The sequence below is a fragment of the Anas acuta genome, chromosome 2 (assembly GCF_963932015.1).
Source record: "Anas acuta chromosome 2, bAnaAcu1.1, whole genome shotgun sequence".
NCBI classification, from domain to species: Eukaryota; Metazoa; Chordata; class Aves; order Anseriformes; family Anatidae; genus Anas; species Anas acuta.
In genome coordinates, this window is record NC_088980.1 from 110,377,902 (window position 1) to 110,449,990 (window position 72,089).

At 36.9% G+C, this 72,089-nt stretch overlaps 1 protein-coding gene across 1 annotated transcript; it reads left to right on the forward strand.

The window, feature by feature from the left end:
• The first annotated feature begins 9,789 nt into the window (after positions 1–9,789).
• On the forward strand, positions 9,790–47,149 carry ALKAL1 (ALK and LTK ligand 1). Its single transcript, XM_068672958.1, has 6 exons — positions 9,790–10,199; positions 10,937–11,241; positions 37,810–37,863; positions 41,151–41,231; positions 43,487–43,563; positions 45,912–47,149. Exons 2-5 carry the CDS (start codon positions 10,947–10,949, stop codon positions 43,549–43,551), a joined length of 495 nt encoding a protein of 164 aa, XP_068529059.1. The 5' UTR covers positions 9,790–10,199; positions 10,937–10,946; the 3' UTR covers positions 43,552–43,563; positions 45,912–47,149.
• The last annotated feature ends 24,940 nt before the right edge of the window (positions 47,150–72,089 follow it).

Sequence of the window (72,089 nt, forward strand, 5' to 3'; positions counted from 1 at the left end):
ATTGAGCTAGGGATTAAAGTAGCTGCAAAGTACATTTTAGATAGGTAGCTGCTTAGGACAACTGAGTGGGAGTGCTTCAACTATGTTACTGGAGTCATTTGTCAAAGACTTCTGTATTCTTTCTTTTCCAGCATTGTCTGCAGTATTTATGCTTCTGCCATACAGAGCTGACACTGCGTCACACAGAACAAAAAGGGGGCTATGGGTTGTAGATTTTTTAAATCTGAATTACTCTCCAAATATTTAGTGGGCCTTACACCCAAATAAGTTAAACCTTCTCAAATCAGATTTAGTAAAGGTCCATATGTTGCAGGCAAGCAGTGTGAGAGGTTATCCTTACTCTTAGTCTTCCTCCTCAAACAGCTAAGGGTCTTCGTCTGGGCCAAGATCTGCTTATCTCAGATCCGCTATCTTTAGTAACAGATTTTTCACAGCATTTTATAGACCCTCTACAGCATCATGCCTGGCAGATGAAATATTTTTTATATTCTTTTATTGAGGAGAGAAGGGAAGAGGAGGCTTAGGAAACATAGCCTTTGTCTAGCTTTTCTTGGTGCTGCCTAGCAGGTGAGATTCACAGCTGCTGCGGAAGGCTTGTGCAGTTTGCTCAGCAACATGTTCAAATTCCTGCAATGATAATGAAAAGGGAATTGTGGAGGAAGGAAAACAGGAGATGAGGCAGGAGAGATGGAGCAGTAATGAATGCAGTTCTGGGTCCACTTCCTGCTGAGTCAATTCTCTCTTTGCCTCCTCAGATGGAAGTCAGAAGAGCAGGGTATCCCTTGTAAAGGTTTTTAGTTCCTTTCAGCATCTTTACTTGGATAAGAAATTTGAAAAGCAAAGCAAAAGCAAGAACAGCCAAGATTGCTATATCTGGTGTAAAAGAGTAATCTTATGCAGATGGCCAGTGGACTCAAACGCTGCTGGGATAGCTGTGAACACTGTAAGTCAGCATTGCTTGTGGAGGACACAGTTTGATGTCAGCTCCTTAGTGACATCTCCACACTACCTGCTTCTCCACATCTACAAGACAAGCTATGTGGTATATAGTAGGGTGCATGGGGACACAAGCCATTGGGACGTAACTTTAGCTTGAATCAGTATCCTGACCCTATTCAGCAAGCAAATACCTGAACTCTTTTGCCAGCGTAACAGAGGTGGCAGCTTAGGGGAAGATATTTGGTGGCCAGAGGCATGAAGAGTATGGTGTTGATCTTTTTGGCAGCAATGCCAAATTATGTTGGTTTAAATTGTACATGAAGCTGCAGACAAACAATGTAATTGGGTGAAAATTCATTGCCCCAGGAAAAAAAGCCAAAGAAAGATTTTAACAAAGTATAATTAATGCTCATTTTACTTTTCTGTTATGAAAAGCAGAGTAATGTTAAAAGGCAAAACTGAGCAAGTGGACTTTGTATGCTGCCTGTTCTATCCTTCTGTTCAGGCACAAAACTGCCATGGCCATTTTGGTATAAAGCCTCTCCAAATAGGCTCTCTGTGGCATTTATCAGCCAAAAAGCAGTCATCAAACAAAACCAATAAACACCTGTTCACCAGTGTCCCCTTTGGAAAGGGCAAGCCCCCCCTTCTCTGTGCCTTTGATTCGTCATCTGGGAATCAGATCCGCTGGCTGCTTGCCAGCACCAGCATTTTGCTGTCTGTCAGAGCAGACAGCAAAGGTCAGCCACTTCCCTGGGTCTGGAAGGGGCTGTGTGCTGCAGACAAGGCTGCTTCCAAGCAGTGAGCTAAGCAAGCACCTTTAGGTCTGTCTTTACAGCCTCTAATGCAGCCTCATGGTGTGCCTCATGTTAATCCTGCCACTGGCTGGCAGTGGCTGATATATATATATATGTATATATATTTTTGTTATTATTTTTGTAATGTATTATTTATTTATTTATTTATTTATTTATTTATTTATTTATTATTTTTCTGTACCAGCAGAGTTCCGTTTTCATTACAGGATCCCCAGTTTTAACAGAGGGATGATGCTGATGTAAAATGGGTTACATGATCTGAAGAGCTTCTTCAGTGGTGCCCAAAAATGGATGCAGTGGAAGTTATGAGATAGGCATCAGTTAACACCCATAGAGTCCTACTGCAAGGATTATTGGTAAAAGACGTAATAATTCAGAATCAGGAACGTACAACTTCAGCACAATTTCCAGTTTTAACGTTGGTTTCAAATGAACTGAAAATAAATCTCCAACAGCAATACATCATGTAATTAACACAGCTTGATTTTCTGCCAGTAAATCCTTATTCCTTAAAAATGTCCAAGTTAATTTGAAAAAAAAAAAAAAAAACAAAAAAAAAAAACAAAGCACAGAGAATAAAAGAAAAATAAACACACTACCAACAATAAAACAAATTAACAAGATTAAAACATAAAAATTGTAAAAAACTATTACTTAACTTGTTTATTAAATTGTCATAATTTGGATACCAAGACATTAATGTTTAGCAGAAATTTTGTGTGTGTTTAGTATGGTTTCTTCCTTTCCTAGATAACAAAAAAACTTGAATGTGTCTTTCTGTTTGTTAAAGACACAAAGGATGTCTAAAAAACTGCATGACTGATATGTTTGATATTTCAGCTGTAGTGTCATATGCCATTTTAAATGAAAAGTAAAAAGAACAATGTGGGGGAAGGATGGCAGAAAAGAAGAAGGCAGAGCCAACCAATGTATACCAAAGAGAAACTGAGGCAGCTGAAGTAAAATTAATATTTTAAATTTAGGACTACCATGGCAGAGAGAGAAGAAAAAGAGGACAGTCAGAGGTATGACTTCAAAGACTTATGAATATCTACTTCTTTTTTGTGCTACAATATTGGAGCTGGGTTCCTCAAAAAATTAATCTTGCAACACAAGAGAAGGAAAAGCAAAGTGAAATACATTTTGCATAGTGTGTAATTTACTTGTGATTTACTTGTGAAATTCAGGCCTCAGTTAACAAACTGTGATTCACCTAGAACTATTATCTGTTAGAATCTGTTAGAAATAACCAGTAGATTTATCCAAGGGAATTTGAAAGTCACAGGATCGCTGCTCACCTATTCCATTTCAGATGCTTTAACCTTATTTTTTCTAGTCACCTGATGAAAGTAGGGACCATTCCTAAATATCCCTTAGATGCCTTGTTTGCCTCAGGAAAGGGAGAGGAGGAAGAGATTTACTTTTTTTTTTTTTTTTTTTTCCTTTTTCCCTTTTCCCTTCCTTTAAGTCACCAGAGACTTTCACAGCTGGAGACAGGATGTCAAAAAGATCAATTAGTAAGTCATTACATTCTCAGCTGCTCAGCTAGTGTATCATAATCACAGGCTCAGATATAAATCAGTCACCAGGTCTGGAGTCATCATGATTTTTTTTCTCCAAGCCAGGTAGGCAGAAGCATTCTGATATTCATAAGCAAGTAGATGACCTGGTTCCTTGGGTCAGTTTATTAAAAAAAAATTTCTGCTCTAGGACCTTAAGGCATTGCCTTATTCTTGATTTTTTTCCCCTTGATTTTCCTTCAGACACTATAACATGTCTTTTGGTCTCTTACAGGCATTTGAAGCTTGTTTTAGTCTATTTTTAAAACTGTTTCATCCCAAGTGTGTAGGGGTATGGGGAATGCATGTTTTATACTCTGTTTGAAGTAAGTGTCTATTGCATTCTTGATGGTAATTCTAGGTTTTACAGACTGAATGACCATCATGGTCTTTTCCAAATTCATGTTCCTAAATTAAAGAGTTCTCTAATATCTTTTGTTTTGTTTTCCAAGTAGATACTTATAGGCTAAGCTTAAGGTTTCCTCTGATAATCTTTTAACGTTTTTTTTTTTTTTTTTTTTTTTTTTTCCCAACTTAAAAGCATGTTCCTGATTTGTCTCCAGATTTCATCATTCTTCCCAAGATGTGAATTCTTGACTGAAGTACAAGACTTCAGTAGCAGTTTCACCAGGGAGAAATCACTTCAGCCGAGATTCCTCTTTCTGGATATAAGCAGAACTGCTTTGGTCAATTACAACTTTTATTTGAGAACTGTTTTTTTGCAGGTTGGAGTCCACACTCAGCTTCACTGTCTGCATCACAACTAATGGTGCTTTTCTTGTTCCAGTACCCAAATTGGCCTGCGCTAGCAATGGTGACCAGTTTCCCTTGTTATCTGCCACTCTACAAATTGATTCCTGCTGAAAATCTCTTCTTGAATCAACAATGAGGTAACCTCATTTAGTTGAATAGCATGCACCTCATTTGTTTTTTTTCTCCTCTCTGAAGTATCATAACCAACATTGTGTGACAGGTCCAGCAACTTTGCACCACATATGCAGGGAGTTCCGAGTCCTGCACACCATCTCTGCACATGTATGGGTGTGCACGGGCTGTGCCACATCCTGCTCAATTTAGGGCTTTTGTTAAGAAACTTTTGAGGCTTGCTTCTGCTGTCATCTGATTAGGGTGATTCCACTATTTTTGCCTCTTTCAGTGTTATAAATGCTGGCCCGCTGGGGAATCAGATGAGGAATCGGACATCATCCACAAGGGGCCACCGTGGAAGTCTATCCTTAATGTAATATATCATCAGGAAATGTCTTTGCTGTAGGGAATGACACCTCATGTCTCAACTTCTGCTCTGTGTGGAGGTCGCATGAACTTAACTTTCAGGGTGGTCCATACAGATCATTTTTTCAAAAACTTTTCAAGCCTCCCTGTTCACCACTGTGGATTGCTGGCAGGACATTCCTATCAAAATGTTCTTTTCTTTTAAAGATGATTACCTCAGCAGAGAGGTGCAGTGAGCTCTAGACTCATGCCACTCTGATGCAGCACACCTGTACTGACTCATCTCACCATCTGTGGTGAAGGCTGCCATTGCATCTTTGCATCCCCAAATCCCTAGGTTCAGGTTCCCCTGATTGAAGGCTGTCATTGAGAGAGGAAATCTGATATTTTTCTTCTATATCAGACACTCCAGGACTTGAATGTAACATCTTGTGCTTGATATTGCCCTAGCTGCTAAACTCTGAAAACACGGTTTCGTTTTTGCTTTGTTGAAAGGAAATAGATCTGTTTGGTAAGATGATGGTCCTCATATTGGTCAGACAGAGCTCTTCTAGGAAGCCATGTCACATGCAAAGTTATTTTGGTGCTGTCAGCAAGTTCCTGTCTGCTGTCATGGATGGCACATGATGAAGGTGTCTTCAGTGTCAGGCAAGAAATTTATTCTTGACTCACTGCATCTGTGGATTAATTCTAACAGCTATAAGGACAGGTGTAAAAAGCTGTCATGTTCTTAGAAATGGGATTTTATCTTGGTACACCCAACACAGCTGAGAATCCAGGACTGGGCTCAAAAGAGAGGGACTCCAACCAGTGGGAATATTTGGTACCTATTTTTGATTTCGAGATGGGGTGCCATAAGAGCAGGTGCCTGCCACAGGACTCTTGTGGGGACTACTGTTTCCTTCTTAATTCTGGCCAAATCAGAAGCTGACAATAAACAAAACAGCTATTGGACATTTTCTAAGATAAACTGTCAGTCTTCAGAATCACAGTAATGAAAATAATTGCTTTCAAATTATACATAATTTCAATGATGTATAAAAGACTGCAAGCAGTTCAAAAGGTTCCTTTGCCTGGACTGTGTATTGCTTGTCTACTGAGAATGGAGCTCAAGGGCCAACTCTGAGGTCCTGAAAAATCTGTCAGGGTTTTAAAGTCTTCCCACTTTTCTTTGGAAGGTTTGCAGAAGATCTTTTCTGAACAGTTTTAAAGGCAAGAAATGCTCTTTTTCTTTTTTTTTTTTTTTTTTTCTCTTAACTTCCCAATACCAATTGTCCTGTGGAAGAAAAAATTAGAAGTAGATTTTTTGTGAAATAACATCTAAACAATACTTTTGCATACTTTCTCCTGCAGGCCATGTTCTACTGAACAGTCCCAGCTGCAGGCAGCTAATCAGATGGGGCACAATCAAAACCTTCACTACTGAAACTCTTTCTCCCTACTCCCTTCTTTGCTTTCTGTTGAACAATTTGCAGGTTTTAGTTTTAAGAAGCTGTTTCATGTTTCCAGCTGAGCCTTCCAGAGTACAGGGGAGCCAAAGGTCCTCCAGAAATGACTCTATATGTCTTAGTTGCCTGGACAAAACTCCTCCAAAACCCAGATAGGGATGACCTCAGCACAGAATTTCTTAAAGGAAAAGTCGGTAAAGATCATTTTAACACTTTAGTCAAAAATAGTTACATATGTTTATATATAAAACTAATCTCCTATATTTCAAGTGGAAAGACTGATGTTGATTTGTGGAATACATTTTTAAAGCTCTAGTTTAATTTCCACTACAAGAAAGCTGACATGCTAACTAAAACTCAGTAAGAATATACCACAGTTCTCTATTTCTATAATATTTTTTGCATGAATTTAAGAGATTAAGTTTCCAGTTATCATATATATGTGTGCCATATATATGATAACTGGATATGATATGGCAAAGTTATGCAAGCAATCATCTGATCAAGTCCTCTACACAAAGAGTATTTTTATATCAGCTTCAATAGGCACATATATTTGGCTGTTTAAATACTCTGATTTTAAGAAAATTGTGTGATCTAAAACCAAGCCTGAATCCTCTGTTACTTATCAGAAATTACAGCAGGCATCTATAAATTAGTGCCTTGGCTAATACATTCATATTTTTGTGGTCATATTTCACTTTCTCATCTCTCCTCTAGTAACAACTATGCTTTAAATCCCAGCTCAACAAAGTCAACAGGAAAATTCCCATAGACTTCAACAGAACCAGGATTTCTCTCTGTTTTTCATTGTGCTTTAGCTGAGTGGCCACAGAAATCTTTGGCTGACAGATTTATTTAGAACCAGTGAGACACCTAAATTTTAAATCTTTGTTTTAGCTTGTCTTTTATTTGAGCGTGTGCTTTGGGAATACATTTAGATAATGTTTATATTTCACTATAAATCCTGAGATTAAAAAAAATAACTACTAAACCAACATTTACCAATTGTTCATTTAATGGATTTGGGCTGAAGTATTGAGCTTGATGGGAAAAAATAAAGGTTAGTTTCTTACTGAGCCCTGTTGACATAGGTATAGTTGGTTCTGCCTTGGGCAATGGAAAGCACTAGATCATCTCTCCAAGTTCCTGTCAGCCCTGTGATTCTTTGATTTAACTAGTTTGCTTTTAACTTCAATCAGCGATAGACTTGTGGCTAAGACACATCAGAAAATGAAAAGAACATGCCACAGGAAATAAATGTGATTCACTTGTTTAAATCCACTGGCTAAAAGAAGCAAATAACAGGACTTATATTGGGTTTACTACGAATATGTTTTCAGTTCCTAAGCAAGACATTGAATGCAGTTTTAAGATGCTCTCTTTGATGTAAACCTCATGCTGAGGGTTTTTTCCTCCATGTAATGAGGAGAAGGCATGGTAGGGCTATGAACAAAAAGGGGCCAATGTGACTGTGACCTGAGAATGGGTTTTCAACCTGCCAGAATTGCCTGGGATTAGTAAAGCAGTCATCTTCCTTTAGTTGCTTTCTGGCTGACATTCCTTCAAATACTCTCTGAAGAATTCAAATATTGAGACAATTTTAAAAAGGCTTTTCACAACAGTAGGAAACAAATATGCTGTTGTTTTTAATAAGTCTTTAAGGCTCTTTAAACAATAAAATAATCTGAAAAAGCTACTTAAAGCTTGCGATTTAGATGTGCTGTGGCTCTAATTGGATCAAGCTTTAAAGTGAAAAGAACCAACTCCCACATCAGTGAATGGGAATCATTGCAGCAACTTTAGGGCCTGACAGATCTGCCTCTCAGACTACTCTGCAGGGACAGCTACTCTCTTGTTTTATTTGACCTCTTGTTTATTCCTTTTGAAAACACACAAAGGATAACGTTTAAAAACAAAATTAAATACTAGTAATAAAGGAAGTGCCCACCCTGTCAATTTGTTTTAATTTAAAACATTAGTTAAAAAACAGCTTATTGTCCTCTAGATGTCAATACAAGGAAAGAAAGATAGCTTTTCCAAAAGATCCCTCCTTTAGAAAGCAAGGGACAGTGGAGAAAAAGGAGAAAGCTAAAGCTGGGTGGCTCACCGTAGTAATAGGCCTAGCTATGTTCTGGTATAGAGTTTTAAAATCCTTTTTTAAAAACAAACAAAAAACATCCTTACACTAACAGGATTGATTCTTAGAAACACATGGAATGTAGGTGACATATTTGACAGTGTTTGCTCAGGAACTCACAAACTTTCCCAAATGAGCAGCTCCGGGATGTTGTCCATCATGATTGCATAGCCAGCTATGGCAGCTTGGAGATCTTTTGTGGGCATGGGGAAGAGGTGTTATTTGCTTGCATTTTGCAATATTGTTTTTAGTTCCTGTGAGTATTCTGCTACCTGCCTTGAAAAGATACCCAATAAAGACTTGGTTTTTTTTTTTTCTTAAGTGATAAAAAAAAATAAAAATATCTTAATAGTGCCATGTGGACTTCCATGGGTCCTGTTTCCAGTGCTAAGACCTAATCTATGACCAGTTATGAAGGAGCTTTGACTTGGGCAAAGGAGCCCAAGTCAAGGTAATGCTTTGATCATTTCTACAGGACAATTCAGTCCCATTCTGGCGTGGCAATATACATCTCTGAGAACAAAATAAAACAAACAAGTGAAGAGAAGGTTTGGGATTTGTTTTGGAGTTGTTAAATAAGCACACTTCTTCATTTCTCAGCTTGTAACAGCTCTCCTTTTTTCTCTTCACTTGACCCGTCACCTTGACCAGAAAAAACTCCTTATATGCCCCCAATAAAGAGAGAAGCAATAAATCATGACAGATTGCCACTTCCCTTCTGTTACCCTGGGAATCCACAGGTTAGACCGATTTGCCTAGTGCAATGCACCGACCTCTTAAAAAACAATAATAAAAAAAATGGTATAACCCTCTGTAACCCTTCAATAGTTTAATGTGGTTTGATCCCCAATCTCTGCGGTATTTTGCCGCTGAAAGGTGAGTGAAGATGGCACAAGAATAGGAGGAGGTGGGTGAGAAGCTGGCTTCCCAACAGCAGTGCAGATGTAGCCCCTGCGAGATGCAGCCCTGTGTGTGCTCTGCCTGAGATAACCAGAGAAGCGCAGGAAGGACCTTTTGGGACTTTTGGGAAAGAGACAAAGTTTGTAGAGAAATATCATCTGCCAGACAAATGTAAACAGTTCAAATTTGTTCCAAATCTAAAATCTCCCTTTTCATGTATTCAAGGATATTTCAAATGTTTTTGATTTTCTCCCACTCTTATTAATTAAATATCTCAGGGTACTTTCTGAAGAAGGGTTACACTTGAAAATTCTGTCATAATGTGAAATATTGTCTGGTATGATTTTAAAATGCATATTGCTTTCCAATCTACTCCCAGACCACCTGTACGCAGTGCTCTCTGAAAGCAGAGATCTCCTTCAATTATATGCTCACTTTTTTTAAGGCTCTAGGATCCAAGTTGTTTTATCCTGTGAGATTCATCAGGTCAGTGTCTTCTTTTGCTATCTTTTCATTAAGTCTAGTTGTCAAAAAGTAAGAAAAAATAATGGGAGAGAAACAGACTTTCACAAGGTGTCTCTTACAAATTCACCCACCAAAGAGAGTCTACCACTTCCCTCACCGTCCAAACAGAAACAAATCTGTACACGCTCATGGCTTCTTTGTTCAGTAAGAGGGGGGAAAAAAATAGTTCTCCTGCTGTATTCCTAAGGGAATCCCCCTAAGTTAAAGCACATTTTAATCTTTTGAGCCGGCAGCTTTATTAGTAAGCGTTTCCCGGTCTTCGGGGAAATCTAATTTCTCAAATAGATCAGAGCCTCTTCAAACGCAGCTTTCAGTTGCCATCCACCGGGGGACAAACGGGGAGGAGGAAGTTTGTCAGAAAAGACCTTCTCTGAGCCCAAGAGTGATTACCAGAGGTGTCTCCATCGACTGCCACCCACCTAAAGTCGATAGTACTCGAATGAGTACGCCGGTGCGGACTATATAAGAGAAGCGCATGGCCCTGGAGGGCGCATCCCCCCTCCCCGGGCTCAGCACCGACCGCCCCGCTCCGCGCCCGGCGGAGCCTCGGCGGGGACACGGGCTCTCGGGCAACGGCAGAGGACGTCTGGCCCCGGCCCGCGGCCACTCGCCGGGGTTTGCCCGTGCTTGAAGGAAGGTAAGCTGCCGCCTCTTCGGAGGGGGCGTCCCGGCCCTTCTGGAGCCGGGGGTCCCCGCGCCCCTGCCCCTCGAGCGCCGGCTCTTCGCGCGGCTCTGCCGGGCTGCGGACGGACGGACGGACGGATGGATGGACGGACAGAGGGCCCCGGGCCGTCGGGGAGAGCCGTCTTCCCAGCGGCTCCGATTAACTCTTTCGCCCAAAGGGGATTTGCGAGCGAGGCCAAGTATAAAGCAGCTCGCGGAGAACCGAATTCTCCTGCCTCCCCCTTAATCCTAACCGTGGGCTATAATTAGGCTAGCTTACTTAGGGGCATTACGGAGCCTCAGCCTCTTGCAACTGGGTTTGCCCTTTACGCCCTGCTTCGCGGCGGTTTCCGATGCGACTCGCCACAAACTCAGCTCCGTGCGGCTGTCCTTCCGTCCGTTCCCTCCCGGGAGCCGCCGTGCGGAGCCGGGCCGGGCAAATCCATCTCAAAGCCCCGCAGCGCGCTCCGTGCGGGGGGGCTAATGCCCTTCCCCTAATCCTCCTCCATCACCGGGGAGCCGGCGGAGCGCGGCGGGGGCTGCCCGCGGGCTGCCGGGGCCGGCCCTGGGGGTCCCGTCGGGGCCCCGCATCCCGCCGCCATCCCGCGGGGCAGGCGTGCGGGAATCTGGGCGGCCGCGGCATGGGGGGCGGGCGGGGGGGCTGCGGGCCGGGCTCGGAGCTGACCGCCTTCGCTCTCTGCCTCCTCCCAGCGCCGCAGAGATGCGAGGGGCGAAGAAACGCCAGGCGCTGCCCGCCATCGTGCTCCTACTGCTGGCCTCGGCCCCGCCGCCGCCGGGCGCCGAGGGCAGGGACGTGCCCGCCGCCGGAGCCGAGCGGGGGGCGCTCCTCGACCTGCTCCTGCAAGCCCTGGGCGACGACGGCCGCCCGCTGCCCCCCCGGCCCCCACGGCGGGACCGGGTCATCTCCCGGCGGTACAGTGGCGGCGCCCCGCCGCCCGACCCCCGACCCATCACCGCCGCCGCCGCCGCCCCCCGGCAGCCCCCTGCGGTACGAGGTAAGGAAGAGTCGCCGCGTTGCCAGCCCCGGCCCCCGAGGAGGTTTCTGCCTTTGGTGGGGTCGAGCACTGCAGAGGGCTGCCCGGCTCCGCGCCCGCGGGGGGAGCCCCTGTGCCACAAGGGAGGTTGAGGCTGGGGGTCCCGAGGGAGGAGAGGGTCGCTCGGGCTTCCCCGCCTTCAGCTGGGAGCCAGTTGCAGCCAGAGCTGACCTCCAGCCTCCTCTGAGCGTGGCTCCGCGGCAGCCCCGTTCCAGATTTAGCACCGCTGCTCTGATGCGAACAAAGGGGAAAAATGACTGATCGGGGAGGCAGATGTCCCGACGTACTCCTGTAAACTTCCTCTTCAACTCGACCGGTTCATCGCGTGATGCCGTTTGCTAGGCTCGCTTGGATGGGCGCGTAGGATGAGGTGTGTGCTGGGCACGGGGCTTGCTGCACCTTCCCGGAGGATGCTCCTGCAAAGCCGGGAGCCGTCCCTGCCACCGGCCCCGGACAGGTCTGGTCGTGACAAGTGGGGATGGTTCAGATCCAAGCACAGCTACGTGGTGGTGGGCACAGACTGCTTGGCCAGGAGGCCTGGCAGCAGGTCATTTCTGCCACGACTAGTTTTCATGCAAAGCCATCCAAAACATTTCCTGCTAGACTGGCACTGCCTGAGGGATTCGCGGGTGTTAGGGTGGTGCAGCTCAGCAAGAGGGAGATTAAACAATGACTTTCTCTTGGGCTGTAGCCCACTGACTTTTTTTATTTTTTTTTAACTTGGTGCCTGCCAGAGATCAGAGATCCTAGTGGAGAGAAACCAAGAGGAGGGAAACAAGGAAAGTTTGGTTTCTTAGGGATTTGCCTCTCTGGAGGGTGTCCCTGTTTATGATAGCTAGTAATAGGTGAAGTTGAGATGCAGGCACCCAGAAGTCACGCTGGTAGGTTGCTCATCTCTCATCAGTGCTTTATTTTGAAGAAAATTAAACATCTAATTTCAGAAAGTCTTGAAATGGTGGGGTGACATGTTCAGAAGTTAGTAGGTGAGTAACTGAGTGGCACAGACACTTGCACACTGTAATCATTGTACAGTCTGAGGAAACTGGACCAAAAAAAGAAAAAGAGACAAAGTAATTAAAAAATAATTAATTTCTGGCCTTAGAAGCTTCTGCTGAGTGTGATCTACCCCGAGTTATTGGTTGTTCTGCGGAAAGGGGTAGTAGTGTTCCTGTGAACTTCTAGATTTTCTTGCCTTTTCAGAACAGGTGGTTACAGGCAAACCAACCCAAACCAGATTGCCACGGAGTTGTATCCTTAGTGAAAAAGGTGCTGCTGGTTTTCAGTGTGGCTGGCCATGGGTGATTGCTTACTTTTGCTTAATTCTTTATATTCTGTGGGCAAACCCTCAATGTACACTTTTCAATGAAAAAAAAAATCCAAATGGCCTTTTCAAGGCAGAATAAAAAATGCCTTATACGGGTCTTCTTTGCAAGAGAACGAAAGAAAGAAAAGTACAAACTTGAGAGCAATTATTGCTAGTATAATGTGGCTTAGAGAAAAAAGCCTGTTGTGGACAACAGTCATCTCTCTTTTGAGATGTTTATTCCTAATTTAGTAGTTACATCAAGCTCCCAAATATTTATGCAGTTTTGAAGATGCATTTTCTTGATCAGTATTATATGTAATAAGGCTTTATTTTCTGTTAAACTTTAGTTTTAATAAATATATTGTACACTACAGAGGTGAAATTTCTGAATGTCCTTAAAGGGAGGATTTCTCCAGTTGTCATTGGCACAGGTGCAGTGTCCTGTGGGCAGCCACAAAGTTAGTTTTCTCCAGCCCAGACAGGGCAGATCTACAGCTTAAAAATAGTCAAGTTTTGATATTAATTCCTTTTTTTTTTTTAATAAAAAACAGTAAGGATACAAACTAGTATCTGTTGTGATGATATATGTTTGTTTGGGGGCCAGAAAACTGTTAGGCTTTATATGCAAGTCATCAACCCTTTTCTTATAACTCCTGTCACCGGCACATTAACAGCAGCTTTGTACTCCAGCTGGTAGTACCCGAGCATCACCTGAAAAGAACAGCTAATCTTCCCGTCAGTCAGGAAACGTGTTGCATTCAGCTACATACTGAGTCAAGCATTTAGAATCAGTTATATATTTGGATTGGCTGCTCTTATTGCAGAAAATCAAACCCAAGTGTCTGACTTAGAAGAGAATTGCTTCTTTTGCTTAATTGCTTCTTGCATTTGAAACGCAAAGCATCCAGAGCAGTACCTTATATAGAAGAAAGAATCCAAGGAAACCCCATTTTTGTGCATTTTCCTTTTTTCTTTTTTTTATTTTCCAAGGAAAAAAAACAACCAACCAAACAACAACTCCTTAGTATCAATGAGCTGAATAGCAGGAGGATTGAAATACACTTTCCCTCCTGGTCTCTGAGAACTGGTTCCAGCTTTAATCTTTCAGCAGGATGAGCTAATTCAGGTCACAGCCCTGCATCTCCCCACATGTTTTGTATTTGTTTTGGGGCTTAGTTAAATTTTTGCATAGTGAGGAGAGCTAGCCTGGTGTGCCAGCAGGTGAATTCTAGGAGGCAAGTGGCTGGAGCACAGGATGAGGGATGAGGAGTTGAGAGGGGATGGGTCTTCATCCTTACCCCTGTGGGGAATGTACTCCTCAGGCCATAATGGAAAGTCAAAGCATCATTGTGTGTACTAAATGAGGCACTGCTCATTTGTAGATACAGAAAAGAGAGTGTAAGACAAAACTGGTTGGTCTGTGATGCCCAGTCTGAAAGTGGCTTGCAGCCAATTCACGGACAGGCCCTGGTGTTGAGCTGTGTCAGCGAAATACCTGAGGTGTGGGAGACAGAGGGATTTGGCCAACCTCTTTTCAGTGGTTTGCGGGGACAGGACAAGGGGCAATGGCCACAAGATAGAGCACAGGAAGTTCCGCACCAACATGCGAAAGAACATCATGGTGAGGGTGACAGAGCACTGGAACAGGCTGCCCAGGGAGGTTGTGGAGTCTCCTTCTCTGGAGATATTCAAGGCCTGTCTGGACGCCTACCTGGGCAGCCTGCTCTAGGGAACCTGCTTTGGCAGGGGGGGTTGGACCTGATGATCTTTCGAGGTCCCTTCCAACTCTTTCAATTCTGTGATTCTGTGAAATAACAGCTGTGCTGTACGTCTTCTGGGTTCATTGGGAGACAATGGTACATGACCACGTGGGCAGCCACTGAAATGGGATGGACACTCAGACCTGCACTGGGCTGTTGTGCTCCTTCCTGGAAATGACTCTTTAGGTCTTTTTCCCCTTAGGTGTCAGGGATATAACCTGTGTTGTGTATTTCTCACCCAGATGAAGAGTTGTATCATGTGTCTTACAGGATTAAGAAAGGCACCCACATCTGCTGTAAAGACACTCATTTGCCCATCACTTCAGCTGACTTTACTTCTCTCTTTTATCCACGCATGTTCAAAAGCCTTCTCAGACAGATCTGTCCATTATTTATTTATTTATTTATTTTTCTTGGTGACTTGATTGGTGAGTGTGAGCACTTACTCTGAAGATTATATTCAGAAGAAATTTATATTCCAACTGATCAAAAAGCAGTCTTCATCTTCTGCTAGAATTTCTAGTAGAATGTCACTGAAAATACAATTTTTTTCTTTGACTTATTATATCTAGTGGTATTAAATTTTCTGTCACAATATACTTTGCCTAATTTCTATGAAATCTGTGTTTAAGTTTTATTATTATTATTATTATTTTTAATTAAGTGCCTCGTGAAGTTTTCAAGTGTAGTTATGAAAGCTCCTCACGGGCAGTCTTTTTCATAACTCTCCCACAGTTTCTGATGTGTAACCATGGTTGTCTTTTCATGAAGAACCCAAATATGTATTTTCACAAAGACAGGATTCAACATCAGGTTATTTTTGAATATCACGTTGGGGGAACTAGAATAGTTCGTCATTCTCCTGAGATTTTCTTTGTTACCTTTATCCAAACACTTTCCACAGGACCAAAATAGCTTCCATGCACTTAGATTGAAAGAAGTCTTGTGAAATAAAAAAGTTTGCATTAACTGTTCTTTCCATGCATATTCCCCAAGACAGTGGAGAAATGAGCTATCTAAGCTTACAAGTAGGGGGGCTGAAATTTGTCTTTGTACTGGGAGACCAGCAAGACATTTTAAAACATTTTGATAAGTTATATTTCAAGCACGATGGAATGAAGATAAATATTGCTCTCGATTTACCAGTGTGTTCAAATTAGCCTCCTGAGCATACCTACTTCAGATTTAGAATAACATATCAGAGAAGAGAATTTGGCCCCCAAACTATTTAAAGTCTAAGGTTAAACTTAGGAGTTCAGTTTTATGCCAAATATCTTACACATCAGCAGAAAAAACTATACACTGTCCCATGACATGGTGCTAATTTAAGTGTTATTCAAAATGAGTTAGATTTGAAAGATAAGTTTGGGTTTATTTTATTTTACTGTTGAATCAAAACCATGCAACTGTACATAAGGCATAAGAAAACTTTTGTTCTTTTTACTCACTTAAACAAAAATCTTGTGAAAGTCCAGTGATAGTTCCAGCTGGAAATCCCTAATTCTGCAAGATCCGCTGTGCCTAATACTAAAGTACTTCAGTGAATGTAATTACAGGTCTGGAATAAAAAAGAATACCACTAAGGAATGTAAACCTCGTCCCAAGAAAATTGAAATGTATGGTACAGTGTAATACAGAATTCTTTGCAATATCTATGTCTTGTCTAACTATTTCATATTAGATTTTTTGAAGTATCAATATACTTTATCAATATGTTGGTAGGAATTTCTGGACATTTAGAAGGGATAAAGAAAATGAGAGTTAATAAAAATGCCATCCTCTAAAATCATGTTTACCAAAACAGACATTACCTCAGAAATTAGCAGAATACTAGGTGAAATTTTATTAAAAGATTAATAATTACATTAAAAATCAAAATATTTTTTGCTTGCTTATAGAAATTATTCCTGATTCTACATTTGAAGTTTCAAATTATTTTCACTGTGAAGTTGGTGGGTAGGTTTAATATAATCAATATTCCAAATGCTTATGGTGCTCACTTTTCTTTATTTTTATTGGGATAGGCATGATAGGTGTGTAAATTATAACTCTGCATATATAAAATACAGTACTTAGGAGAAAAGTTGTTCTCATAGAATTAACAAGCTGAATGAATCACTGGATCCATCATCTTCCTCTCAGAACACCTGTATATACCCACTAACTTGGGCATTGAAAGTGGTGTAGATGCCATAATACAATATGTTGCCCAGGCTAATTGTTACTGAGACAAGGTCAGAGGGGATGTATCTCTTCACAACATGATGCAGAAATTGTAACGGTCCCAATAAGTTCAGTGGAAATAACCACCATCTCAGTTGCTACCAAGATTAGGTGTCAATCCTACTCAAAAGAATGCAAGTAGGCAGGGTAGATTTTTGTTACATAGTATTTTATTTGGATGAGAATTACTGTTCATTAATTACATTGATAGTATTTTTATCTCAAAGTCATACTCAAATTTTCTATGATAAATTCTACTAGCAAGTTGATATTGTCCACTTTTTGACTCATTACTTACTGTTTTGTGTAATCAATGTACAGTTCCACACCCCCAAGTTACAATTTTGATAAGCGCATATTTGTAATATATGACCTTCCCAGCATTTTTGCTATTTTTAATGGAATGATCATTGACTTTACTGACTTTCATTCAGGTTAGCTGTTACTTATCACCATCGTTTCCTTCCAGTAAGTATTACATTTGTATTAGTTCTCCAGTCTTTAAGATGTCAGTGATTTTGGTGCATCTAGTTTGCATGCCAGCTTTCTTAGTTTCTTGTTTAAATTAAGCACCAAATGCTGCAGACCACCTATATATGCTTATATGCATATATACTTATATATGCAGACCACCTGCAGACCACCTCAACCTTCAGTTCCATTTAAAAGCTGGTATCCATCTTGTCCACCTCCTTCATGGATATGACAACTTTATAACCTGTAACTCTCCTGCTGCATTTCTTGCCTCAAATACTTAAGTTGTTAGGTGTATTGTACAACATGACTTCTAATAGTGATTCTGTGTGTTTGGCAAACATGATTACCAGGCAATAGAACTAGGCTGCTGAACAGAAGATATCTGAAATCTAGGATAAGCATCCAGCATCTTCTTTATCATGGTGGAGAGTTTTGAGCCCATGAATGAATTCTGATAGCTAATGAGTAAACAAGAACAAAACTACTTATTGTCAATTTGTAATTGCTATGTACACTGGGATTTAAAATACAATGAAGGCCATCAGAATAGTCCTTCAAATGAAGTGATTCTACTGGCTTTCCAAGGGGCTCTGCTCTTACTTCCATTATGCACAGTGCAAACCAAGGCTGCTCTATACCTTCAGAATCTATGTGACATTGCATGCTGCTCTGTCACCTGAAGGATGAAACCTTGTGGAACTGCAGTACACTGGGCAGAAAGTATTTCAGATGATAGTATTTCAGATAATAGTACACTAATGAGGGGCAAAATATGATTGCATATGGAAAAACTCTTTTTGTTCATCTGCCATTGGTAAAAACAACAATAACAAAAAACAACAACAACAACAAAAAACAGTGACTTCTTTATTCAATATGGAGACATTTTCTGGTTTCCATTTTAGTCCATTTTAGTATTAAAAAAATCCATTTTGTATTTAGCATGACAATATACACAATTAATAATATGTACCGTTCTAGCCCCAGAAAAATGAATATCAGAATTCTTACTGAATTATGCCAGGTTTATACCTGAAGTACACCAGGACTCCTCCAATATGCAGCAAAGTGAACAACAAATAAAACAGAGATTTCACTTCAAAGTAGATCCAAGTGCATAACTGTCTGCAATCCAGGAACTATGGCATGCATTTTGAATTAGTCTAGCTTGGCACTGTGCCTGTGAGCAAACTGAAGAGTTGAGATATTTCTTTTTTTTCCTTCGTTTTTCTTTTTCTTTTTTTTTTTCTTTCTTTCTTGTAGACATGAAGTTCTGATTATCATAAAATAAAATAAAATAACATCAGGTTTCAGTGTTTTCTAGTTTGTTATTTCAGGTGTTAATCTGATAGGGAAAGAGTGGTAGTATGGAAATGTAAGGCTTTGTAGGATATTTATTGTTTAGCAAATAAGTATGGGCCTTGAAAATGCACTGCTTCATGTCTAGAGATTATTTTAAGCTTTTAAAATATATATGTATACGTGGAGAAAGATTTAAGAAGATGAGCAGTGTAAATATACATATGTCCAATGTATAGGCACACACCCTCACATATACACTTTCTGTGTAGGACACTAACCATTGGAAGGCTGCAGAAAGAAAAGGGAGGCTGATTTGATTTCCACTGCATAGTGCCACTGCCAGCCTTGGGATCATGAAGTCATTAATTGCTCTTTCCAAGTGGCCAGAAAGTAGGTTTTGGGGAAAGTAGGAATATCCTTATATTAATTGTGCTACACCTGTTTTCTCAAGAATCAAATATTTCAGTGGTATATTATGCATAAATACGCAGTTACATAGAACAAGGTTTATTTTATTTTATTTTTAAATCAGAAAAAGAAACATATTCTCTGGGGCAGTTGTTTTTTTATTGTTGGAACTTCAGCAGCTGCATACACTCTGTTCCATGAGATCACAAGTGAAACTTAACTCTAGTGGGGAAAATATGTCAAAAATGAAATTTGAAAATGATAAGAAGAAGATATATAATGGAAAACATTTTGCTTGAAAGAGTCTTTCTTCTGCTAGCATCAATTCATGGTGAGGCATTTCTATTCAATTTAAGGATGAATACTTCATTTTGTTACTTGTGACTTAGAGGTTACTACTTCAGTGGAAGACCTACAGGCTATTGTCATTTGTGTTTTGGGCATTATTAAATGTCGGTCAAATGGAAAACATTTGCTCCAGTGAGAGAATTGATTGAATATTGATGATATACTGAGGGTGCAATTTTTTATCTGTAGGGTATAAACAGAATTTAACACATGAAGGATCTAAGCATTTCATTGGTTAGTGGCCATGTTTATATTATTCTATGTTTTATTATGTTTACTGAGCAAAAAATTATTGATGTGCCACTAATGTTTTTGCAGAAATGGTGCCTAAAAATGTGTTTGTTTAACACCAGTGGAACAAAGAATATCTAAATATTTATTTATTTATATTTAAGTCTATTAGGTCTTTGTCAATTGAAATAAGTTGGTTAGATTACATTTTAGTATGTTCTCTTACTATAGGTATCTTTGGGTTGAAAATAAACATTTAGTTTTGCATCATTAAAACAATTATTGTAATGTTCCTTGCAGATCTTATGCAACTTTAAGAGGAATATGGCACAAATTTAATCAAGACTTTGTTTAAATTATGTTCCCTTTTTGGCTTGAATCTGCAATATAAAGGAAAGAAATAAAAGCAAAACCCCGCTAGAAAACATTAAACTCTTTTTTCCTTAACCCTTACTGTTTATGATGTTAAACTATATGTGTTTCAGTAGAAGAAACATTTGAAATGAAGTGTTAGGAAATGTATCCTTATCAGTATATAGGACAGTACCGGATATATGCCCTAGATTAATAAAACTCTTGAATCCCATTGAATTAAAATAGCTGAGGAGATAGCTGTGATTTTACTACTTTAACTGTGATGATTACTTCTTCCTCATCTTTTATTGGTATAGCTTGCCTAACATGAGATGCTTCTCATTTGTTTTTGAAATTTTAATACCTGATAATATTTCTGTTTGTTTGTTTTTAAATCATATACAGTAATGCTTACATACACATATATTTCCATGAACATCTTCATAATGTTATAACTGTACAAGGAAATAAACTTTATTCTTGTATGCTATGCTTGTAAAAGATCTCAGAAACATACCTTTAAGAATTATATTTTAATTTTGTCTTCATCCAACACTATTAAAGCTAGTTATTGACTTCTACCTTGGTGAAGGATCAATAGCAACAGCTTTGTCCGTGTGTGATGGAGCCAGTCCCTTGGAATACAAGCAACCCTTTCAGTAAACAAGTTCTTCCTAATATCCAATCTAAACCTCCCCTCATGCAACTTTAGCCCATTCCCCCTCATCCTGTCACGTGGGAGAATAGACCAATTCCCACCTCACTATAGCCTCCTTTATGATACCTATAGAGAGTGATAAGGTCACTCCTCCTCTTCTCCAGGCTGAACAACCCCAGCTCCCTCAGCTGCTCCTCATAAGACTTGTTCTCCAGACCCCTCATCAGCTTTGTTGCCCTTCTCTGGACTTGTTCAAACAAACTGAACACAGTACTCGAGCTGTGGCCTCACCAGAGTTGAGTACAGGGGGACAATCACTTCCCTAGTCCTGACATAGGAAAACTGGGATATTCAGCTAAGGAAATTTAGGAAAAATATTTTCAGAACTCATCTTTTACCCCATGGACAAAAGCTCATTACGAAAACATATCAATTTCTTCTGTTGTCCTTTGAAATGTTCTGGTTTGGAATACAATCTGAAGCAGGCTAATAACAGTCATTTTATACCACAGGCCTAAAGTTTGGATGGACCAATTAGTCAGTACCTATTTAGCAAGACATATCTTACAATTTGTGCTTCCCCTTATTATGTGACCAAATCCCAAGTTTGCCTGTGAAGTTAATATACAAAGGTTTTCCCCCTTTATTTGGTAATGAGATATTTTTCCAAATGCTAGGGCAATTGATGATCTTCTGGAAAAGGGATTACTACAAAATAAATCATTTGTGTGGAAATGACCTGTGCAGGTGCAACAAATTCAATACCCAGATGTACTACTCATGAACTGGGTAATTCAACATTACCTGTGTGGTGGCATCACTCCATGTGTACATATGTGATTCAGCTGCACAGAACTAGAGATGATCTCTTATCTAAGCTTTAGTCAGGGCTTTCAGAATCCTTAGAACAGATCCAAACTGCATATTTATCCTGAAGTCTACCCATTCGGAACTGATTAGCCCCTTCAGAAAAGCCTTGCTTCTCCTTCTTTACTTCTGTCTAGAGCAGCAATTCTTTGCTTGTTAGAGTAAGGAGTAGAGCAAGGAATCTTGCTCTAATAGATAGGAGACTTCTTGAATGTTGAGTGTAACATGTTTATGCTGACCCAGTTCCTTTTCTTTGCAGTTACTCTCACTGTCTCTGAGTACCAGAATTTTATAACAGTGAAAGCAGTATTAAGAACCAGAGAAGCATAAAACTATCTGTTTCAGGATGTGGAAAGTGTTCTCTCCCTCTCCCTCTCCCTTTTCCTTTCCCTTTCCCTTAAGTAAGGCCAAAACTTTCTGCCCAGAAGATTTTGGCCCAGTGAAATGTATGGTTTACGTGCGTTTTACTCCTGATTTTGTTTCTTGAAGAGATCTTGGATATCAGTGTCTAAGTAGCTCACCATGCTTGATGCATTTATATCTCATACTCAAAATATTTTGATTTCAATTATCGTTTATAAGACATCTCCTCCTGTATGTGATAGAGTAAGATGACCTTAGCCTGAGTATAAGTCTAGCATATGTTCACAAGGAACACCTTTAAGATAGCAGTTTGGAATAAGTGAGAATCTATGGGTTATTAATCTACTTTGATAGTTCTGAATCTGTTTTAATTCAGAAAGAAATAGAAACATTTCTAAAATTAGCATAGGAATTGTAAAGTACAGTTAAACATTACCATTTGCACAGCAATCAACCTGGAGCCTATTCATCTTTCAAAAAGACCAGGGCCTAATTCATCTTTGGCAAACTCTATTCCATTTCCTTTCACTCCAACAGAGTTTGCCTATGTTTGTCAGTGCTGAGTTTGGCTTGTATGCAGTTGAGCACATGTCATCAGCTTTCATTCAGATGATTTAACTAGTTCATATATTTCTTTTGATGTATTGCAGCTGTTCATGTATTTAATTCATGTAAATATTCTAGAATCTACATTTATTAGCAGCCACGATAGCTAAAACAGAATACTTGCATAGAGTGTTGCAGAATTGCAAAAAGTGAACTTCCTCTTCATATTTATCAATATCTAGTCTCCATATCTCATTCTAAGAGTAGTACTGCCTTCAGTCCAGTAGCTTTCCAAACATAGTTTGGAGTCTGTGGATTCAGCTGAAATATCTGCCTTAATAGTTAAGTGATTCCAAGTAGCTGGTAATTGAATAGAAATTGTAATTTGTTATAGAAAAGATATGAATAGGAAAAATACAGCTTCAGTAAATTAATGCCTTGAATACTTTGACCAATCCTACCTATATGTCTCATTATTATTACTTTTTTAATTGTATTTTTATATTTTAATGAACAATTACTATTATAATACATCTTTCCTCTTGGAGATGGTGAAGTACATATTCACAACTTAGTATTCAAAATAGCCAGGGATTCATGTTTGACATTTGAATTCCCTGAGGGATATCTTAACCTCATTATTGCACTCTCTTAGGGAAAAACAAACAAACAAACAAAACTCACCTGCATAAACTCAAACATCATGTCTGTAATTATTTTGAGACTATTCTTTTGCTTTTCAAAATAGACATGTATTTCAGAGTTTTACATGTCTACCTCTGACAGGACATAAAAAATTGGGGGGGGGGGTGCTTTTGAATTATCTGTACTTATCTGTATATATGTGTTGCTAGTCAAGGGGCTTGCAATACAAACAATCGTTGCTATTTTTTTTACTTTTTTTTTTTCAAATGTAAAAGTTGCCAGATTATATTAGGCTAGGTCTATATCTCTATACATTCCAGTTTTGTTTTCTAGGGTGACCACTAATTGTAATAGAAGAAAAGTAATAGTATACAGATTTGGTTTATTTCTTGATCTGATTTTCTTGATCTGTATTTTCTGATAGAAATGGGGATTTACAGAGAAGAGAAAAAGCAAATCCTTGCTTCTTAATGTTCTTCTGCAAAACAAATATAAAGGTCTCCACAGGCAAGGATTAACTAATACAAATATGCTTTCTTAGCAGCTATTGAAGAATTACTAATAAACATCATTATAACTGAGTTCAAGATATTCAACCTTGTAAATATATCCTGTTATAATTTCATTATGGTTGGCTGAAGCCCTAGGAGAACCCAACATTTCAACCTCATTGTTCAAGTCTTAATGAATTATTGGAAAGTGGCTGATTAGAAAGCATTGGATCAGAAGGGACCGCTGCATTCTGAATATTACTCTCTTTGATGTTGTTTACCTCCCAGGTTGACTCATTTCCTTGGCCAGAAATCTTAGTACATGAAGCTGTGTGCCTACTCTACTGGGACATTATATGCCAGTGCAAGTCCAGAAGCCAGATGTGATAGGTTTATGTAGATTTTATTTATTTATTTATTTATTTATTTTGTGGATTTAATGTACATTGTAAATATTCGTGTAAGCTTACACTTTAGAATACTATTCTGACCAGAAATGAGGCACAACTTCAATGCAGCTAAAGAGAATACAACAAAAGAAATTGTGTACCCAAACAGAAACTTAGAGTCTCCTTAGGTTAGACACACTATATTTACTCCTCTGTCTGCTGTTAGGGTTTGAGGTCTGCTTGCTTCCTGCTTCCAGTTACTTCTGAATGAAATAACTCTTCATCTGTTCAAGGCAGAGTGTGCACTGTAATATCTGTTTGTGACACTCCAACCACTGCACACTGCTGGGTAAGAGCTTGGGCCTGTGCTATGCATCAGCATCGACTTGATCTTTATCTTCCAGAGAACTCCAGAGTTTAAGTGACAAAGCACAAGCACAGACACAAGGAATTGGAATGTTGACAGTGAGTGCATCTCGAGACTGGAGTCAGAGCCTTGATGAATTCCTAGACACTGTAAGCATAGTGAAGGAGATGTAAGTTTGAGTACTTGGTTCCATCTTCACAGCGGCTCAGTGTTGTTCCACTGCCTTCCACATCACATATACAGGGCAGTCCCTCTGTAAAGATTCACATTCCCCAGCAGATCAGTCACACAGTGGGATGTTACTTCAGGTAAATTCAAAAAAGAGCAGCAATAAACTGCATCCTGATTTTTTAAATCTACTTTAAAACTATACTTGTTTGAAGATATTTCCATTGCATATGTCACCTAAAATAACGTAAAAGGAACACCCATTTAACCACAAGATTCCACACTCAGGCTGTGGTTGACAGTCACTCAATTTGATGAAGCTGTGTGTTTTTTTCAGTTGAATATTTCTTCAGGTTACCTCTCAGTACAGCCTCTGCTATCTTGGGGTAGGGAAGGGGTTTGAGCATTTGGCTTACTTGGATTGAGGGTCTTTTCTTTAAAGATCACCTTACAATATGCTCGAATGGCCTCCACAGTTAGGAGGAACCTATATTTTAAAGGTCCAGAGCTTTCTGGGTGTCTTGTTGATAACACACCTCAGACAAATCTTCAAGTTTACGTCTTCTGAAATACTGCAAAAGGAGCATCATACTACACTATGTTTCCACATTATATACAATAGCCTCTGTATTATTTTAAATTAAGCAGATAGCTTTAATTTGAAGAGTATGCAGGCTAAAAGTATTTGAAGCGTGGTAACCAACATTGTAGCCAGGCCTCTTATTCTTTCACATAAGACGGCTAAGGTTCAGAGGGTGCAAAGGAGGAGGAAATAACATGAAAGCTGGTTTTGCCAGACAGGTAAAGACTTATTCATGCTGGGAGAATCTCCAGCTGGGAAAATCCATGGTTGTTACAGTCTTTGTGCCACCAGAATAGAAAAAAGGGTTAGCTCAGTGAAGAGAATCTGGCTCAAAGAACTTAAAATAAATATCAGATGTCAGAGCTGTGACTTAATTGTTTAGCTAAGTAGATCATGTGAATTACACACAGATTGAGGACCTGTTTTTGCTTCTATTGAAATCGAGGAGAACAGAATCAGGCCACGCTTTTCTTCCAGTATCTTTCAAACACCAAAACTGTTACTGGAGTGTATGACAGCTCCTAGAACCATTTTTGTACCAGTCAGAAATCCTAGAGAGCCGCTAGTACGCAATTTATGTTTTTTTATTATGGACATAGGCTAGGACTTTAAACAGAATGTATTTCCTTAGGTTATTTTAGTTTTTATTTCAAAATTTGACATGCAGACAATGGCTCCTAAGACTCTAACTGTGGAAACTGGAACTCCAGATTCAGATGTTGGTCTTAACAGTAGCCAGTTTCAAAGAGAAACATTGAGACATATATGTATTTTCCTCATTTTAATGCATTCTCAGATTAAAGCTCTGACAATATCAGAACTAGACCTATGTCCCAATTCAGAGATACTATCTTTAATTGTTCCATTGAGAAACTCTACTGATCTGAAAGCCCAACAACTTTATAGTGAAAATTTGGATTTTTCTTCTTCCTTAACGAACATACGTGTTTGTTACATTTTATGAATAACAGGAAATAAGACTTTTTTCTTCCATAGTTACAGTATTTTATGCTTTCTTTGACATTTTTAAATTTTCTATTAAATAAAACTAAACAAACAAAAATACCCACCCTTGTTCAATCATGAAGGCTTCGCAGGATCAGAAGAAAAATGGTAGGAGCTGAAAACTTGAAAAGATCATTCAGAAAGAACTGAAATATTTTATGAGAAGGCTTCACATGTGCAACTGATTTTGGGAGAAGGCAACATGTGCAGTGATTACCCGGCTAAGAGCCTTCATGTAGTTCTACCAAAAGAGGGAAATATTGGTAGACAGGTGACTGAAAAGTGTCTGAAAAGATCTGCAATTTGCAGACTCGCGTATTTCTGTAAATTCCATGTGGATGATGAAGGTGTGTTGTTACAGCATGTAACTGATGACATTATAAATTAAGTATAAAGAAATTACTTAGTATCATATTCTTGGACATACATATAAGATACTGGCAGAAGTATTCTGATTTAGAACATTTTGTAGGTGCTGATTTCTGCATTCACACCACAGAGGGCATCAGAGGGTGGTGGTTGGGAGGGGCTGACAAGAACTTCTGTCCCCTGGCCAGCCACAATTCAGCATGTCCAAGTTCATGATGATAATATCAATAAAAGAGCAGTCTTTTAACCAGCATCAGGGTGTGATTTCTTTTTCTGAGAATTTTTCTGAGCACATAATTAGCAATTACTTTCCTTTCACTAATGAGTTAAGCAAAGAAAAATCAAAGCGGGGGTTGGGGGAGAAGAAGAACATTGTATTACCAGCGTTGAAAACCCAGTTCGCAACAGGCAAAAGTATCCTGCCCATCCCCTGTTTGCCTATCCTCGCCCTTCAGATGTGATTAAATGCTGCTTCTGCAGCTCAAGTGAGTTAGCTTCCTCCAGTCTCAGGTTATGTCCTTCCCACAGCTCAGTGCCCAGGCTTGCAGGAGCCAACTCTAGGGATAATCCGTTGCCCTTAAGAGGGTGTTGAACTGGAGGCTGGCAACCTCTTTTAGGCTGTAAATAGTCGTCGCTCTGCTGAGATAGGAAGGCCTCCCTGGAATTACTGTTCGTGCCGATAGTTGTCTTCATAGCAACGATTGCTGCTAACTATTCCTGTCACTCCCTGCTCCCACTCACAGCTTGGCGGAGACCAGCCAAGGCAAGGAGGCCAAAGGGAGAGTGGAGAGGGAAGAAGACAAAGTGCAACAGTTGGGCAAGAGTAGGGCATGGACACAGAAGACTGGAGACAGCAGCTGGTTGGATCTCTCCTGTGAATGTGAGCTGGTCTTTATCATCTTCCCATGACTGCAAGTTTTTCCAATGTTCAGACTGCTGGAGGAACTTACTGAAAAATAGTTTTCCACTGCAACTTCTGAAGAAGTAACTTAGATATGAGTGAGGACAGGAATCCTAAGATCATCTCCTGTGACTTGTATACTGTGTAGGTGCTATAGTGACACAAGATGAACACCAAATACTTTTATTTCTCCTACTTTTGTTCTCTTATTTTTGGATGCATGTTCTTGCTGCTGTCTTCTACTGTCACAGGTGCTTTCATTTTTATATGCTATGATAACGCTGGTCACAGGGAGTGAGAAACATAAAACATGAGCAGTTGTGGTGTCTGAAAGATCGTCCTGTGGATTTAAGTTGGGAAATTGAATTATAAAAGTACATTTGTATCTTTCCCAAGTAATGTTACCATAAAAAGAAAAGGAGCAAACTCAAGTAAAATTTATGTGTATTTACTTTGTTTGTTCCTCTTTTGATTTTGTGAAAGTTTCTGTTGAAGGACTGCTTTCACTTGAAATATATATAAAAAAAAAAGACACACACATTTGTCTCTGAGGACTTTGTATCACCTTCATCTCCTTTCACCTTTATGAACGAAGGCAGCTCTCACACAAATTGTGTTTGGGAGGGTCTACATTGGCAAGAGGACCACAATGATAGCTATAATAACACAGGAGTGTGGACAGGACACTGCTTTCATTATGGCCTCTAAGATCCAGCAGGAGTATACAATGATTATGGGACTAAAGTCATCACTTCAAAAAGGAGACAATCTTTACTTTCATTTTCTTTCTATCTCAGATGAATGGAGAAGAATCTGCAGCAGTGTAGAAAATATAAAATTTTGATTTTCCTTTGTAGAAGAGAGAGTGAGTTTTGGTTTCTCATACAAATAAGCACACATACCTTCTAAGACTGCAGAATACAGTAGAATTATGCTTTTTGTATTTTGGAAAGAGCAACCTGAAAATACACACTTTTTTAAAGCCATCTATTTAATTATGTGAACCAAAATTATTATTATTTTTTTTTTTTTCATGAAGCCATTAATTTTTTACAATCTGAAACACTGAAAAAGAAGCTGGAAAACAGACATTCTTTGTGGATTTACCCTGTCCTAGAAGTGTGGCAAAGAGCCACATTCTGAATTAATTCAGAAATTAACCCTGTTTACTGATTTGGAAATAAACAAATAATGAGGGAGATAGCAATAAAACACTATAGGAAACATTTTTTTTTTAAATTATTTTCAGGGTAAAAAAAAGACATATTTGTGTGGCTTATCATCATATATTTACAAGCTTGCATAGTTTCTATGTAATACTTAGCATTTCATAAATGGAATTCTAGAGGGGAGGTAAGAGAAATTCCTCTTAGGCACTGTGGGCTGTGACCTAATGGGGATAATAGCACACAGAACATATGTGAGGTAGTTACCTGTTGACTTCAAGATAGTGTTGCACACTTAGAATCATTGCTGGAACCTACTGGATTTATTAAATTCAGCCTTCTGTTATTTCAGGCAACACGTTCTAGAATTTTGTTCATAAACTTTTAAAAGAACTGGACATGTCCTAGCTAATGTAAGTCTTCTCTTGCCTGTTTTATCAGTTAGCAGACATAAATATCCTTTTGCTTCCTGAAGAAAGTTCCAAATTGCATTTGCCTTGTGTTTTGTTGCTGCTGTTGTTTTGTTGTTACTGTTGTTTTGTTTTTTTTTTTTTTTTGTGTGTGTGCTACTGTTTATATTTTTAAAATGTAAAGAATCTTCCATGCTCTTTAAAACAGAGCTTACTACCCCATCATTCAAATAAAGTCTATACATCCAACTTTATGAAATCAAGTGCCTAAAGTTAGTCATCTGTTTTCTTGGTATCCACCTGTATGTCTCAATAATAACACAGATTAAAAATATTTGAGTCTAAAACCTTTTCTATAATTCCCTTGCAATTACACTAATGGGGCATTGATGCATGAGGGGGACTGTGCAGCTGTGAGTTAGAGTGGAATTTGACCCTGGCCAACATAAAAAGCCAGTACTTCAAACTATTTCAAGACTACTTTTAGAAAAAAAAAAGAAAAAATAAATAAATTATTCCATTCCAAAGAAAAGATGAACTAGAAATTGGTTATTTCAAATCTGAAGTACCCAAACTATACTGGTATTCCAAACTGTGCATGGATGTCAATCTCTTGAACAAATGTTCTGAGGACATATAAACATATAGTTTTACAGAAACAAACATAAAAGATGCATGCTGAATTAGGAGAGATTTATTTATTTGCTCTTTATGTTTTCCTTTTCTCACATTACTGTGGTTTGTAGAAATTGTCCTCTGTTTTTATCATCTGTTTTAAGGAATCCCTTTGTACAGTAACTCTGTGTATTTTTGAAAATGTTCAGGATTTGCAATACTATAATTTTGGTAGGATCAAATATTTATACCCTTGCAAATTCTCTATGAATATTAATCACCCTGGATTTAAGGGAATGACTGCTATACCAAGACTTACCAGTGTGAGCAAGAAATAGATAATGTAGGTAAGTAGATTCTCTGGGATAAGAACAGGTGACTGGCACTGCATGTGGTGGATTGAAAGAGGGAAGAAAGGAAAAAAAAACATATAGAAATCATGACTAAATGACAGGCTGAGACTTCAGAAGCTGGTGCTTCTTTTTACCTTAATCACATTTAAGAATTGCACTTATTTTGTTTTGTTTTGTTTTAAATCTAGTGCTCTTGCCACTGGCTACTGACATGGCAGCTGGATCAACCACAATGAATGCAAGCCCTGTTCAGTTTTCACTTTACAGTCATGCCATTGTACATCTAAACTGACTGATGCCTCAACCCACTTCATCACTCAAGTGCAATGAGTGTCACAGAATAAAAACTTTATTTAGTATATGTACCACCAGATATTTTATTCATAACTAGAGTGGGGAGAATTTGAAAATATACTTCAATACTCCAGTTACTCAGCATGTAAATGGAGTAGTTTTTGCCATCCTCACATCACAAAAATATTACTGGAATGAATATCAGGGAAAGTGAACATTCAGTCACCGGTTTAAGTATCCTTAGAAGCACAGGTTCAAACCTGGAAAAATAAGTAAGTGTGGAAGCATTTATTTGACATGGGAGCAGAACTAGCATTTTAGGACTTGACTAATGAGGTACAGTCAAATATCACAGTGCGCATTCCAAATATTTGCTATAAATAAAGTCAATGTACTGAACAAAGGTTTTGTGGATGGCAAATAAATCCAGAGAGATTACAATGCTGTTTATGTCCACTCTTGGAGAAGTAAAAGATAAATTGACCAAGTCATTCATTATGAATTGTTAATTGTGCTCTATTTGCAACCCTTAAGCTCTAGAGTAAACTTTGTATTGCAAGAACGGAAAGAGCTCCCTTTACATAGAGTAAGTGGGAAGCCTAGTAAACTCAGAGCAGAAAGGTATGTATGAGTACATTCAGCATATTCTACATTCAGTAGATGGCAGTGGTATGCAGTTGTAGATTAACTCAGGATTTTCTCTTGAACAGATGCTGTCATCTCTGCGAAACCAAGTAACGTTGTTTGGGGGTTTATTTGAGGCTTTTTTTTTTTTTTCTTTCTTTCAGAAAATTCTAAGATACCAGGTATTTACTTTATTTATTTTTTTTACCTGGTGGAGCGAACAGGGATAGAAAATGTTAAAATTCTTTGCTAATTTATTGTAATCTTCATTACACAACGCTTGGTAAGGCATCTGGTAAGTTTTGAATTTCAAACAATGGTATTACATAGGGAAAGGAATGCATCTGTCTGGAGCATTGACTCATTTTCCATCTATGCCCTGTGGAACTTTGTGTGTACACATCAAAGTCTCAAAATAAAAGTATTCAGTAAGTGGGAACTGTGTGTGTTACTTAACAGAAGTAGTAACACAGTGACGTCTTGGAACTGCACACAGAAATAGATATTCTCCCTTGTCTACAGGAATGAATTGCAAATCTATTGGGGGAAAGCAGTCTGTGTCTGTATGTGTGTGTGTAAACAAGCAAATTGCTGAGATAATTAGAAATTATTATGAAGATTTATTTATGAAAAAATTGGGGGGAAAAAGCAAAACAAAAGCAGAAATAGAGCTTATGTGATTGATAGAAACCATGAATGAGGAGACTGAGAAGAATTAAATTGCATTGTTTAAGTAGATGTTTTCTCATAAAGCAGCTATTTCAAATACAAAAAAAAAAAAAGTTGGAAAGATTTGCTCTCTGTTGAACAAAGCAATATTTTTCTTGCCTCCCAATGGGAAAGTGCAGTAGAAAATGCATTAGAAATATCAGTCTGTGAAGTGAGATGTAACATAACCACAAATTTGTCCTAAGGATATGGAGCACTCCTGGAGAGACCCCAGAATCAATTAGTAGTCCCTGAGCAGGGAGTATAAATATCACCCATTTTCAACGAAGAGCTGTGTTCCTGTGATGTGTCAGACACCATGAAGATCCACAGAAACTTTTAAATCTGTATTAATATGGCTATTGTTTGCAGAACAAAAAGTAATACCATTCTGCTTGCAGTGGAATAGCAGCATATAAAACCAGCATTTACAACATAGCCAAAGCTACTGAATATCTCAGTTTTGCAAATTGAACTTTGTCCAGCCATGAAACCTGGAGTAAGAGATTTAAGCAGTGAGTTCACTGCCAAAGTGTAAGAATGAAAGTAGGAAACTGGTGCTTTTTAATTGGTCAGGGAGCTGAAGAAAGCAGTATATGTTAATTAATTCAATTCTCCTTAACATTTGCTGCAGTTAGGAGCCATTCTTCCAAGCACCATGAAGCTGTCATGTGGCAAATGCCTTAGCCAGGGAATGGGACTGACACCTGTGACAGCAGCCCACTGTCATGGATCACTGTCTTCATCTAGGAGAAGTACCTGGATCAGATCTCTAGGTGCATGCTTCACACTCTATTTACTCACAGGACATTTTGACATGTGATTCCCACGTGTGACACTGACTGTAGTCAAATGTCCATAGTTTACTTAACAACACAACATGATCTTATTAAAATGAATGTAAACTTTTTTTTTTTCTCCACTAGGTTGCTTTATCTCTGTCTTCTATGCTATTTGTTGATTTTGAGAAAGACTTTTCTCTCTCTTTTTTTTTTTTTTTTTAACATTACACTGAGGATGTGCATTGCTTCTTACCATTTGTAGAAATCATTGCATAGTTAAGGCATATAGAGGAGAGATTATTTGGATCATTAAGGTTTTTGAATATCTTATGCGTTTTTTTTCTTTTTTTTTTAATGATTTTTTGTAAAGATTTAATTTATTTTTAAGAGAAAATGTTACCATGCCGAGGATACATTCATCCTGTCATTGCAATGTTTTTCCATTCATTCATCTTTTAGGTATATCTCTTTACTTGGGTATTTTCTTATTTTTTTCTATTTTCATCTCTACTATATATGTTCTTCTGACACCTTACTAGTTATTTTATGAATTTACATTTGAAAGATTTCACTAAGACTTTTTATCACTTTCTTCTTTCTCTCTCTCTCTCTCTCTTTTTTTTTTTTTTTTTTTTTTTTTACATGAATTAAATCCATATTGGCATTGCTGCAAGTATGCAAACTGTTACACCTTGTAGTACTGTCGCAGTACACAAGACCTGCCATCTTTAGGCACTAACAGAAGTCTCTAGTGAAGAAAAGCTCCATTTAATTAAATGGGACTTGTCTATTTTAACTAAAGACAGTTTTGCTGACAATAATATTTCAGCCACTGCACATTTCCTGTGAAAAAATACAGCCTGTGTTAAGCTGAAGCTTTGGAGAGTCTTGTCCTTCAAAATATCACTTTTAATTAAAGGTTTGCTAAAACATATTGTTTTGTAACCATTTTATTGATCTGAAATTATATTATGAAGAAGAAAAAGAATTATATGCTATTTTCATGTCAAAACAACATTTTCAGAAGCTTGAGTTTAAAATAGAAGTCAGATGCATCTCACTGCTGGCAGTTTTTTTTTGTTTGTTGATATTTTTTTCCTGATGTTTTATAGACAAAAAAGAAAATACACAATAAAACATTTTTTAATTATAAATTCCATGGTTATAATATTGCTTTACACAAAATATAAATAATATAAATAATTGTAAGATATATTAAGATACATGATTGTTCCTATTGACCTTACGTTGGACTATGTATATTTGCCAAGTTTTTTGTGCATTTATAGTCTTTTAACTGTCTAGCTAACTCTCCTAGGTAACTCCTTGAAGTGCAGAACATAAGAACCAGAAAAGCATGTTGTTCCATCTTTTGACATAATTTTGAAGAATGCTGTAGAAAATAAAAGTGGCTATTCTGAGTTAATAATAGTTATTCTGAAAAATGGAAAATTACTGAAGCTGGCTAAAAATGCCAGGCTTTGAATAGTTTAATTGAAGAATGATTTGAAGAGCACTTTAGCACCTGTTTTTAAATCTAACAAATAATGTAATTTCTATTTTTGTGTTCTGTTAGATACACTTATGTTTTCCTGAAGAATTTACCTGCCACGAAGTTTTTTAAGAATGCTTTAGTGTTTATCCCCCCTCCCCCCCATTTCTTTTTTTAAGAAATTGAGAAAAATGTTCCTTTTATCATTTATTCTTTTATTGTTTATTATTTTTAGATTCATGGGTATTCTTACAAAAAGTGAAGATGATGATTCTTGATGAAGATTTATTTTTCTTACATAGAAGGGTTAAGGGACTTGGAAAATGAAGCGGAGCCTGAGCTTCCCTGAGTAAGCTAACATAAGCAAAGGCTGCCTGTTGGGGACACAAACAAGTTGAGATCTTGATTTTTTCTGCTAAGGTGATATCACCTCAGGACGTGGAGCTTTGATGTCCCAAGCTGACAAGCTGTCTTGTGGGGATTTGGCCTATTTCAGGGCTGCAAGCACATCTCTCTCATTTTTTTCTTTTTTTTTTTTTTTTTTTTTATATACATATTACAGGAGGACATGAATTCATCAGGTACCGTCATGGTGCCAGAGACAGTAGAAACACAGGGTAAAAAATCAGCACCTGCTGTCACAGCTTTGCAATTTGAACTCACAAACACTGAGAGACACAGAAGTGGAAATCCACATCCAAGGTGATGCAGTTATGTCTCTATTGCAGGTTGAGCTCACGCCCTAGCCAATGGCTGTGGCTTATTTGTTTTTCTACCTCTCGATGAGCAAGTCCAAATTTGTGAAAAATTAAGCATTCATCTCAGCTACCAAACACTGAATAGAAACTGAAAAGTGTGCAGAATAATTTTCTACATCATTAGCTTTACAACAGTGGTTTAAATCAACTTTGGAAAGTTTACAACAAAATCATGGTTACAGCAGAGATCCGGAGCAGCTGTTGCTCACTGCCTCTTAACTCAGAGCTTGCTTGCTCTCATGCAGGCTTTGTGAATAACTAACCACCATTCCAATCATTTAATCATGGTATAAAACTGTCACATCCTTTTTGCATTTTACCTGAAGTCCCAAGTCCTTCTACAAGGCATCACAACTCAGATTAAGAAAATTAACAGTAAGGATCATTTATGATTGAAACTGCAGTATAAACTTAGCTATTCTGTCTGTGAAGCTAGAAAACACTCTACATTTGTCACATCCCTCTATTTTCACCTTACAGTTTTATATTCTGAGTATTTTAAGCAGCAGATCTAGTACCAGATCTGTATTAGCACCATTAATAGCTGTCCATATTCACTGCTGTCTGTGGAAACAGTGTAGGATGGGCAGTATTTTGGACCAGGTTAGAAATAAGCTACAAACACATACAGAGGTCCTCATGTCGGTAAAAAAGAAAACCTTGAATGCAGTTTATTTATGATTATAATCTGAGGTTATAAAGATGAACTCAGGGTCAATAGCACAAGTGCATTTTAACTCAGATGTATTATCTCTGGAGAGCTGTGCAGGGTTTGTAAGATTGTACACAAGAATGGCACAGTCTGAATGTTCTCCCAGCTGATAAAAAAGTCTGTTACTCTCTTCCATAGGATATATACTGGCTGTACTTTACTAGTTTGTGTCGCATGGTCTTGAGGCAAGAATGGATTGAATAAATCATCTCCAGTCAATGCTTCCTGTTTATGTGTGTTTCATACTTATATTTCATTCTTTCATTTTCCTGTTTCTTTTGTATTTTTGCCCAGTGTCACTTCACAGTGTTTTGATTTTAGCAATACTTTGCCAATCTATCTTGTTATTGTATGCTATTACATGTTTCTGCTTTTCCTTTATGAAACTTATATATCAAAATAATTTAACGTGCTCTGTGAAGATATGAGCATACACTGCAAGAATGGATATTAAGATATCTGTCTTAATAGGTGTCAGGTACCACATGCAGCATGATCTGAGCAACTAAGAGCAGGTTAGAAGCCAAAATAACCTAGCATAGTGGTTATGTCTTGATCTTTCATCACCATATAAAAGCATCCTGTATGGACTTGAGATCCTGATTCTGGTTGCAGTGTGATCTGGTCAGGAGTCAGTGATAACCATTCCATTCTAAAATGATGTTCTTTAGTTTGATTTAAATCCTAAGTCCTTTGAGACCTCAGCCTCATAGTTGTGCACAGGTAGGAGGGCTTCACTACGTTCAACATGGACAGTTCTGGAAACCTGTTGTTGAGGAAATTAATAGAAAATACCTATAGCAGAAATAGTTTGCCTGGTCTCATTAGCAGTGCCAGCATCCAGCTATGCTGCTGAAAGACAGAAGAAAATTACTGTGCTTGTGTCAGGCAATTAATAGTTCATAGAGCTAATAGAGCTCCTTGTGCCATTATAGCAAGTGGACAGAAGTGTTCCAGTAACCTGTGCTCCCCGTGCCATTTATACAAATGAACTGACGTTGTCTTTGTGGAGAGCTAGGGGCTCACTGACTGCATTACAAAATGTACTGTACTGGAAGAAAAAGAATGTTTCAAGAAAGCTGAAACATAGGCACGTGTTGAAAAGAAGACTGCTGCCTGGAGGGCTGGCAGCTGTGTCAGGAGAGGAGTGGGCATGCAGTCGGTGTCATTCAGCTGCTGCCCTGCACATGGCTGACCCGTTCCTTTAGGGACAGGCATAGACAGGCTGGGGTGAACCCTGAGCCCGATGGAGGTTGCTTGTGGGAAGCAGACCCTGCAGCGTTCATTCTCAGCTACAGCTGCAGTTTATGCCTGAAATCCTGAGCTCCTTTCCTGAGTATCAAGTCTTTTATCTTGTTTTGACATCTGTGTATTTAAGGGTGGGGTTTTGGCTTTCTGTCATCCTTGACCAGCCTTCACCAGGCTTCAGTTATTTCTCTTTACTGGTCTACTTGAGGCATCTCATTCAAAACTCATCCAGATTGTTTCACTATTTTGTCTTTTCTTATGCTTCATTCTGAGTAATTTTAAAGTATTTGGTATCAGTAAATCAGTACTTGGCATACAGTACTTCAGTAAAATTCTAAGTTTAAGGGGTGATATTTCATTTGAAATTAGGAAACAAATGAAATAGATGTGAGTTAAAACTGAGATTTTCAAGTAAATTAGGTCCCCTGATCTTGCTAAGTTGCATTTTAGTGTGGCATTTTAGTTTAAAATCTAAAAACTTGGACATTTTGGTTTAAAATCCCAGACTAAAAATACATTCATGCGACCTCTGAGAAACTGCTTAAGGCCAGTGATAAGAATTTATTTTGGCAGAAAAAAAAACATCTTTCTATAGTATGTAAGGGAGCTTGCTCTCTTCTAAGCTAAACGTTAATTCAGACTGTGAATTAGGAAAAAAAAAAAGTAGGAGAATATAGATATTTAAAATGGCATAAGTGGTCAGGAGATATTTTTAGTGAATAAATATGTTTAGCTGCAGGTCCTAATGCTGAGACATTGCAATGCTCAATGCATTACTGCTAAGAAAGGCATTTCTTTTAAATTTAACATAGCATATAGCTGTTATGTACAGTTTCTGTCTTCAGTAATAACTACAGCTACTGAACAATTTTTAATACAGTTTTTCAGTGGAAAAAATAAGTCTTGAGGGAGATGCACTAGTTTTAAGAATTTTTACTTATATCAAAAGCTTTTGCTGTAAGCCAGAGGCAACATCCTATTGCAAATAAATAAATCCTAGTGAGTAGAGTTTTTGTGTTAGCTCAGATTTCTCTTCTGCCTATTTCTTGTGGCTGTTCTGAGACAGGTACTTTCTCTTGTACTTTTTGGAAAAAGCACCATATTTGAAAATGGTGTGTTTTAAAATTCACCACTATTTTCCCAGGAGAAGAATACTATTTTTTGACTAATAATGACTATAGAAATACTCTTGGTCTATCTACTTCTCTCTTCATGTACCCATAATTTCAATACCCAACATACTGTATTTGGTTCAGTATTTTACATAATTTGTTCAGGTACTCAAACAGTTGTCATTACATGACAACATATTTATAATATTTACGGTCTTTTTTAAAGTACAGTTCAATTAACTTATAAGATGTGCAAACGACAGAAAATATGATAGCGTATGCTTTTATGAGGACCATTTGGCCTTTCTTCAAGAAGAAATTTGGCAATTTCTTCTTGGATTAAAAGAAAAGGTATGTGAATGTACCTGGAATAATTTGAATAGTTATTGAGTTATTGTGTTATTACAGTAGACTTCTCATATTTTGCTTTAATTTTTTTTTTTTTGTAATTCCTATGCTACATAGATAAATTATTTTTTTCTTTTTCTCCTTAGAAATTTTCCCAAGAGATTCCAGTCTAAAAGACAAGTTCATAAAACATTTTACAGGTAAGGCAAGTTGTTTGCACTTTATTTTACCCACAGATGTGTATTCTAAGATGCCACAAAAACAAACAAACAAACAAACAAACAAAAAACCTCATGCTGTTAACTTTTTTGAGGTTATGCACTAAGTTTAACATTTTTGAAGTTATATTTCCATCATTTAGGGCTAGAATGTTTTAAAGAACTCTAATCACATTTTTAATCTTAAATGTATATGTATTTCTCCATAAACTTTGTCAGTCCTTCCATATCAATTTTTAAATCTGCCAATTTTAACTACTCATTAGACTACATATATCTTTCAGAATCAGATCCATGTGACTGTGTAAATTTTCACTCTATCAGCAAAACACTTTGTTCTATCTCATGATATATATGTGGGCTTGCTTTTTTTAACACAGCAAACAAAGCAAGAAAGGATTTAAACCAAGAAAGGGTGTTAAATCAGTGTAAATGAATCAGAAAAATCATTTGTTATTTTAAATATGGAAACTTAATATGATTGCAGTCAAATACTTATACTTGAAAGCAGATGTAGTTATATCATACACTTGTTTTTTGTATTTTGTTTTGTAACTACTGGGAAAATTATTGTACTGGCTGTAAGCAAAATGAGCTGTCAGCAAAAACATCAACATGCTTGTGCTGATTCTTTACTTTTTTATTCCAAATGTTCTGAAATTCAGAAAAGTGAAGGTCTCTAAGTATGACACTGCAAATCTCTTGGTGATTTTAAGTATTATTGGGATTAGTGAAACTACAACCTAGAGAAATAGATAGCAACAAAATAGAATTTGAGATAATTATGTCTTACCTCTTTGGAAATTTTGTACAGTCATTGGCAAGAAAGGAAAGAATTTGTTGTGTCCTTTGTGTGTCAGGGGAGTCCTCAAACCTTTAGAATAAGCACGACAGTAAGGGTCTTTCTGCCAACAGCTAACTCCTAACTCCTGTCTAACAACACCTACAGGAGAAATGCTATGTCCAGCTGCCTCTTCACTCCCACAGGATAAACAAGAATAATTATGAACCTTATTAATGTCAATTCATGTGAAAAAGTAATGCAAGGTACAACTGTGTTATACCATGTACCACAGGAATACTAGAAATTAACTTTCTGGGGAGGACAGACAAGAAAGAGTTGCTTATATTAATAATTTAACTGTTTCCTTTTAATATTTAAATCTGGAAACTTCTCAGCCATCATAACAAGATCAACATAAGAATCTGAGTAGGATAGATGATGAATACATAGCAAGTTTCATTACTCAGAAACAGTAGTGAAAAACAGCCATGAGTTTTACATAAGGTATTTTGAGAATACTAAATCACAGAAAGGTAAAAGATCAAAAAGTATTTAAAAGCTTGTTTCTGGAGACATTTATTAAATTAATAGTTTTTTCCTGCATGGGTAGTTGCTATCAAAATTGCTGAAATTATTTGTCTAAGAATAGCTGGAATGAATAAGGAAAGCAAGTTCATTCCAAAATTCTTGGAAGTTTATTTCTTTATTGGCTCAGAATTACTTCCTACATTTTTTTTTCTTTTTAATTATGCTCTTAAGATCTTCAGTGATGAGGTTTTCTGCCTGATTTTTCTTTTCCACAGCTTTATTAGAGCCTGTAATCCACAGTCTTTTTCCTAAAATACAACCTAAATGTATTTTTCTTGATTCTGTTCAAATCATAATCCTTTTTCTATGAACCTTATTTAAGTAAACTATTCCAATATAGTCCTTGCTAGTGCAAGAATTTGGACATCCTGAGTTAATGGAGTTGGGGAAAAGAGGAGAGGGAAGGGAAATCAACACTATCTTCACAGTCCATTAGCTGTAGAGTTTCAGGGTTAAGAGAATTTTTCTACGCTTGTACTTTGCCGAGATTAGTAGACTATTTAGAACCAAATAAGATCTGTATGTAACAATTCTTGACTGTAGAAACAATCATAAATAATATTTTGAGTCATAAAGCTATCTATCAATTCAGCTTGAAAAACCAGCTGACACAGATTGCTTTATAAGGCACAAATAAAATTAACAGCCTATTTTTGATGGCAAGAAGGAAAGTTCGAAAATCATATATTATCTGAAGGGACATAAAATTTATTCAGTGACAAAGCTGATGTTATCTCCATATATCTTGGATAATTTTAAATTGCATACTTTCTTGAGAGCCTAATTACATCCTCAGATAAAAAATAGCAGCAATCTTCCAGTTCAAAGTTGCAAAGGCTGCTTTGTCAGTTTATTCAAAAGCTTACTTGTGGCTGAAAAATCTCATGAAATCTACATATTACCGTAAAATATACCCAATGTTCAAGTCAGTTCACTGTCATAGGGAGAAATCTTCTTGCAAGCCTGTGGTAGTTGACCTCCATTATCAGGGAGCCAGGGAGTATTGGCTCCCTGTATTTTATGAGGCTGATAAACCACCTTTCAAGTGGTGAGATAAATAACTGTTGCCCAGAAATATATAGTATTTTTCTTTGACTGGAAAGTTAGTCAAAGCATTGTTGTGTCTCAGTCATGGTTTGGGGACCAGTAGCTGTATATTCTTATGAAATACTGTTATGGATCAATGACACTGAATTTCCAGAAAAAAGGGAGACTGGAAGAGCAGACACATAGCATACACCTTGGGCACACAGGGATTTGCCTCATCCAAACGTTTAAAACACATGCTGCCCTCTGCAGGTCTGCACCCTTTCTTGCTAGGACTGCTTCAACGAGAGATTAGGTTGTTAGATACTTTTTGGCTCTATTTTTCTCCTCAACTCCCACATCATATTCATAGAGAGCTTCTAAATGATGTGCAAATTAGAAGCATTAGTAGATCAAACTACTTCATCTTTGCAGGGCTTAGAAACTCATATTTGCTTAAAATATTGCTTTTATCTATCTTCAGAAATAATATCTGCATTCGTTCTACATTTTTTCTACATTATAATACTGACTACTGAGCTAACACTGTAGTTGCAACATTCTATTTTTCACCACAAACTGTACCATTAACTTGGAATTAATAGAATTTCAACGGTAAGGCAGTCTATCACTTCCATTTTTCTGTTACTTGGATCATGAACATAATTGTGTAGTAATAAGATTGTTTTCTGTTATTTTAGTAGTATTGTTATAGTTGTGTTGCATCATAGTTGTTTAAGGTGTAGCAGAAAGTTAAGCATAATTTTATCAAAACACCTTGAAGTTAATTCTATATGATGACATGATTCATTGAAGCTGCGAAATCATGACATTGAAAGGTTGTGGTTAATTCCTGCTTACTCTCAAACAGGGCCAGTCACATTTTCATCAGAGTGTAGCAAGCACTTTCATCGGCTGTATCACAACACAAGGGACTGCTCAACGCCAGCTTGTAAGTTGTAACAAAGTCAGTTAAAATCCAGCTGTGATACCTGTTTAGAAGCAACTTGCTTTTCCTGCTCAGTGTTTGGTGTGCTGATTCTTCTGTATCATTTTCTCTTCACTTTAGCAATATTCTACAGAAGACATTGGAGGTCTTCTAATGCACAAATTAATTTCTGTTAATTAATGCAGTTACAGTCAACTGCTTAAAACAGAGATCCTTCTAAGTGAGACTAACATAAATGAAATGAAAACTCTGGGACAAAAATAAAAGAATAAAAAAAAATCAGGCATGCCTATACAGACATGGAATATGAAGCCATTCTTTCCCACTCTCATTAGCTCTACTCATGCAATAAGATGAAATCTGAAAAACTCCCTTCTGTTAACCATCAATTGCATGTTTATATGTTGTTTTTGACTATGCACCTGCTTCTGATGTCAATTATCTAATATACGCCCACTGTTAAAGAACAAAAAAGCAATTTATTCATCATTTCTGTTATTGACCTATGCATTTCTTATCAAGTAGTATTCCATTATGAGATCAACAGAAGTTTTGCTGTAACACAGACTAAATGCAAATGTGTCAGAAAGATTTACTGAAAAAGAAAACTATTCTATTGTGTTATTAAACAAATAAAACAAAGAAAAATTGAACAAATAAACAAACCAAAAAAGTCCATTACAATTAAGTTAACATTCTCTATTCTAGAATAAACTATGTCATTTCATTAGCAAATGTGGATCTCAGTGATGTGTAAGCACATACTATGGAATGGCACACTTTGGAAATTTTTCAGGACAACATAAAAAAAAATGACACTCCTTTTCACCCTTTGCAAGATGATGAACACTTTTTGTGAGCAGCTGAGAGGCTTTAGTTCTCACAAAAGCTCAGCACCTCATAGGATGTGGGTTTAGAAAGGGCAGCCCTCATCTTTATCTGCCCTTATGCTGATCAGAAGCTGAAATATAGAAATCAAAGGCTGATTCTCAAAGGTTATAGCATTGTAAGTAGGCACGTAATGAGTAGGCTAAACATACATCTCTCACATTCTGCATAACAAAATGCCAAGCATGTTGCATATTGCATACCTTGACTATATGGATCCACATTACATAGATATTATTTGGACTTCCCCATCTTCTCTGAGTGCTTCTGCCTGTATTAAGAAACACAGTCATAACATTTCTCTTCTAATTAAACAACTTTTCTCTAAACAAGATTGCAGTTTGAACTGTGAGGAACTAATTTTTAAGTTTAACTATCAGCATAGATATTAAAAATGTGATTAAAGCCAAAGCAGGTTTTATTTATCCTTTTCTTCAATCAGACCCAAAGCAGACAATGACTTTCATTCAACCTTAAACATTCTGTTGATCTAAAAGAGTTGAACACTCACCTGTCTGCAATTTATCCAGCATTCAAGGTAGTTATCAAGGCTGATCACAGCCAGGATCTTTTCCAGTCTCTTTTGAGGAGTTTGCTGTTTTGTTTCAGGGAAACCGTAGCTGCCATAGGACTTCTGAGGACGGGTTACTTCCTGTCCTACTGGCACAGCTAAGTTCTTTATAAACATTCCCTGAAGCACTGATCCCAGGTTAGCATTCAGTCCCTTGTTGTTTGACACAATTTCTGTTAAGTCTTACCAAGAAACTTATCAAACAAGACAAGAAGATTGTACTTAGTATTCCTTGTTACTAAATGCTTAGGTCTTTCCATCAGAAAGGATGTCATTGGCTCAGGGACCACTTGAAACAAATAGCCATTTGAACAGAGGACACTAAAGAAAGAGCAAGTAGGTCACTAGTAACTCTAATCTGATAGCTAAGATTTATTTAGACATGGAAAATATGGATTCCTATTAATGTTAACAGTAAGTGGAACAATAAAAAAGTTTGAAAGGGCCTGACCTCAGTACCTCATAGTCTGTGTATAGGAATACATGTAGCATCCCAAGTAATGAGTTAAGTTCCTTCAGGTAAAGTTGGGAATTGAACCTAGTCTTCTACCTCTTAGGAGGTAACTATGTAGTAGAAAATAAACTGCTTACATCTCTCACATTTCCTCTAGGGCCTCAGCTAGGATAAGGTATAATTTTGCATTTTGTGCTCATAATTTCATGAATTTCCATCAGAGAATGTTTTCATTGTGTAGACAGCCTGAAATTCTAGTACAAGCTCTACATTTAATTTGGTGCAGTTTTTGAAGGTATCTGGCAGATGAGATTCATGATTGCTGTTGGTAATTTTGTTTTACAGATTATAAAAGGTGTGCAAGGTTGCTAACAAGATTAGCAATGAGCCCTTTGTGTACACAGTCCTAGGATGTTTGTTATGTAAGTATCATTTTTTTCCCACTGGTGTTTTTTATTTATTTAATGGTCTAATGATTTACTCCACATTTGTACCTTGTTATCAGGTGTGTATATAGAAATGTTGTATTAACATCAATGTGCAGTTCTGGGTTTGCTCTAAGAACTGCCTACTACCTCATGGTAGTACATAGAAGCACAGATGTCTCTGATACATGCCCCAGTCATAGGTGGCACTACAGAGCAAAATCGTGCTCTGGATCACATCTTGCTACCAAAATTTTGAGAAGACTAACTGGTGAAGATGAAAAGTGTGTAAGGACTTAATACATTTGTTACAAGCTTTCAGTGAGAGAGCTTTGCTGTTAATGCATGGAAGAAACAGAAAGCCTTGGTCTCAGGTCTGAAGTCATAACAGACATGCTATCACTTTATTCATCTTCAGAATCACTTGTGATTCCCAAATTGTCTCCTGAAAATTTGCCTAAAGTTAATACCATAGATGGCAATAGGAGTAAACTGAATATAAAGGTGTGACAAAGCTGAAGTATTTCAGTAACAAGCTGTGGAAGGTAGCAGTTCACTAGCATATTAAATATGCTAATTAAAAATCAGTGTCACTGATAAAAGGAACATCTCCAAGTGAGCTGTTTTTCCTAGCAGCTTGAATATCACCAAATATTGTTTACAGTTATCACACTAATTTGAAAAAACACACTAGTTATTATGGGTTGAGAAAATATATAAAATCAGTGAAAAATAATTTATTTAAATTTTTTCAAAGATGGTTTCCTCTTACCACCTCCTTCTGACAAGTGCTGCCTGAAATTTGGGGGAGTAGTGTATGTCACTTCTTCCTGCATCAAGACTTCAATTCATACTAATCAAGAATAAGAAAGGAAGAGTAGGATATGAGTCAGTGTTAGCTGATTTGATTCCCAAGTGGAGGTGGGTTTCATTCTGGTGGATGTGTGAAAATGCTTAGAAAAATATGGCAATATTTCAGTGCTGAGAAGAAATGACATAATTCCTTTTGCCTCTTCATTTCTTTTCTTTTCAGTCTGTTTGGCCTCTTGCCTTCTGGGTCTTGCAGATGGTCTTGAATATATCAGGGACACTAAACGTGAGACTGACTAAGGGATGTTGTTACTTTGCCAGGATCTTCTTTTTGTAACTGAAGGCAGGAATCCTTTCCTGAATGCCTTTTCTTTTTTTTCCTTTTTTTTTTTTTTCCTTTTTTTTTTTCTTTTTCTTCTTTTTTTCTTCTTTTTTTTTTTCTTTTTTTTTTCTTTTTCTTTTTCCTTTTTTTTTTTTTTTTGACATCCTTACATACCTGCATGTTTGTAGGTTTTATAATTCAAATCCAACCATTATAAACCATCCCAGAAATCTCTTGGTTTATGCACTTTAATCTGTTTAGTCTCTGCCCTTCATCTGTATCTCTTTACTCCTCTGAGTTCATGGTATAAGCCTTCCAGAAAGATTTCTGGGTGTTCTGATACATTTTTTCCTTTCAAGCAGATGAGTCAAAGGTCTACTTCCATATCCTCAGTACAGAAGCCTCTATCACATCCTATTTCCAGCTTTATAAAAGGATCAAAAGTTGCTCCTGATTTGCCAATCTAGCTGTTCTAAGTGGCCTGCCAAAAATACACTCAGAGGTGATGTGTGAGGAAGGAAATATAAACCGTGTGCACTGTGTTCACATAAAATTGTTCCTAGGCTGACTTACTCCCTACAATGTTAAATATAGGGAGAACATTATAAGAAAAACTAGAGCTATGATCTGAGTGTTTCCCAACTGCCTCTGTGCTCCCTTGCTCTGTTCTTCCACCAGGTAGATAGAGTAGTGCGTGGCAGTGGGAGCTGAAGGGGAGCTGCTGCAGGCTGCGTTTCAGGACCATGGAGAAGGCCACAGTAGGGCTGCAGCTTTTTTTTTTTTTTTACTATTATTATTATTATTATTATTATTATTATTATTATTATTATTATTATTATTATTATTATTATTATTACTACTACTACTACTACTACTACTACTACTACTTTTCATTCAGATGATTTAAAATGGATGTGAAGCATTTAATGGAATCCAAAATCTAGAAATGCACATGACTACATGTATGGGAAACTGGTGAGATGCGTAGTGTGGACTGCTATGAGTTAAACATCTCAGCATCAGATCTGATGATTTGCCACTGAAAAATTCCTTGGTATTCACAGGAGGGAAAGACCCACTGACATTCTGGAGTTAAGATTTGTGCAACCCAAAGGAAACTCTGATTTACAAACAGAATTATACCGAATTATTAAGCAGCCTTCCTCTGTGTTTTGAAACTAGTTATAAAATGTCATGTCCTTTTCTCTTGCAGACTTTCTACTAAGGAGAGAATTCTGATTTGCCAAGAAAGTGCCTTGAAATCTTCCAAGACAGAGAAGACATCTTTTACCTTTTTGATTTACAACATTTTGTTACTAGATGCATTTTATTTTCATATATTTGTTGGACATTCCATATTTGTGTGAAACATTTTATTTTAATTTGTAAATTTGTTGCCTATAGTTCAGACAAGACAATTATTTAAATACATTGTATATAAAGAATACTAATAATATACTGATTAAATGTTATAACCACATGCAGGGAGTTGGTAAAAAAATTGGTGTTTCTCTTGTTCCATTGTATTTACATCATTTTGCTCAGGCTCTTACTTTCATTATTTGCACTAACTTGAAATGCTGAAGTCTATGTAACTGAAATCTGAATAAGCTGTGGGGAAGTTTTACTTGCCATGGAAGATATTTTATATTATGAAGCTTTGTTAATATATACATATATATTATTGCGCATCAGAAAAAAAAATGCTCAGAAATGCACCTTGCTTTCAGGAACATTTGTATGACTATTTGGGATTATCATCAGTTACATTTGTACTGGCACTTATGGAAAGAGTTGCAAATAATGTAAATATAAAGACTGGAAAACTGCAATGCAGTTTTGGTGGAATAAAGAACATAAAAAGAAACCGTTTCCCAGGGTGGGTATTTAAATTTATTAAGGGATTACTTATTTAATACACATCTTTAATTTACCTGGTGAAGTCAAAATAATTTTCCACTGAGAACTACAAACTCGTGGGTTTACCTTTTTTGCATTTTTTTTTTAAGTAAATTTTATTCAGGCATTTATTCTTCAGCTAAATGCGGTGCCAACAAAAACACATTATGCACCCACTGTGAACAACAGAAACCTTCTGTGAGTGTGAAAAGAGCATAATAGCCCTGTAGAAGAGAAAATACTGAGGGAAAATAGTATCATAAAATTGTATCATAAACTGAAGGGCATAATGAAAGTATTTGGCTGGTAACACATCAAACAAATATTTGGGAAGATTCCAAAGCACAATTACTTTCTTATTTAAACTTAAATTGTGGTGTTAACAGTTGCTACCCATTTGTCTCAGTTCTATTATTCCGAGTATTTTTGATTGATTGTCAAAGAATCTGGTATGAAGTAAGAAGCGAGAATTTTATGGTCAGGCATAGAGTAATAGACAACACATGTTCACTGTGCCCAGATCACAATTCTTGTGATTAATAGACCATTGAAAAGCACTGCCCCAGATTGGTTGTGCCATCCTTTCCCTCAGTGTAGGCTTTGTGATCCTGATACTTCTATGGCCACTTATGAGGAAAGACTAAGTGAGCTGGGCCTGTTTAGTCTAGAGAAGAAGAGATGGAGAGGGGACCTTATCAACCTTTATAAATACCTTTGGGGACAACGTAAAGAGGATGAGGCCAAACTCTTCTCAGTGGTGTCCAGTGACAGGACAAGGGGTAATGAGTATAAATTGAAGTACAGGAAGTTTCATTGCCGTATATGGAAGAACTTTATGGTTCAGGTGACAGAGAAGAAGGAGCATACAGGAAGAAGCTGCCCAGAGATGTTGTGGAGTCTCCTTCTTTGGAGATATTCAAAACCCACCTGGATGTGATCCTGTGTAATGTGCTGTAGGTGAGTGGGGGCTTGGGCTAGATGATCTCCGGAGGTAACTCCCAAACTCAACCATTCTGTGATTCTGTGATTACTTCTCCCTCTACAGAATAGCAGGGAAATGTTGCTCTGAGATTCCTTGTCAAATAGTGTACAGCTGCCTTATTCTTACATTCAAAGGGATTTAGTTTCTTCTTTCTAAATTGCAGTCTTTTAGCATCAAAGATGGGCTGGGTCCTATCACGCACCAGTCAGACCAGCTCATACCTTCTCCAGGTACTGTTACATTCTGCCTGGGCAATAATATATTAAACCATTTGTTTCTAAACAGCTCGTTACTCACAGCTGTTTCCTTTGTTACTCCCTCTGTAGTCCTGGCTAGAATGTTGAAGTTCTGTGCTGTTTGTATTTATTCTTTATATGATTATTTCTAAACCTTTTTGCCATTGTATTTTTTTGATGAGAGCAAAGATTTCAAGCTACATTCTAATCTATGTTGAAGGCAGTATTCATACTGAAAATAGAGAAATGTATCTGTAATCCAGTGTCAGAATGGTGAGATAGGTAACCATGTTTCTCTGTGAGTAATGTATTTCATAGAAGTTAGGCCATATTTCATTGGCCAAAACAAGTCTGTGGGTGGCTCAGAAACACTGCAGCTAGAAGAGAAAGGATGAGGTGAGAGAAGTCCAGAGTAGAGATTAGTGGTTCTGAGAAAATCTTCATTTTTAAGTCTTGCTTTTGCATTTTCCATTCTGATTTGTTTTCATCTCAGTTTCTCAAGTTAGAAAAAAAAAAAAAAAAAGTCTCTCATAACTTCTTTCACTCCTCAAGGGACTGAAGATAATGAAAGGAGAAACAGAAAAAATACCCTTTTCTGAAAAGGAGTGAGAATTTCTGAAAAGGGAAATGAGAATTTCAATGAGAAAACCTCATCTGGTTTGTTTAATGTAGTTCTGGGTCTCCAATCTAATATGCTAAATCAAGAGCTTCATCTTACTTTGTGAGAATAAAGACATCTTCTTCCTATTGAGTGCTCAGCTCCCTACCTTTGGGAAGTTATAAACAGACGTTATAAAGACACTAAGCAGAGATTAAAGCACAGAGTTAAAATGTTGGCAAAGTGGAAAAATAATATGTGAAATAAATTAGAGAAGACAAACCCGCCATTCTAATTTGGAAGAAGTCATAATGCTTAGTGGGGTTTTTTTGTTTGTTTGTTTGGTTTTTTTTTTGTTTTTTGTTGTTAGCAAGATATTCTTTGAGGCAGCTGTGGCATGGATTCCTTCTTTCTTTTCGGCCCTAGAGGCTTTTTGATGCTCAAAATGCTCTGAGTGGCTGGAATTAAAACCAGATTTTCTGTACCCTCCCTCTATTATTACATCTGTCACCATTCATCACCATAGTGCCTAGATGCAAAGTTACTAAAGTTAGTAGTATAGAAATTACAAAATAGTGTAACATAGTCACTGCACTATTTAACCTGAAACATGTGATGTTCTTCTTTTGTTTTAAAACTTGTCAATAGGCCTAGATTGTAGGGACCAATTCTGGAAGGTGATTATTTGAAAATAAATAAATAAATAAAATAAAAAACTGCAGGCCATAGAAGCTGAGAGGCGATGGTATGCTTTAAAGTAAGCTTTGTAGACAATGTGACAATATAAAAAATTGTAAGCATCAGAAACAGAATTTTCAGCATAGAACAAGACATTAGTTTTAAGGAAGAAATAACCACAGAAAGCCTTGAAAATGAAGAGAGGCAGAAATATAGAAAACAAAAATTTGCTAACTCACTTTTTGTACACAGACAGGAAGGTACCCTTTCTGAAGTCTTGTAAAAGTGATGGTAGAGTAACTGGGATATAAAAAAAACACAGCATGAATACACATTCAGTTCATATCATAAAGATTTTATAAATGGCTATAGATATTTTCAGGCACGGGAAACCTCCCTTATGTAGAGACCTAAATTATTTTAATCTGGACAAAGAAGTCAGCACCCTTTGGATCCCACATGATCCTATTAATAACCTGTGGGATCCCTAACTCACTTGGGTCCAAAGGTTCCATTGGTCAACAAAAATGAAGACATTTCTCCCAGATATGTCACAACAACCTAGCAAAGGGAGGTTTAGAGTGAGAGACTGAATTACATCTGATTGGTGTGGAAGGCTAAGATGAGTGGCTGTGATTCTGGGGAAGCAAGAATCCAGCCCAACCACCCTTTTCATCCTATGGCCAGGTGCTACCTGCACTGGAGATGAGTTGGGAAAATAAATAAAAGAGAGGTACAAATAAGAGGAATATGGATAGTTAGCACAACTACTACTGCACTGGAGTGTGGGATTGAACTCCCTACACAATTTGTAACTGGCCTACATATCATTTCGTCTCTCCTCCATTAACTGTCTTAACAGCTGAGCTTAACCCCAGTCTTGGACACTTACCCCCTCATTGCCTCTGTGAATATACAAGCCTTATCACCTACTCACAGGCAGGTGTTCATAAAATAAAATGTAAGTTATCATTATTCAAAAGCTGCCATGTCAATATTTATGAGGACATAAAAGAGATGAATCCAGTGGCAAAACAGGATAAAAAAAAATTTGCAAAGCTCTGATGTAGTTTCACTGTTAGAAAATGATACTAAAATTTTGACAGATTATGCCATTTGATAGCATGTCATTTACTCTTTGACCCAGGGATATTGTTTTCAACAGTTCACATCATACCAGCATCAATTTACCATCCATGTAGGCTGATTTTACCATGTCTGAGTGCAATCAGTTTAGCTTTGATTTTCGTTTGTCCTTATAATACCCATAATTATATGGAAGTGCTACAATTCTGCCCTTTGCTATTGTATTTGATCCATTGACCTACTTGCAGTGTCAGAAAATTTCTGTGCAGTGCCCTTTTATTAAAGATGTTTCTGCTAAGGATATTTGCTGAAAATACTCATTGAAACCACTCTCCACTTTTACACAGAATATGTTGGCTTTTGTACTTTTTATATGAAGCAACAAATTCAAGAAATTATTACTGTATCAGTTGCTAAAAGCTAAATTGGTATTTTATATTTGAAATATTCCTTGACGACCATACACTCTTACTTACAAAGCACATTTTTTCAATAGTCTTCTGGTCTCTGCTATATATATATTAAGAGATTATAATTTATGTAATTATTATTCCTTTCCTAGTTAACATTCTCATTGGCTATTTGACTACTGCAGAGCAATGAACTGATGTTTTCACTGAAATACATAGATTACAGATCTCACTCCTTGGTAGTAAGTGTCAGCTCAAAGCCTATCATTGTATATGTGCATAAATAAACAATATGACTTTTCTCTTGTGCATTGCATTATGGTTGTGCACACCAAATTTAATTTTCTTGTTGTGCCCTGTCACTCGGTATCATAAGGTCTGTTGATAAGGTTTTACAGGCCCGCTTCCATTTTTTAAAACCAAGTGACTTTTTAATCAGCATCAAAAACATTTAAGACTGTTCAGTTTTTTGATCTTTTCATAGTAGAAGGTCATTTTATGCACTTGGTCTTAAGAGAGGGCTAACAGAGAGAGCAAACCACAGACTTTTTTTTCTTCTCCCTTTTGAAGCCTACTTCTCTCATTAAATATGCCTCTGCCTTATGGTATTTTTCCTGATCCTGCTGGAAGGTATGAAGATCCATATAACTCATGCATTTTCTTCATGGCATCTTGAATAGGCATAAAGTTCCCGAAGAGATTGTTCAGATGAAGAGATATGAACATAAATATTAATTTCTACCAAGCATGCTTTTGACTACATCAAACAAGCTGATGTGTGTGTGTTTTTGTTTTTGTTTTTTGTTTGTTTTTTTCGTTTGTTTGTTTGTTTTCATATCACCTTTTATATCACTTTACATGAGAGTAGCCTCTTGTGTCAATTCATTGCATCCTGTATTGTGAAGACACTAATCCATTTAGCAGAAGTGTGTACTTATTGATTATGATTTCCTGGGCACCTCTGGTTATCCTTTTTGCACCTGTCTCATCTTTCCTTATTTAAATTATCAACTGATATTTGCACAATTAAGATCCTGTATTCCTATAAATTTAAATATTTGAAGATGAAAGCTCTGTCCCTGAAGGCTCATAAACATGCTGATATCTATATCCAGTGGAAATTTCTGCTGTGACAGTTCCTAGCAGCAAAGTTTCATTTGATTTGAATGTCTATTTATTTATTTGTTTAACTGGAGGATTTAAAAATTAAAGAAGCAAAAAGCTTGAAGCAGACAAATGTGGGGGTAAAACTTTCACTTCACCTCATAAATCTGTGCTGACTGCCATTTGGAGATCTGTCAGTTGTGCACAGTCACTACAACCCTAAAGCTGCAAAAATCACTTGGAAGTTAATCCTCTCTCAGAGCTTCTATATGTCTGATATACAGTGACAAGTTGTCTGGGTACAACAGCATTACTTCACAGTTAAGACTATTTCCAATCACAGTAAAACGAAAGCTGTTCCCATTCTTATATTTTGTCATTTCCACCTAAACTATCCTTTAGTAGTAAAATTGGCAATATCTGTTTTATAACACTGTAATTAGGAGAAAGAAAGAAAAAAAAAGAGAGAAGAAAAAAATAGACAGCTTGTTTTGTTTTATTTATTTATTTATTTATTTTAATGTTTGTTGTTTGCTTTTCCCAAAATAGCTCTGTTTGGATTGCTGAATACCTTGTTTCCAAATACCGAGAGGAAAAACTTTCAGAAGTGAATAAAATAACTTTTAAAGAGAATTTTACTTCTCTTCAAAGTAAAATCCTGAGCAAATAAAGTTATGTGAACTGACTCAGTCTTGAGGGTAGTGTATACTTAAGAATATTTTTAAATCAAAGTGTCTTTATATATGTAGCAGATGAAAAGAAGGATAAACTTTTACCAACCTTATATATGTGTACCTTAAATCTGATTGTGTTGTTCTATTAAGTTCTACTAAGTATAGCACATTGTCCTCTAACTTTTACCTTTATCTTTTTAGTCAACATACTGATATAATTATTTTCTCTTAATTTTTAAGTTGCTTCTAAGGTTTTATTATATACTATTTTTCAACTATCAGCTATTACTGCTTTGTCTTTAATGATCTCCTTATCTTTCATTGGACACAATAAACTTATGTTATAGTGCTGTCCTCAAAGTGCTTTAAGCAGATTTTTAGTCTTTCCTCATGTTACTGGATGACGCAATTCAGTGTGCTATATGAAAATGCTGTTTAATGTTTTTGTATCTCTAAACCTCTGTGAACTTGATATATTTAGCACCTTGCATAGGAATGATGATTTGTCCTACTTCCAAACAAATTAACTCATAGTGAAAGGCAGGGAGAACCTTATTTCAGCTTTCCTATATTTATAATAAAGATGGAGAGCAACATTTTGTTTGGGCATACAATGACAGAACAAGGAGAGATGTTTTTAAACTAAAAGAGGGGAGATTTAGATTAGAAGTTAGGAGGAAATTCTTCACTCAGAGAGTGGTGAGACACTGGAACAGGTTACCAAGAGAAATTGTGGATGCCCCAACCCTGGAGCTGCTCAAGGCCAGTCTGGACACGGCCCTTGGTAATCTGGTCTAGTGGGTGTCGTTCCTTCCCATAACATGATGCTTAAAACTAGGTGAGCTTTATAGTCCCTTCCAACCCAAGAAGTTCTATGATTCTATGATTCTTTCAATTCAATGTAACTGGGATGAAAATGGAGTAGTTTCTACTAAAATGGATGTATCTTCTCTGGAGTGCTTTGGTCAGCTCTCCTAATTATTCTTTTCTTGCATTCATAATAATTATTTGGTAACACTGAGAATTTTGTATTGAGTTGAACTGATATTTTTTTCCTTAGAAAAATGCAGAACAGCAGCTAAATCTGTTCTATAAAAATGAGGAAGATCTTCAGTAAACACCATCTTAAATAGTTTTAACACTCCAAAGTTCTGTTTTTCTTTCTTAGCTAGGGTTCCATATAGAAGTTTCTCTTTCTACTATACAGAAGTTATTCATCATCTGAACACCTTTTCTTCTATTGACACAAGAATTAAATTTTAGTATCAATATATTAAAATGTGCACTGAAAAAGAAAAAGGAAGAAATTATTCCATATACCTTAATTCTATGGTCCTTCAGGGCTTATTTAACTTGTATTCTTATTAGCATGAGGCAAAACAATGTATTTCAGGCCTGTCTTCTAGTTGATTACACTAGAACTGAACTAGAATGTCTCTAGACTCAAGAGATCCTGGAGACCTCACAGTATGGTGAAGACTAATGTTCTGTGAAAGAGAAGTAAGCTGTGTTGTCATGTGTTAAAATATTATTAGAAAGAAGAGGGAGAAATTCCAGACTGGTTTGTGCTTAAAAGGAGAGAATGATGCTTACTACTCCCCACATTATATTATTTGCCTTTAAATTTGTAGACAGAAATTAAATGCAAATGCCAATGGAAGAGCTACTTCAAATAAGTCAGGGATATGGAAAGAAACATATATTCTTGAAAGAACAAGTGATCATGGAAAAAACAGAAATTACAGGAGATTACTCAAACATAAAATTTCAATGGAAGAAATCCTAGAGCACTGGGGAGAGAACCAACAAATATAGGACAAATCATATTAGGCCAAAAACAGGTCTAAAATAATATGAAAGAGTGCCAAAAATGTATCAGTGAAGTATGCAGATACAAAATTTAGAGCAAACGAACCTTTATCTTATTTAAAAAGGGAAATAAACAAGACTGTAAAAGTTTTTCCAGATATTCAAGGCAAGATCACATGTAAGCTGTCAGGTAACTGCTGTCTCAGGTGTAAGCTTGGTAACATGTACCCTATTTTAGTTAGTAAAACTTCTTGGTCTTCTTGGTTTGCTTTAATTTTGATATGTAGACCATAAAATAGTGAACTATGTTATTTTTTAATGTTGATAATATATGTGATGCATGGGGAAGGAAGAGAAGAAAAAGTATGTGATGTTTTTGGTAGTCTCTCGGGTGGACTAGGGAGTACATATTCCAAGGAATCTGGTGCTATGCCCAGAAAAAAAACTACAACAAAAAAAAACCTAGACTTTCACAATATGTGAAACTGCTTCAATAAATCTGGCTTACACACGTATTTAAGTTTATTAAGACTTCAGCATCTGAAAGCTACTTAGAATTATTGCTACAGCTGGATTATAACATTCTCTCACTGGTCCAGTATTCTATCCTCCATGGAAATCTCATCACTTATGTCTACTTCATCATGATGATTGATTACTTTGAGCTAGGGAAGACACGTGTACCATAATATTCTTGTCATGTGGATTTTTCATTTTTAAAACAACATACGGTCTAATAATTGTTTGCAACATGATATTTGCAAAATATCTCAAGAAGGATGAGAAATAGTCAAAACTTCCAGTAGAAGAAGCTGCATGTTTTCTTCATCTATCATTCCTAAATAGAATTCCTGTATCTTCTTAAATACAGAAAATCCAACAGTAACAAAAAGAGTTGGATGTAATGTTGAGATTTAACTCACTCTCTCCATGGTTTAGCTCTCTCACTGATAAAAGCAAGTTTAGTTTATTTTTATCTTCTGGCATCTATTCATAGGAAAGAAGGGACCTGAAGTATGAGGAGAAAAAGAGATAAGACTTGAAAAGGCACAACTAAATCACAAACATCATAGCTTTTACCCATTGTATTCCAATCTCTTCAAATATCCTGGAAAATATATTCTGGTATTACCCTGCACTGTGTTTCTGTGTTTGTACCCTTTGCTAAAAGCCATATGCTCTTTAACCTCTCACCATCTACCAGTGCAAACTCAGGTATTTCAACAAGGAGGGAAGTTCAGTATGTTTTGTACCTGAAGGGAGAGTGCAAAGAAAACAGAGCCAGGATCTTTACAGTGGTGCTCAGTGACAGGATAAAAGGCAATGGGCACAAAGGCAATGGGCACAGGAAGATCCATACTGTGCAGGTGACAGAGATCTTCAAGAACTGCCTGTACACAGTCCTGGGCAATCTGCTCTGAGTGGTCCTGCTAGAGCAGGGGGTTGAACCAAATAGCCTCCAGGGGTCCTTTCCAAACTCAATCATTCTGAGATTCTGTGATTCTGTAATAAATTGCCAGTCTGTACAAATAGATAAGAAGTTGTGGGAGAACATGTTTATCCACTACATTGTCTCAGTCTATAAGATCCTATCTGGCAAGGACTATGTTAGGGGCACAGCATGAAGAATTTTCACTATTTTTTCCCCAATTCTAAACATTATCTACATAAGTTGCATGTGATTGATAGATTGGGTGAATCCTATCACCTGTTCTTGAAGGTGGCAGTATGGGGTCTTTTCTCATTTTAACAAATGTTGTCAGTGCAATGATCACACTTTTTTTTTTTCTTCCATGTTCTATATATTCTATGTTTTCTATGTGTACCTTCCAAAGGGACATTTAAACAAGTTACAAGCAGCTAACAAGCTGATTCTAAAGGAATTGTCAGCAATGCCTAATTAGGGGTATTGTTGACAAGGGTCTACACAGAAATTAATGTTTTTAAAGCATATTAAATTATTTTGCTTTATATTTGGAAGTTTGAAGTTGTTGCTGGTAAAAGTCTGGTTAAGTAATCACTGAAATCTGGTCATTATATGGATTATCAGATGACCAGACTGATTTATATCACAGATGTGTTTTAATGCTGTTTTAATATTAGCAAAAGCAGGGCTACACATCTAGGAGTAGAGAATAGAGACTACAGAATGAAGGATTGTATCCCAGAAATTCTGAGAAGAGTTCAAGGTTCTTATTAGATGTGCTTAAAAACATTTTACAGGCAAAAGTGGTGCTGCTTTTGTAACATGTTGCATTGCACTGTGCCTTCTCTGCACTGCTCTGTAGCTGCATCTTAACTATGCCTTATCTGTACAGCCCCAAGTTAAGTATGTTTTTTGCATAAGTGAAGAAAGTGCAGGGAAAGAATACCAATGTCTGGAAGTTGGAAAATATATGCTAGAATGAGACAATTAAAAGGCTCAGCCTGCCTAGTTGATTTTTAAAGGCTACAGAGTAATGAATAGATTTCCATGTTTAATTACTTTCCCAACAGAAAGACACAAAGGGGCTTCATAAATCTGTAGGGAGAGGTAAAATGCAGACCAAAAGCTGGAAGCTGGTTTTATGCAGATTCAAATCTGGAATGGCTCTAAATCACTAATAATCTCTTCATAAAGTTAATTGTATAAAAAGTGCAGATGGAGTCTCTAGAAACATCAAGAAATAATTAAGGATGGAGGTTTTTCTAGAAAAATATACTATAATATAATATTATTAGGCTACACAGATAAAGATGTGTTGGCCTCCAAAATATAAAAAATTGGATAATCTAACAATCCTTTCTGTCCTTAAGTACTATGGCTTTTTTTTCTGCCCATTTCTTACTAAATAGGACTTTAACAGGAGACGGGCAACAGCTATACTCTATAATTAGGTACAGTTTTGTAAAACATGATAGACTGATTTTTCTTTTCAGCAAGAAAATGCAGTTATAGATATACTGTACTTGTACTATACAAATAACCTTGATGTATGTGAAATTTCAGGTGCAAAGGCATTTCTATCTGAAGGAACTGCATTATACCAGGTTAAAGAAGAAAAACTATTTTGATTTACACTTTTCCTCTCCTACTCCCTAAGTTTTACATTTCCTTAAAATTAATGATATTTCTTGACAACTTTGTTCTAGGCACAGGACAGACATGAACAAAACAAATACCTCTGTTATATGACTGAGTTAATAAGTAATGACACAATATATAATTTTGATTTTCCCTCTTAGTGGTTGATTATGTGATAGGAGATCAGATAGAGGAAACAACTGTTCTATGTAACTTAAGTTTTCCTAAAGTTGAAATAACGCAGTGACTTTTATTTAGTTTAAAAATATTTAAAACACTTCCATGCTTTCCCATCATTATTTAATGATATATTTGATGTGCATTTTGTGGCTGACTATAAGTAGCTATGTGACGCCTGTACAATTGTTAAGGAAAAAGAAATGGAAAAGACAATGTCTCTCCAGAGTAATTCAAACTACCAGATATCCAGGAATTCTTGCTGTACTATGATATTTCATTATACGAGGCCATCCTAAACCAGGCTATGATTAAAAACTCTAAACTGAACAGAATCCTAGAATCATTACAGTTGGAAAAGAGCTTCAAGATCATCTGGTCCAACCATCACACTACCACCAATGTCACCCACTAAACCATGTCCCTAAGCATCACGTCCAACCTTTGCTTGAACACCCCCAGGGATGGTGACTCCACCACTTCCCTGGGCAACCTGTTCCAATTCCTGACTACTCTTTCTAGGAAATGTCTCCTGATTTCCAACGTAAACCTCCCCTGGTGCAACTTGAGGCCATTCCCTCTTGTCCTAGCACTAGTTACCTGTGAGAAGATGCTGATCCCCAGCTCCCCACCACTTCCTTTCAGGTAGCTGTAGAGAGCAATAAGGTCTCCCCTGAGCCTTCGCTTCTCCAGACTGAATAACCTCAGTTCCCTCAGCCACTCCTTACAGGACTTGTGCTCCAGGCCCTTCACCAGTTTTGTAGCCCTTCTCTGAACATGTTCCAGGACCTCAATGTCTGTCTTGTACTGAGGGGTCCAAACCTGAACACAGTCCTTGAGGTGCAGCCTCACCAGAGCAGAGTAGAGGGGGACAATCTCCATGGTCCTGCTGGCTACACTATTCCTGATACAAGCCAGGATGCCATTGGCCTTCTTGGCCACCTGGGCACATTGCCAGCTCATACAAAATAGTAAAGGTCTTCTGGTATTTTAGATTTTTTTTTTTTTAAATTATTTTTATTATTTTTATTTTCTCTACTTGCCTTCCCCTAATATTACATACCTAAAAAAGAAACATATGAGAGTCTTTGGCCTAACCGGTCACTACAAGAAAGGATTGCTGACATTGAAATATTGCAAATGAATAGTAATGTGGTATTTTATGCGCTGAATTTAAGTATTTCACCATCACACAGGCAAATGTTTCTGATGTCTCATACAAAAATAGAGAAATAAGGAAGTCCTGCTAGGAATGTTTACTTTGGCAGTAATGGCATAGGCTATGCATCTTCTTCCATGTTGAATTTCTACATAAAGGTCTGCTAATGTCTAGAACAGTTCCCACAGTCTTGGCTTGTGATGAAAGTGACCCTCTCTCTGTGTCCTGCATGGCCTGTTTCCCATTTGGCCAGATCTCAGTCTGTGAATGCCAGATATCTGCTCCATATATCCTTTGTATATCTGAGTCATGACAAGGATCAGCTGATATAAGACATGAGGAAAGACATAAAGAAAGGCCATCCATGTTCACAAGAGCCTTGTGACTGCAGGGGGCAGTTTTGCACTAATTCACATCAGTGGTGTGTGTCTTCAAAGAATGTGAAGTTACGGTTATATGCAGAAGAAGATCACATTAGCATTACGTTTATTCCATCTGGCATTCAGCAACACTTGTCCACCATGTTTGATGTGACAGACCTATTCTGCAATAATAATACATTTATCTTTACCATTTGATCTTAGGAATAATTATACAGATAATCATTTAGGAAAACACAGTCTGTAGCATAGATGTGATTTGGAAACGGGATACTTCAGTTACACAGATAACCTTGGTGTTCTGGATCATCAGTGTAGATTGCTAAGCTTTATGAAGCTTATTGACATCTCATAAAACTGCAAGAACAGGTAGGTAGTCTGAACATAATAGTGTAGTGTGGATTTCAGCATAACATTAAGCAATCCTGTATTTAATATATGAGCAATTACGTGCACCTCTTTTAGTAATTCATACAGAACTTGTGCTTTTCTGTTGCACTTGTGCCTTTTTTGTGTTTGGTCAACTATCTGAACACACTATGCAGTGATACTTTTATGAAAGGATCACCATTGTCTTTTGCTAACAACAGTTCATATCATTGCAAATTGTTTACTCAGAACAAACAAATGAAATGTTAGTGAGCTGCCTGAAAGAATATATTGTACATAAATTGGAGTCCTGTGTTTTCTTAGCTATTCCAGCATATTTTTAAAGGAAAGATTTTCTCATTCTGGTGTAACAAGAGCAATGTTAAATGTTGTAGCTGCTATTGCCAAATAAAATTCTCTCATCAGGTACCACTTGTCCATCAAAGTAATATGGATTTATCTGAACTACTTTCCTGTTGTATCTTAACAGAGATGGAAAGATTAGAGCCTATTTTAAAAATGATAGGAAAATGAAAGGAAAAATAAAACTAGTACAGGAGACAAATACAAACATAGAGACTTTGTCACCAGATATCTTTAACTATATGTAGAACAGCTGAGTCCTAAATCTGTGTAGGATAATTACTGTCCTGTACCAAAAAGATACCAGAATAGTGTACAAATATCTTATCTGTCAGAGTGCCTAGAAATCATTGCCAGTGTAGTCCACACAGTGGTTGCTCAAAAGGAAGCCAATTCTTTTGTAACTGATTTTCTGGAAAAAAAAAAAAATAATAATTTTATTCTAGTGATAAACAAATGGTAGCCTTTTTTTTCTTGTTTCTGTTACTCTATATCCTTCATTTTACCTATTTGATAGTTCTCTATACAATCTTTGAAATCACAACTTCAGTTACAAATCACTTTTTTCTACACTCAGGTCTAAGAAATTGAAAGCTTATGCAATTTAACTGCTTACTCTTATTCTTGTAAGCGTTACTTGTTGAATAATTCATGGTGATTTGTAAGACAGTAAAATTACTGTTTCTGATGTCCCTAGGTGGTTTAGGTTAAAATTACAGTAGTGTCACTTGTCCATCTTGAGGAAGCTATAAATTCTGACTGCTTTTGTGATTATGTCACCAGCTGCTTTGCTCAGATTCAGCTAAGAAGACTGGAAAAATAATTTGGGTAGTGCCTCTTTTGTTTATATATCTACTGCCAAACCAATTCTTCAAATTCTATACACCAAGATATTCATAAATATTCTCTAGTAGAAGCATTGCTGGATAGTGTTGAGTTTACTCTTGAGATTTGGTCATGTGGTTAGTGCTGAATGTATCCTATCTAAATTAAGAATAAAGTTGTCTGATTTCCCTACACATTAAAAGGAGAGAGATGGAGGCATTCAGTGACTCCGCATAAAACTAAACTCTACAATCTAACTCGAACTGAAAAATCTTTTCTACATCAATAGTTAAATTGTCTATAGTGAAAGCACTGTTCTTCCAAACTGATGAAATTAGAAATATAAATGCTGGTGGTAGGTTAAAAAAGACGAGCAATTGCTGGTATCATGAGGAAGATAAGAAAAGAGGAGAAAGAACAATAGAGTATTTTGTGGGCTGCTGGGAAAGTACTTTTCCCATGTGAAGGGAGTAGGGGACAATATCAGATGTTGTAAGATAGGGATTAGTGGAGCAAAATACTTCCATTGGTAAGGAGAGTGTTATGTTAATATTTCCATGTGATGCAGGGAATGTATTTGTAAGACACAGACTATTTTATTTTATTTTATTTTATTTTATTTTATTTTATTTTATTTTATTTTATTTTATTTTATTTTATTTTATTTTATTTTATTTTATTTTATTTTATTTCATTTCATTTCATTTCATTTCATTTCATTTCATTTTTTAAAATGAGGCGACTGCAGTAAACCTTGGACAAGTTTGGTCTTTCTTAAAACACAGTGATCTGCTGTAGTCAGTTTGTATAACAGTTTCTGGGTTCTCTTCAGACGAGCAGACCATCACTACATCACTATAACCTTTTCCAATCTGCACCTCCAGCAGAGGTATGTACAGAGAAATTTAAATCAGGTCCCTGGGTTTGATTACATGCTGTTAAGGCTTCAGGAAAGTGACTAGGTTTCTGCCTAGGCCCTGGCTAGAGGTAAAGCCAGCTGAACAAGGTGAAGAAAACCTCTAATGGCCATCAGAGGTAAGGTGACAAAATGAGGAAACTGCTGTCAGCACCATGAGGAAGGGCTGGGTTTCACAGGTAGTGAGGGGCCAGCTGAACCTATGGAGCGTGGAATGGAAGGGCTTGTGATCTTCTGGCAGTAGCAGCAGGCAAGGCCCCAGTAGCCAGGACCCAGCTCCAGGAACTGGGCACCTCCCTGGGGACAGGATGAGGCCAAGCCAGGACTCATACCCCTGGGTCGGTATGAGTCCCAAATCAGGATTGCCATGGTCAATTACAGACCTGGCTTTGGGACATCAGGAGCTGTGGTTGCTGGGGGCCAAAGGCAGAGTCTCAACCAAAATCTCCCAGGGACTGGGACTGTCTCCTAACATACTTTGTATGCTGCTCACACAGAAATGCAGTTAATGTTCTTTGTGTGAACAAACATTCTTGCTCAAGGTGCTCATTCATTCCTGATTTTATGAATCAAGTTAAATGGAGAAGACACAACTAAATCTACTAGCAGCACATTTACACATCCTTTTACTACAGCTTTTGAGTGCTTGCCAGTTTTTGATTTATTCATCCTCACAATTAAATTTTGGAGGTAGGAATCACAGAATCACAGAATCACAGAACCAATACATGTTAATTGTATTATACTTCCTAAAAAAGACATGGAGAGATAATGAGGACTTAGATACCTATACTTCATCCTTAGATACTTAAAGCCATGTTTTAGCTGCTGCCAACCCTGGAAATAACTATTTTTCTCAGGTATATAAAATATCACCTTACAGTATTTACATAGTCAACAAGAACCTATATTATCTGTTCCATGAAATAAACCATGTGGTTTAGTTATTTATTTATAATGAGTCATCTAAGCCTAGAAAAGGCCAAAATCCTAATATAATAGATGTAGCAAGTAATGATATTACTGCTCCCTTCTGCATACCTCAAATGTGGATCTGATGTGGAAACAGATCTGAATCTACCCCTCCCATCTTCATAGACACACATTTTTGTCTCTAAGCTCTGCAATAACTTGTGTATGAAATTATTGTTAATGGAAGGATTCTGACTATTGGTTATTCTTGTAATTTCCTTTCTGTATCCCAAGGAACTATTTTAGTTTACTATGTACTGAATTAACTTCAGAAAGAGAGAATACTTCCCTAAAGTGAAGGATCCCTGTGAGCAATAATTACAGATTCAAATCTAGTAAAAAAAAGTGAAACTTCTATATAGGTATTTGAAGGGGAGTGTGTGTATAAAATAAAACATTTCAACTACTAGTGGTTATTAAAATTACTTCCTTTTCTTACTGCCATGTCTCTCGTAAAGGGAAGGAATGAGTTGGTGGCAGAATCTGACTCCAGGAAAGGGCTTGTGTTTTTGAGTCACAGGTTCAGCGTGGTGCCCAAGTCTCCTTTCTCAGCTATGTTAAGTGCATGCGTGTTTGTATGTTTGGGTGTTGTTTTGTTTGTTTGCTTGTTGTTTTTGTTTGTTTTTATTTGTTTGTTTCATGAAATCCAGTTCAGCAGTCCTTACCTTTACCACTGTTTTGTAGGAAGCTGATAGGGAGTTTTCCTACTTCTTAACATGTAGTTCAAATGCTGTTTTAGAACACAGATTCTCTCCATTTACTGTATAGGACGTGTGCGTAGACTAGCTTATTAAATTATCTGCCTAAATTTGTGAAGTAAATCACTTGTGCATCTAAATGACTTGAGAGGCATCAGGAAATTTGCTATAGAGAGCAATGACTCATAGAAGTTGAATATTTACCCAGATAATATTAAGAAAAGTTTAGAAACTTCTACTCTAAAAATGATTTTAAAAATATGTATATTACATAGTTCAGGGATAAAGATAGCATATTTATTTAAATTTTGCACTTATGACTTTCTGTGATGAATTTCAGTGGGTCAATAAGATAGCAAAGCATGATGCTTCACAGGAAACAGAGACTGAACTCTGCTCAAATAGAGATACATGTATGAAACACTTGAACTCTAACACCCAATATGAAGTCTATTTGAAGCTCCCGTTTTCAGAACTGGATGCTTCTGTATGTGTGGGTGGTCATGGAGCCATGTAATTGTTCTTCTCATATAACTGAACCATATCACATGGTAAGGGAAGAGAGGGAAAAAAGAGGGAAGCCATCATGCAAGTAGCTGTTCTTGGTAAACATTGCCCTTGACAAAATCTCTCTGCTTCAGGTGGCTGTTTTAGCCATATGCTACTGTTTGTTTCATGAGTAAAACCTATTTTAATTTTGACTTTTGTCATCTCTTTTCCTTGGGTGTAATTTCCATCTCTAGCCTGAACTAAAAATCCCTCATTCCTACCTAAAAAAAAAAGTTGGTTTGCCACTCCAGGTACTTGACCTTTATTTGAGCTTTGTTCCTGCCAGGTCCGGGAAGCCCAGATCAGCCAAGCCCTAATTAGCTATTGAGAACAGAAGCCTTATTGAAAAAGTATTTAGCTCTGTGAAAAAACAGTTATGATATACTGAAGGTCTCTGAATCTCTAATGAGAATTAACAAATATGACTGGTATGTTTTTGTTTTGTTTTGCTTTCCCTTCTCCTTAAATTGAGTAACCACATATTTTGAGATGCTATCTCTTCGGGAAAAGTTCCAGGCAAATTATCTATTTCTTGGAGGCAGGAAAGCACACAGAGGGAGAGTGCCATTGGCAGCATGCCTTCTCCTTGAAGTAACTGTATGGCAGCTTGGCCTGGCACAAATCTCAAAAAAGAAGGAAATGGTCAGACTTACATATCATTGTACACAAACACTAGTACTGAAAATGTGCTTTGTCAGTAGGTAGATAACTGTGGTTCAAATAATTCCTTACTAAACAAGAGCTGCTTGACTGCATCAGTAGGGAGCAACAGAGTGAAATAGAGTGAAATTTCTTAGTTTGGAGACTAAAAGGGATCTTTTTTTTTTTTTTTTTTTTTTTTTGTGTGTGTGTGTGTGTCTCAATTTAAAGTTTATATGTAAGTACTGAAAGGACATTTAAGTACTATTTTGTTTTCTTTTCTTTTTAATTTTGAGGATAAACAGTTTTGAATCTGGTCCCTTAGATTTCAGAATGAAACTGAAATATAAAAAAAAAAATGTGTAAGGACGCAATTATATTTGTTTGTTTTTACAGAGGAAAACAATATAGACTTTGATGCAAAATACAGTCAACATGTATCTCAAGACTGATTTGAACCACAAGTCACTGGTTGTTTTCTCTTCCAGTTCAGTCATGGAATGAAGGCTTTGAATTCATTCAGTTATAATTACTTTGGCAAGGATATAAATCTGCCTAAATGCTGTAGTTTAATACTGTGGCTTTACTTACTTCTCAGAGGATTAATTATACTACAAACATTTGCTTATAAAATATGTTAATAAGATGAAAATAGGGTGACAGCAATATTTTAAAATATAATAAAAATATGTTTTTTAATTTTCTTCTGTGGAAAACAGGTTACTTTTTTAAAGGTATTTAAAAAGCATAAAATATAATTCAAAACAAATACAATGAACCTGGATAAACAGTTACGCAGCAAAGGTACTTGTCTATCATTCATTTTCCAACCCTTCTATGGATATTTATTGGTGACTAAACCTATGAGTGTTTTTCTACATTTGCTGTCTTTAATATAGTCACCAGTTAATAAACAGAACTCTAAATAGGATCTTCTGAATAGGCCTTTTGTATGTAACTGATTTTGATTATGGAAATTTCTAAAACAATTTCTAAATACTATGATGAACTGTAGAAAAATATAGTGCCAGCAGCTTTGGTAGTGGTCTTTGCAGAATATGCTGTGTTGGCCACCAAAAGCAAGCTTAGGAACTGGGAAATGATAACCTTACTAGGTGAAATGAGTATTGCTGAAAAAGTAGAGATAAATACACTTTATTCTTCCTTTTCTGTTTTAATGTAGCTTTTATTTCGCACATACACAGAGATGATAAGCAAGAGCATATGCTGAAAGAAACATACTTGTTTCACTGTGAGTAGGGAGGATGTGATGTTGCATATTTTTCTATAGGGAGTGAATGTTTGGATAGATTTAGCTAAGGTCAGCCTATCTTGTGGCCTTTATTTCAGTGTTTTTTTAGCTTTCCAGCTTCTCTTCTTGTTCTATAACTTTTCTAATTTAGGACTTTTACTCATTTCTTTCTCATTTCTTATGCGGATGAATGTGGCTGCATATGTAGCTGCATAAGAAATTTTACTGTGTAAGAGACCAACTTTCTAGGAAGAGCCAAGTACCAAATCTGGCCCTAGAAATTTTGAGAAGAAGGTATAAAGAAGCCAAGAGCATCTTCTCTGTTTGGCACTCTTCAGCCCCTTATTTTTCTTGCTTTTCCTCTCTCTTCAGAAGCTGACTTGGAGCTACAGTAAAAAGTGAAGGGATTTAAGAACAATATACTTAAACCACAGCTGCCTCCTAAATTTTTTAGGATTTGTATTAACATCTTTCATTCCAAATTAGGAAATGAGGAGAAAAATAAAAACTGACAGAAAATAATGAACTAAGTTAATTCAAATTTTGATTTATTTTTTTTTTTTAGAAAAATTTCCCAGTAAATACAGTGTAAAACTAACTGTTTGAATACTGATATGTCAATTGAACAAATATTTAGAGAAATACAGAGAACATTCCTGTTATCAAATAATGGGGACCATGACCAAAAACCAAGGTTCTGAGTTAGATACTGCTCTCAGAGGCTCTCATTATCAAAAAAATTCTTCAGAGCTTATCTCTGTTTGCTCTACCTAGTCTGTGCAATGGACATGAATTGAGCATGAGTCTGTCATCACAATGTTATTCATAACAGGGGGGCATTGATATAATATGTAGTATACAAAAGTTTGTATGTGTATTTATAAGGGGTTCAATGACCTGTCCATTAATTTGCCTTCATTTAAATGTCTTTATTTTCTGCAAGGTATTCAAAGTTTAAATCCTACAGCAGCTGACAAGTGGGTGACATGCAATGTCAAAAAACAATCAAAAATAACACAGAGATCAGTGAGCCTAGACAATTAAAACTTGAAAGGATAAATGTTATTAGTATATTTATGATTTAAAGACAGATGGTGCAGATACGAGGTGAGAGAGATTGGAAAAACACAGTTGTCAAGAAATGTCTCTATTTTGGTTAATAAGACATTCAGAATGGCAAGTGCTATTGCAGAGCTCTGTTTAATTACACAAGAAATATAGAAGTTAGGTAAGGTTTAGTTTTTGCACACACGGGCCCTCAGCTCTCTCCACAGGGGTCTGGAGATAGATGCTTTCTCTTCCTTGGTGCAATTGCTTGTCCAGTCTCTCTTCCTAATCTGCATCAGAATTTGAAACTAAAGAGTGATCCACTTGCATTCATTTGCTTAAAAGTAAGCTGATGGGACCACAGGACTTGTGGATTTCCTGGTCATGACATCTTTCCTCTCCAAACTGCATGCGCATGAAGGCATTTCTGGCAGTAATGGCAGGAAAAGGAAACTGCTGCTGACTGCTCTGGAGTGTTATTTTGGTCCTTGGATCACTTCATTTGGTTTCTGTTGTGTCTTAAAGCTGGTGCATTGCCTAGAATTGTTGTCATTCCTTTTGTTCTAGACTCAAAGCTGTCATTTCTACAGTGCTGGGTGGTAGTACAAATACTTAAAATATCTCTATATTTGGATCTTTAAAAATATGTCCTTTTAACCTCATGATAGTACGGGAATCTAAGTAATGGGAGAGGTTCAGCTTTGCATGGTTCAGTAGGAATTTGGTCTTTAAGATTAAAGATAAAGGTTCCATTCTGAATCTAAGTAGGAGATTATTTTTGATTATATTTCACTGTTACTGATCTTCAAAATCATTGTCATATTTATTTTCTTAGACAGCTGAGCAACTCTATCATTTCAACATCCAGTAGTCAAAACCCTTGGACTAGTTATGTGAGAGCTTTTAGCCAGCCTGATAAAATGTTGAAACTGTTTTTATATCCACAAATATTTATATTGTATTAAGTTTATTTGACTGGAATAAAACCAACTGTAGTCCAGAAACTTGATCACTAACATGAGAGACATATGAAAGCAGAGTAGCAGTGGGAAAATGCTGTTAGGAAGTACCTGATAACGTACATTATAATTAGATATATCATATGGAGAACCCCAGTTGGTTAGGAGGCTGGCAGCAGATAAAGTTATAGAATAATGTGTTTGTATTATTTGTGGCACACATATAATTAAGGATTATTAAAATTAAAGAAGGATTAACACTTTAATTGAGATTGTGACAGAGATTCAAACACAAACAGTGGCAAAGCTGAAGTTAAGCTAGTTACAATGTAGACTGAATTTTCCTGATGAAGCTGTCTTTTTATGCATATTATCAGGGGCAGCAAAATATTCATATACTTCCACATATGATGAATAAAGAGTTTATTCATTTATTCATCAGAATTTGTTTTTCAGATTATATTTTTACCAAATCTACATTAGCAAGTCAAAAGCAACCAGCAAGATCTAAATAGCTTTTTTTTTTTTTTTTTTTTCTCCCATCAATGTAATGAGTATTTAGACCAATCTCTTAGTTTTTGAGGTATAATGGTTTCTATTGGTGATGTAAGTACGATCTCCGTTAGAGACAATTAGGGAGTCAACTTAAACATAGGAATCTCATGCCATTCTAGATACCTTTTGTTATTGTCCCTGATCCTGAATCTAGAAACATGTTCCCTGTTGGGCCTCTTTCATATTTCCTAGCCCAATGTATATCAGATACCCATGGGAGTCTAAAATGGTACTACTCTTATTGTTGAAACATTTGCTTCTTATTGGTACTAAGTTTGGATTAAAATCTGATTCACTTACATAGATTTAGTTTAGTGGAACGACTTGTATTTATCTTTACATATCCAAGATCAGTTTTGGACCACTATATCTATTGCAGGTTACCAAAGTCTATTGAAATTATATAGCTAAAACGTATTACATTTATTTTTCTGTTATTCAAAATTATTTTATAAGCAAATTGCATTTCATATTTGAGCAGCTTACTAGTACAGTAAAAATGTTTTATGATTTTATTGTTTTTGCATGTATATAGAAGTCAAATCTCAGAGCTCTACATGTATTTCTATGGCTAAATTATCCTGTATAGTATTAAATAATCCATATTCATAAGCAACAAAATGAAAATATTTTTATGAAAAATTAACAAAACTCTTTGCACAAAATCTTTGGCAGTTATGAATAGACTGTTCACATTTCTCCATATAATTCAATATTTAATTTACATTTTTAATGATTTTATCCTAAAGGAATGAACAAATTGTTATATAGGGCAGTATTTTCTGTTGAAAACCTGTGCTGTTTCAGGTAGTGTGCACAAATATGATGCTTATATACATATCATAGAATCACAGAATGGTTTAGGTTGGAAGGGACCCTAAAGATCATCTAATTCCAATCCTGCCATGGGTAGAGACACTAGATACACTAGACCATGTTGCTCAAATCCCCATCCAATCTGGTCTTGAACACTTCCAGGGATGGGGCATCCACAACTTTTCAATATGACTATTCATAAGACATACCAATTAAAAAAAAAAAAAAAAAGATGAAAAAAGATGAAAAAAAGATGAAAAAAAAAAAAGATCAGTGAACTCCGTTGAATAATCCATATCATAGTGAATAGGAAATAGTGAATTTGCAAATAGATCACATGTTAACTCACACCTGAGTGGTGTTTGTGCATATATAGAGGTTTTTAAATGCTTATTTAGAATGATCATTCTGTCCCATCTGGTTTGCTTGCCTCTTCGTACATGAAATAAAAAGTGTCTGGATTCTTTGCAATGGCATCCCTAGAGGTTACTCAAAAAGGCAAAACAATGTCAACAATAGTTAATAAATTAATGATAGTGCAATAGTAATTAGTCTTAATATTTTCCCCAAACACATCACTAAGAATGTCATGTGCACAGCTTGAATTAATTATGTTGTCTACTCAGATCTATGAGATGTTTTGATGCTCAACCAAGCTTTAGTCATGCTACACTCTCGCTACTAAACAATATACGTCTGCGATTTATTTCATAGTTGTCTGATTAATATAATATACCAAGTGAGAATGCTTGATCACATTCATGATATATATCAGGGCTGCATCTCCATATAGGCAAACAGCATTCCAGCAGTAATGTAAGGCATATATGAAATGCATGTGATCTATTATGTAATTCCACTATCCTGCAAATATCAACAGACGTTGTGCTTTTTTTTTTTTATTTAATCCACCTAAACTATAAACAAATGATCTAATATTTAATATGATCACTGGCAGATTTGAATCTGAAACTTGCAATTAAAATTCCAAAATACACAGAAGAATCGTCCCAGACAAAACAAATAGGCATGCAATTCTTGTCAGTAGTTTGACTAGGAAAGTGGGTTTCATGTAATATATTTTTTTAATCAAAAGAGAATATCCCCAGCCCTCCCCCCCCTCCCCCCCAAGAAACAATCAAAAACCAAACAAAACTAAACAAAATCAAACTAACCAACCAAACAAGACTGTATTCAGAATTATTCAGACCATGTATTGGAAATGTCAGCCTGTCTTGTCTGGGTAGAGCAAGAACATTTCTACCACATGTAGTCTCTGAAGTATATGCAGCAGTTGTGCACAAATTCAGTGGAAATAAAACAGTTTTTGTTTTGTCTAACAATTTGACATTTTCTGTAAATTTGCATCATTAATAACCTAATTAGACTGAGTAGAATACACTAGTTTATACACTTTGTAAACAGAATATTTAACCTAAGTACTATCCAAGGTTACAATTCATTAATGTCTTTTAGCTAAGGTTATTCATCTGCTTCACAAGACTATGAACTAAAGGCAAAAAGGAGGTAAAGATTCTCTCATCTTGACCTGGAACCCTAAATCTTTTCCATGCCTGGAGAAGACAATTTCTGTAAGTGTTAAAAATTTTCTGCAGATAATTCCCATGATTGCCTGTCTCTCTATTGCTTGACATGTATGGCACTGTTGAAATCTTGACAGAAAAGGGAAACTCCATAAACCTAATTAGCTGTGGGACTTGCAAATAGAATTATGTCTGAAGGAAACACATAGGCAAGTGATCTTGTGCTGCCTGTAGTGCAACTGGCCATGTTTACCAGCTGCTGTCCAGAAGCCATCTAGTCATTAACACAGCTCCGCTGAAGCAAGATGTTTAGTTTGGGCACAAGGCCATACTAAAATGCATCTATAGCTTCCAGACCACAGCTGGCTTGTGTCTGTGAGCTCAGAGAGCTGGCAGAAGAACTCTCAAATGTCTTAGGCAAATGTGTGGGGTAGATTTATGTGTGTTTCTCTGGACCCTGCAGAGGAGACAGGCATCCTGTTAGATAAGCATATAATGCTTAACCCCAACTAAAACACAGTAGGGGAGAAAAATACAACCTCTTAGGTCAGTTCTGATCACTCTAAGGCCTAGTCTGAAATCCCTCAATTCCTTGGGTGATTCATATTCCTCACTCCAATTTAGAGGGCAAAGTTGTATGTGAACAGGGTCTCTTGGCTCTTTTGCTTGAATTCAATAAGGGTTCAACTTACGGGTGGGCTAATTGCAGAGAAAACCAAGCTCATTCAATTATGTAAAATTTAGAGTTGCTGGTGTAGTTTTTTAAGTGTTTCACACAAAGTGGGACAGCTTTACTTAGAGATAATTAATAGGTACTGATTTGGAATAGCTGTAGCTTTTAATAATCTGCAGCTTTCTTCATATAATGTGCAAGAGTTGCAGACAGGAATTTAATGGAAGATGGTAGAAATTTACCTGTAATCTGTCTATGTTAGTATACAGAATACCTAACCTTCCTTTAATTTTAATGAAACAAAATACTGTGTAAAATTTTAGGAGCAATATTAAGAAGAAGAAACATTCAGCCATTATTTATTTGCCTGCCATAGGTTTGTATAGCTGAGTAGTAAATCTGTTTCTTTTCATTATGCCAACTCTAGTTGAGTATCCAGGGTTAAATCCTGCAATAGATGTTTTAACCTATATTCAGCATTTGGCCCTAAGGCTCTCATGCAAATTTTCAGTATTTTGAGAACTGAAAGTTCAATGTGGCTTTTATTAAACAATTTAATAGCAAATACCTACAGGAATGTTTGCCTTAGAACACTTCAATAAAGAAAGCTCTCTAGCAGCCACTGTGACAGGCCCAATTCTACAAAGTCTTTAAACTGGTAACCATGCCATTCCTGTTGGCTTTCATAACATAAGGCCAGCACGACCAACTCTTTTGTGAAATTGTCCTTGAATATAAAGTACCTGACACTTCTGACGTGCAAACTGTTCTATGGAGCTTAATACCCTGCAGCACCACTTAAACCTTGAGAGCTGTTATTCTTCTAATGTCTTTCCCACCATCAGGAAACTGTCCTAAACATGACAGTGTGGCTGATTCCATAAATTTAAAATGCATTTGAAACACAGTAGTTTGGGCCAAAATATAATAGTGAGTGCTGAATGTACATGGAGGAAAA

Bases quoted from the DNA above. Each gene is read 5' to 3' on its own strand.
- ALKAL1 (XM_068672958.1), top strand. From the start codon at position 10,947: ATGCGAGGGGCGAAGAAACGCCAGGCGCTGCCCGCCATCGTGCTCCTA. The intron at 11,242-37,809 runs GTAAGGAAGAGT...TTTTCTCCTTAG, and splicing joins GCAGCCCCCTGCGGTACGAG to AAATTTTCCCAAGAGATTCC. The intron at 41,232-43,486 runs GTAAGTTGTAAC...TTTGTTTTACAG, and splicing joins GGACTGCTCAACGCCAGCTT to ATTATAAAAGGTGTGCAAGG.